This window comes from Indicator indicator, chromosome 9 (assembly GCF_027791375.1).
Source record: "Indicator indicator isolate 239-I01 chromosome 9, UM_Iind_1.1, whole genome shotgun sequence".
In the NCBI taxonomy this organism is placed as follows: domain Eukaryota; kingdom Metazoa; phylum Chordata; class Aves; order Piciformes; family Indicatoridae; genus Indicator; species Indicator indicator.
This window is the reverse complement of record NC_072018.1, coordinates 6,919,334-6,991,422: the sequence shown is the minus strand read 5'-3', so window position 1 is coordinate 6,991,422 and position 72,089 is coordinate 6,919,334. Positions and strand designations below refer to the sequence as shown.

The window sequence follows — 72,089 nt, the reverse complement described above, 5'->3', positions numbered from 1 at the left end:
CTGTCCATCTTCTAGACAGAAGAGATGGGAGGAGAAGGGGTCTTCTGGTTTGCTTTACATTTTTGTCTTTTGCTTCAGAATTTGTGGGGCTTCTATTGCCTTCCTTAAATCACATTTACTTCTCTTCGTATAATCAGGAACAACATGAATGAAGTTAGTACTCCTACACCACTACAAAAATGGTGAAATAGATGATGTAATAAATCCATGTATTATGTAGGGGGCATTTTGAGATAGAGAGAAATGCCTGATGTCTTTAGGTGTCTTTGGGTTTGCATGGCAGTCAGGAGTTTTGTCCACGGTTTGGTGTTCACACCTCTGTGTTCAGCCTGTGTCTTTCTCCATTGTTTCCTTTCTTCATTTAACATTTAGACATGATTTTGAATTTGTTCTCAAATTAAGATCACATGTACAGGAGGAGAATTCAAAACTGATGATGGTTTGTTTAAGTAGGTACTTTTTCCAATCAAAATCTTGCTTGTCTCTGTCACAAGCGCACAGGTGTTCCTGTGTCTTTATCCCCTTTCTTCTATAAAATATAGACCAAATGGTACTATTCCTCCTTCCTTCATCTCCAATATCTTTGTGACCCTCTCTATGTCTAGTGGGACTTATTGTTATTATCACGAATAAGTAAGTAAATAAATAAACAAACATAAAGCCTCTTTCTCATGGAAGTTGGTCTTGGCCTATAACTCCCATTGGCAGGGCTCCTGGAAACCTCAGACCAGTCACCCCTCCATGTTGCATTATAATGCCTAGAGATTTGTTTATGTTGTGACTACTTCCCCTTTACACATCGGATTAGATTATAGATGTCAAAGTCTGTTGTTGCTGGAAATGGCACAAACTGGACTGTGTAGCTGTGGAAAAGCAACCATCCAAAGCAGGGGGAGGTGGGGTCAGCAGTGGAGGCCCAGTTTCACTGAATATTTAAGTCCTGTTTAAGCAGCTAGTCAGGAATCAGGTGCCAAAACACCTTTGGGAACCTGGCTCTGCACATCTAAGAGAGTAATCAGGGAATTGCTGGCGACTCATTTCTGAGGGTTTATGTTAAAAATCTTATTTTCAGTTTTTCTATTTTTCAACATAAGACCAGAGGAATCTTAGTTTGGCTTAAATTGGAGCCTACTGTCATGGACAGGTCCTTAAAAAAGGCCATAGCATAACTGTGCATCTAGTGATCCTGAAAATGCAGGGGGAAAAAACATTAGGCCTAGTTATTCTCTCATATTTAATCAGAAGCAGCCTGGGGCACAGAGATGCAAGTTCTGCTGATGGTCAAAATTCAGTAGTTATATAAACAACAGTGAATGACATAAAACAATTAAGAGTTCAGCATAAAGGGCTCAATCCTCAATCTGTTCTGATTGCACAACCCTTAACAGACTAAGGCATGCCTTGGCATCTAAGCCTGGGAAAATGCAGAAAGCAGAGAGACTGCTAATTGTTCAGTGCCAAAGCAGGTACATTTATTCCTCTCTCTTTTTTGCTTTCTCTGCCCTAGTTCAATTTATTTTCCAGTCACATACCTGGGGCACAGATGAGCAGCATTGGGATAAACAAGGTATTTTCCCCTCTGCTGAAAAAAAAACAAAAACAAAAAAACAAACCAGAAATGTCTTAAGGAATTGAGATGGTTTTAGCGGTACAGCTGACTCCAAGAGAGCCCAGGAATTAACATCCAGAACCCGGTAGCACTGCCCTTCATTTTGGTGTTTCTCTCACTCAGCTGCCTCACAGCCCAGCTTTGCAGCACGTAGGCGTGTGTGGTGGAGACTGAGGGTGATTGTATGAGTATCCAGAAAGCTTCCCCTGCCTGCAATCAGACCTCAAACTGTGGACAAAACAAGAGCTGTTTTCTCCTTGCTAACCTGCTCCTGGCCAGTAATGTGGGGACCCACAGCATGCCACTCACACATAGGAAAGCATGTTCCCTGTCTCATTATTCATGAGCTGTGCCCACAAGGTACCAGTTGTTCAGCTTGCTGAATATTTGCCTGAATAATTAAGAGGGAGCTGAATCATTCTTAGACCACATTCCGGTTTTCTTGCTCCTCCTACTTCACTGTTAGGCTTCACTTCTCACAGCTCTCCTGTACACAGTGGGAAACGAGTGTTTAAATACTATCAGCGAGAGTCAATAAATTCCTCATCCTCCAAAAATGCTAGAGGATCAGCTAAAACTGCTTAATAGTACGTATTGCGACAGAAATCCTCATGCTGCAGTGCAAACACTGCCCCCCCCCCCCCCATCCCTCCTGGGATAGAGGCATCATATTCCAAAACACCACACAATATATCCCTTCCCTCGGTCAATTTAAGAGTAGCCATAAGAAAAAGGCAGTTGTTCCTCCTAAGCTTAATGGGCAATTCTCATGATCTATTTAATGATTCTGCAATATGTTGTTTCATTAAAATACATCATTTTATTAAGAACTATAATTTCTGCTGCAGCAGATCTTGAAAATAAACTGAACCCAGTTTTCTCACTGGAAACATACCTTTCATCTTCCTCCCACTCCCTCCCTCCCTCCTTATTCCTCTTTCCCTAAGTTATGCTGCAGTTTACCTTGACTTCACTGAATTTTCTTCCTTGGCTTTTGATACCAGGAGCCAAATTCATCCCTGCTGGTATCCAATGGACTGAAATTTTTCCCAAAGGCATTCTTAGGCTGAATCCAAAAGCAGCCAGCATTTTGCAGTGCTGGTAGCTTAGTCAAAACAACACTTTAGGATTTTGGTTTTGCTTCCCTTATCTACCGTTAATATGAATTATTGATCAGTACTAGTATTGCTCTCTTGAAAACCATACTTCATTTCAAAACTACCTATCAGACAAGCTGTCTGACTGAAAATGTCTTTTTAACTTTCTGTGTGTGCTAAGGAATTTGCAGAGTGCGTGCACATGGCCAGCCTGGATTTCAGACCCAGGCTCACTCTGGGAATCCTTCTGTCATCTGCAGTGCCTACCTAACTGAAGAGCTGAGTACTATTAACCCATGCATCAGCTGGCTAAGAAAGATTTGCTTTCTCAAACTGCCATTTATGATGCTAGATCTGTTTCCTAATCAGGCTGCAGTTCCAGGTCTCTCAGCTGGTGGGGAGAGTGCATGTGTATGTGTCTGCACAGTGTTAATCTTGTACTGTTAGTTCTGTATTTACTGCCCTTAAACCTGACAGGTTCTCTCCTTTCCTGTGGTTTCTGTGTGCACAGTTCATTAGATACTCTAATGCATCAGGGAGCCCCTCTTGTCTGAGAATTCCTTTGTCATATATTTAGCAAACTTTTGACTGCTGCCTTCCAAATGAGACTGAAGGATGTATTTTTGTAGCAGAGGGTGAGAATCTCAAAGCACGATCCACAGTCACGTTTTTCTGAGGGGATCTACGGAGCAGGGGAGGAGGAATCACCCGCAGTTCTTTCTCCTTGTCGCCTGCGCTTTCTCTCCCCTCCTCTTCCCTCCCCACCCCCACACAACCATAACATGAGCTGAAAGCATTCCAAAATACAGCTGCATTGCTTTCCTTCCCTTCCGGTTTTCCCTGCCATGGCAAAAGGTGAGGAAATAATATGATGAGAGTAGAATTATTGCTAATGTGAGACTGATGTTTTGAGCCTGTCATTTGCAAAGCCTCTGGAAAAGCCTGTACATGTGGTGTCAGAGTTAAAAACAGCCAGTGCCTAGTTATTGCTCACAAGAGAGGTACAAACAGGGAAAAGGGAGGCTTTGCTGATCATCTGTAGGTCTGGATGGTTCCATAAACAAGGACACGAAGGCTTGTGGAATGAGAAGGCAGGGACGACTGAGGTTATGAAAGAGAGCATCACACTTCAGATGCAATCCCCAGCTTTCATTAAAATCCTCATTAAGAGATGAATTTTACAAAAATGCGTTTTGTAGGAAATGAAAGGATTTCCTGCCCATTAGACATCACACTGGAGACAGCTCCATTTGCTTCAAATTAGGTATGCTCTGAATTAATATTTTAATTAATCCAAGATAAGTAAACCAGACTCTTTCCTGGAACAGACTTATCGTTTTCCTGCTTGGCAGCAACACTCTGCTGTGTGCATGCATATACGTGCCCAGGATTTTTTTTTTTTAAATTTCTATCGCTCTCAGTTTTGAACTTGTCCCTCAAATGATCAGTTACAACACATGTGCTTAACCATGGATTTCCGTGTTTGGCTGCTTTTGCTTAGTGGGAGATGGGAAGGAGGGAGGCAAGGGGGAATAATCAGATTAACACACCCAGACCCCTGGCAGGGTGTTCTAAGAAATAACAAGAGAGAGAAGGAAGAATTCACACGTAAAAATAGAAGCCCACGTAGACTGGCCATATATGGATTACCGGGGACTTCAGAGGGATACCCTCGTCAGACCACCCCCTTGGCGGAGGAAATCGCTGCTGCAGGAGGCCCCCTTTCCCCCTTCCCAGGCGATTCACCCGCAGCCGCTCTCAGCCGCTCTCAGCCCCCAGTCCCGGCCTCGGCCCGCTGGCGCTGCGCTCCTCAGGACGCCTCCCCAGGGAGGCCGCGGAGAGGCAGTTGTGGGTGAGAGGTGGTTGCGGAAAGGCGGAGGGGCCGCCTCGCTGGCGGTGTACGGTGCGCGGAGCGGTGCAGGGGCGGTGATGACTCAAGCCCGCCCGCCTCGCTCGGCCTCCCGCTCCCGCCTCCCTCCCCCTCCCCCTCCCCCCCCCACCCCGTCCCCCTTACCCCTCCCCTCCGGGGAGGTCTATTAAAAGCTGCTGACGTAGGAGCGGACGGCCATCTTTGATGAGGGCACGGCTCCTGGTCCATTGAAGAAGGAGACCCGGGGAGGTCAGCAGCGGCTGTCCTTGCCTCCCAGCTGCGGCACCGATCCACCGACCCCGCAGCCGCGGCCCGGCATAGCGCTCCATAACCCAGGTAAGGGTGGGAGACCAGCGGGGGCCCGGCTGGACGGGGGAAGGAAGTGGTCTAAATGAAAACGAAATGAAAAATGGATATATTTAAAGAGGGGCATGTTTGGCGTTTTGTCTCCAGCCTCTGGGCTACTACAGAAATGGAGGAGGGCAAGAAGAGGAGTGCAATTTCTCCTCTGGCTGGAGCCAGGGAGGAAGCCGGGTCTGCCTCTCTACCAAGTCAAGCTCTTTTGGGTGGCAGGAGGCTGGAGGAGAAGGGAAGCCCAGGCAAGGTCGAAGGAGAAGGGGAACCAGCGCCATTCCCCTCTGGGTGCAGGAAGAGTGGTCCGCGGCCGTTCTGTCCTGCTTGGCCGGATTGGGCTGCTGCTGCACGGGGCACTGCAGCGCCCTTCCCGCGCCGCACCGCGCGGCTGCAGAGGCGGTTCAGCACCACGGACAGAGGGAAATTTAGCACCGCGGACAGCGGCCGGGCCTCTCCGTTCAGCAGGCAAAGCTCGTCGTGCAGCACCGCGGAGGTGGGGCAGCACAGGGGGAAGGGGGTTCAGAACCCCGGTAAGTGGGGCAACACAGGGGAACGGGGTTCAGTATCCCGCTAAGGAGGGCAGCACCGCGGATAGGGGTTCAAGCACCGCCGCGACCGCCGGGGACGTACAGGGCTGGCCACGCCGCGGAGGCGGGCGTGCTGCAGTGCCCTGCAGCTCCGCGCCTCACCCTCCCGGGCTGTCCTTTCTCGGCGAAACCCCGCCGTAGCGCACGGGAAGCGCCTTTCTTGGTTGCAAAGGGCGGAAAACTCGCTTGTTGCAGGACATGACCACGGGCAGGAACAGCTGTGGTCGTACGGGGTTTCCCGGCAACTGAGAAAGCGGAGAGGGAGAAATTAGCAAAACAGGGAAATAGCTTCAGTTACTGCTGTTAATCGGCGTTTAGCACTTTGACCTCTCTCCCTGCCCTTTCGTGGGTGCAGAGATATTTGTGTAAAGGTAAGGGTGAGGGTTACGCAATGTCTAGCCCGCGGAGTCCCTCCGAGGCCAGGCATTGCCCGCGGGAGTGAACGGCAGCCTCTCGGGGCTTCCCTGCCCTCCAGGCCCCTGTCGCTCACCCCCTGTGGCGTCTCGGGCACAGCGTGCTGCGGGCTCCAGTGTCAAGTGCTTCCCAAACCGTGGTGGAGGCTGAGCTCTATTCGGTCCCTCCGCGGCCGCGCTGCGGAGCGGTGCGGAGCCCGATGACTTACGTAACGCACTGCCTGGGCTGCCCCATCACGGCCGGGCCAACCCCTTCTCTCCCGGCTCCGTTGTCCTTCCCTCCCCTCCCCTCAGACTCTGCAAACCCCTCGGTAAGGCTTATTGCTGGTGAAGTTAGCGACTTCGCTGCTCTCTGCACAGTGAATAAACAAGGGGAGAACTAGGGATCGGACTGCACGGCCAGACACTGTGCTGCGTAACTGCGTCAAACTCCGGTCGTGGGATCTGCCAGATTTACGTGCTTGGCTTGAATAATTGCTGCTGGTTTCGTTCCCAGCTGTAAGCGGCGCGGGGGGGAGGGGAGCGGGGGCGGGGGAAGGAAGGCCGGTCTGCGGCACAGCCCGGGGGTGGCAGAGCAGCCCCACAAACTGTACCTGGCTGCTGCCAACTCTGGATACAACATCTGCAAGGACATGCCTGTCTTCCACCCCACCATTCTAGCTGTGGCCAGGGAACAGCTCTCCCATTGACCACGGCAAAACAAGGATGGTGTTGGGTGGCATAGGAAGGGATGAGACCATCTGGGAAATGAGGGCTCTAGTGGGTACAGCTGGGGAAGCAACTCTCTCCTGGGCCCTCCATCTCCCTGCATGTGCCTGCGTCACAGGCAAAGCCACCAGTCTGGGGAAAAAGCAGCAATGGTTTTCTCTTGCTTCTGCATAGTGCACAAGGGGTCAGCCAAACGGAAGATTTTGACACCCAGGATGAGAGCCAAAAAAGTCAACAGAAGTGATCGAACTAAACGTGTGGGCCGGCCTGATTTGCAAAAGCAAGAGTTTGAGGTTACCTCTGAAGTCGAGGAGCAGCAGAAACCCAGCATGTTACAAACCAAAATACATCTAAATCATAATACCCAAATAAATGCAGCTTAACTTTCCTTTTACAAGTAACTAGAACATTAGAGTGGAATTAATAGGAGCACTCAGAACTAGGCTTTGTGCCATCAGGGCAGTGAAAGAATAGCAGAATATAGATAGTGTTGAACCTTCAAAATTCATCTAATGATATGCAACTCCAATTTGCAGATTTATTGCACTAGAGGTGGGAGCTGCTTTTCAGGTCAATGCAAAGCTTTCATTTGTCTCCATATGCTTTAGATACAGAAACTCATAGCAAGGTTAAAGTGCTAAGGCAAATAAAGCACCATCTCTATCTAACACTTGCGCTGCTTTCACTGAGCAAGGTAACAGAACAAAATACTTCCCTTTGAGCATGAACGAATTCAATGGGGTTTTTTATACCCACATGTCATGAGGCTACAGCTTCTGCATATGTAGCAACCCCTCAGGTTAAAATGGAAAGCACATGGCACACATTAGGGCTCGCATTTTTAACAGTTTCCTCTCTCATGTCTGTAGGGAAGCTTAGAAGGAGAAGAAACTGGTTTCCCTTTGCTTTGGCTTGTCATACAAGTATTCTTTTTTCTGGTATTTTTTCTGAATCTCTGTCATAATTTGTTCTTATACAGGCACAGTACTTTCATCTGTATATATTTATACACACACACTCACATTCATTTCCATGATTTCTGGAGTTATAAGATATGTAAAAGCCACAACAAAGGTAGACTGATTTTGCAGCCTTCACTGGGATTTTTCTGCCTGTAAGGTTGCATCCACCATTATCAATGCAGTTATCTTTGGGCTGCGCAAGTGCCAGGCAATAGGTAACAATAAACTTGTTCAAGTGTTTTAAGGCATCTAAGAGAGAGAAGAATAATTCCTTACTAGAGAGTTGCAGCAGATCTGAGGCAGATCACAAATACCTTTAAGAAGTGGGCACCAAGGTTCGCATCTCTACTCCCAAGAGTTCTGGATACAGTTTGTCAAGGCCATTGGCTGTCAAAGAGGAGTTACGCCTTTTTAGGTCATTGTTTTTGAGCCTTAGATGAGATCTTTGTCCTTAGCCTCAATAAATTCTGATTTTTTTCCCTACTGACCTTGCAGACTTAGCTTGCTGCATTGTATTGCAACAAGTACTTCTTCCAAACACATATTATATTTCTAGTTCTTGTCTATCACTCTTGTGTTACTCTCTCCACAAACACTTAGACACACACTCCCACCAGCAAAATCTGCCTCTCATCAGATGATAGTTTTCAATATCTTGTCCCACATCCCACTGAATTTTCTAGGATTTTCTTTTCCAGAAAGCACAAAGACAAGTCAACTTCATAGGCTCAGAATTGTTTTTTCTTCTGCTTTTTGATGGCCCTGTGGCTGATGTGAGCCTTAAAAGCATATTTGAATGGCCTTGAGGAAGTGTTTGAACCACTTGCCAGTTTAGCTGGAACTCTGGTTTTGCCTATCCATCTTTCATTTTGTTCACTTGTCATTTCCTTATCACCACATCTTCATTCTCATCTACAATCTTCTTTTGACTACTGTAAAAATCATGATGAAAGAAACTTGGGCAAAGCATTATGATCCTGATGTGAAGGCAGAGGGGCATGGACTTCTGACTTTGATAATTCCAAGGAGTCTTACCCTTCCATTGGTGAGGTAGACTTTGCATGGCTCTCTGAATAAGCTCTCCATTCAGGCTGTGTGCTGCTAGAGATGAGTGGAGAACATGGAAAGGTTTCCACTCCTAGCAATGAGTGCACATTGATCACCACTGCAGTCCAAGACAAAGCCCTGCACATCATTTTGTGGGGCTTGGGATAAAGGAAACATGGGGCAGGTTAGGTTTTTCAAAGCATAACAGGTACTGCATGCATGTCCCCTCTGAAATATGCTACTATGCTATAATAGAGAATCGTTGCATTAGAACTCTTTTTATTTATTTATTTATTTATTTATTTATTTATTTATTTACTTATTTATTATTACTGAAATATAGAAGATCCTACCTTGCCCACTGGTTAAAAGATGAATTCTAATGCAAGCACGGGGAGGAGAAGAATGAGATATTAAGTAACTAATCATGCCTCTTCCTGGCCTTTGAAAGCTGAAAGTTAAACATGTTCTAACTGTTTAAGAGAAAAAAATAATAGTTTATTTTTTTTAGAGCTAACAACGTTCTATTTAACTTTTAAAATGGGATTTCACTTACTATTGTGCCACATTGCAAATAGTGTGAATTAGCATAAGTGAGTGCTGTGCTACATGACAAGATGATGAACTCTGGAACTGGGGCTCGTCATTCACATTTTAAACCAGAAGCTGGCACACTTGCTGAAGAAGCAGGATATTCTCTAAGTAGAAGCAGCTTGAAATGCCATCTTCCCCAACTCCTAATTTTTGCCAGCCTGGTTTCATTGCCACAGAGTCTCACAGACAAGGTTCCCACAGTTAATCTGCCTCAAAAATGGTGACAGTAAGCAACGATGAAGCAGCAGAGGAGGAATATTGCATGATACGGCTGTATTTCAGCTTGGGTTCTGCTGCACTCTGCTGGCACAGAACACCAGCAAAACTTTTTCTATGGTCTGAAACACAGGACACAGCTGATTTTTTTCCTGTAGGCACAGTGGTGTGCAGGAAAAAACTGAGCTGTAAAAACAGATTTGTAACAAGATGAAACCTGCACTTCCAGGTACAACTTGATTTCATGGACTGCACTTAGCAGTAGCTAAGATTCATTTTTCATCCAGATTGGGAAGTAGAAGGAATTTTTCCTGCATTTAAATAAATACATAGGGAAATTATGCTTCTTTCACCAAGTTTTTTTAAAGTACTTTTTTTGGATGTTTGACTACTCAGATATATTATTGGTAGAGCAGAAGTATAAAACAATAGAAGCAAAGTCAAGCCTCACTGTATATATTTCTGAAACAGAAAGAGAACTGTTCTTATCCATTTTTGCTGTAATTATAGTTTTCCTTGTGCCTTTGGTATGACAAAGTTATTGTCCCAGCGTTTACTGCTAGAATTGGTGAACAAGCTGATAGTTATCACAGCCTGTGTGAGTGCTACAAAACTAAAATTTACATCCTAGACATGACAAAAGGATGTTTTGTCTAGACGACTTTTTAAAATTAATGCAAGATTTGCTTTTTCTTACTCAGACCTGAACAATTAACGGGGAGGAACACTTAAAAAAGGCACTGCAGAGTGCTTGGTAGGGCATGTTTGTAATTTTACACCGATTGATTTCATCATCCACCTTTTCTCAGTATCACATCCTTTCTGAAAAGCCCAGGTTGCAAATCTCCAAAGATCTTCACAGTCACTAGCCTGTCAAAGAGACTAAAAGATTGATGTGGAGTGAGTTAAAAACTAAAGGCTCTGATCACATCATAGCTACAGTGTTTATCATAGTGTATTTATTTTTTATAATTGCTTTCCAACTGAACAAGAGGAATTCTGTTTCTGGGTTGCAATACAGTTATACCAGAAAAGGGAATTTATTTTTTTTTCCAGTTATTTGGAAGACATGACAACTGTTCATTCTGTGCCTTACCCTTTTCTGGAAGTTATATCACACAGTGGAACTGTGCAGATGCCAGTTCATTGATCTGCCCTACAAAGATAAATATATTTCCTCCAGCTACTCTAAAAAATGTCATGAAATGAAAGTATACTTCTTCAGAAGAGATGATCTGTCAAAATAATGTTACTATTCACTATTTTTTTTTCTTTAGAAGAGGAACAGAAGTCTTCCATGCATATTTAAGCATCCTTTAAAAGAAAAGGTACTAAAATTAGCTTCACCATGCTTTAGATACAAATTAAAGTTTTCATTCTCCCTTCCTTGTTAACATTATTTGGTTCATTTTGGTCCTCATTCACATCCTCAGACACCTCACCGCTTGCCTTAAAAGGGTTTAGATAAACTCACATTTCTGTAGGCATCAGGGAATTGCTGTTTCATTCAGCCCAGCACTACTCCTGCCTGGTACATCTCTGTACCATGGGTGTGCACATGGGCACCCACTGCTCCCAGTTAAAGGGCTGTCACCCACAGGTGAGTGGCATTATTAGGAGAGAAATTTCTGCTCTCTATTTATTGGGCACAGACATCTTTTAGGAATAAGTTGTTCTTGCAGAAAACAGTAAAAAAGATATTGCAATTTATAGGACTAGAGATGTTCAGTAACTGCCACTTTAGCTTCAGATATTGTGGTTTAGTGATTAAAACACAGGGGTTGTACCCAGAATATCTAGATTCAAGTGCAAGTATCACACACACAGTAAATAAATGTAACCTTTGTCAAGTGCCTTAGTTCCCTCCATCCACAGAAGAAAGAGCTGAGATTAAAACAATTTCCTGGTTTGCATTCCTCACTTTCAGATGTAGGACAAGTATCCTGTAACTTTGGGAAGATAGTATAGATAGCAGTCTCCACACCTGGGGTTCGTGACCTAAAAATTGTTGCCCCTAAAATGCAACCTCCTCCCAACACAGGTGATTATCATTTACTTATCATCCAAAGGGGTGTTACACATGATTATTCTCTTCAGGTTTGTAAAAGGCTTGGCTTGAAGGTGCCATATAAACCCAGATTACTGGTATTACATTCACAATAGAAGAAAATATCGTGATTTCATGCATTTGATTGTGCTTTTGTGGCTAGGCATAACACAGGAGCACAAGTTTGCCGAAGCCATGCGTTTTGCCAGAGCTGTGTTAAGCTGCAGAGCGAGAGCGGGCCTGAGCCCTCTCTCAGCAGTGCTAGTTCCAAACCAATAATATGACAGATGAATAGAGAATTTGGATACATTTTGTGAATATTTGAGTATTTCAGCCCAAACCCTTATTCTTCCGGAGAGCATTCACCCAAGTGACACTCAAATAAGTGAAAAGCCCTCAAGAAACAAACTAAGGTATGTGAACCCAATTAAATTGCAATTCACCACTGGCTTCTTAACAGCCGTTCTCCCCAGAGAAACACTTGTTTTATTTGCTCAGCTGTGTGGAGACATGTATTGGCTGCCTTGCATTTTGAAGGATTTGCTCCAATTTTTTTGCTATTAAAAAAGTATTGTTGGATATATGGTACCTATTTTTGCAGATCCTAAAAATACCAACAAGATGAGTGAAAGGCCTTGGAAAACCAACAGCAGCAAAGGGTTTTAGGATGGAGCTTGGTGAATTCATGACATAGCTATTGGTGGTCATAAGAGACTAGACTTGGTAAGGCAGCATGTCTCTTCAAGTCTTATTTTCCTAAGAGGTTTTTCTTATATAAAGAATAAAATAAAAGAGAGGGGAAAAAAAAGTTCTGTATGGCTCTCTGCTGTGCTGGAGGCCTGTCAGTTTAGTTCATTTTAGAGATGAGCCCACCTAGAAAGAGACAGTGGAAAAAACCTTGAGGCATATGGAATGCACTAAATATAATAAAAAATGCTCTAGACCAGTTTCGTAATGCAACACAAGGGCCATCTGCAGCCCTCACGTTTTCAATATTAACAAGGCATTTAAAAATCATTACATAGTCTAGGTCCCTTTTTCTTAATTAACTGTTCTATACAGTACAAAACAGGTGCTCCTAGCACAACTTTAAGGCTCTGAAGACCATTTTCTAAGCTTGGTAAACAAGAACTGGTATGTATTTCTAACAGATTGACAAATAAAAATGCAAGAATCTGAGAATATCACAGAAAAATGTTAGCTATCATGGTACCCCAATTTCCAGATTAGTGCCCAGGGCACTTCATGTTATACTATTAAGCAGGCTGATAGATGGTAGCATATGACAGAAGAGCCTGACAGCACCTCTTGTCCTCTGGAGGCCTCATTAACTGTACTGCCTTTTGGTTTCTTGGAGTTTGGGGTCTCCCTCCAGTTCCACTTCACCTTAGCCAGTGTCAGCTTTCTCCTCTCCCCATATTCCCCAAATGCTCTGAGGGAAGCCACCCTCCAAAGAAAGGGAGATGCAAGAAAATACTTCTTTCAGCCCCATTCAGGATAGGGTCTCGGTGTGCTGCTAATGGACAGTAAAGACATATGCAACGGGCCCCCCAGAATACAGAGACAAACGAGGAAAGAGTATCATAGAATCGTAGAATCAACCAGGTTGGAAGAGACCTCCAAGATCATCCAGTCCAACCTATCACCCAGCCTTAAGCAATCAACCAGACCATGGCACTAAGTGCCTCATCCGGTCTCCTCTTGAACATCTCCAGCGATGGTGACTCCACCACCTCCCTGGGCAGCCCATTCCAATGGGCAATCCCTCTCTGTGAAGAACTTCCTCCTGATATCCAGCCTGTACCTCCCCTGGCACAACTTGAGACTGTGTCCTCGTTCTGCTGCTGGTTGCCTAGGAGAAGAGTCCAACCCCCACCTGCCTACAACCTCCCCTCAGGTAGTTGTAGACAGCAATGAGGTCTCCCCTGAGCCTCCTCTTCTCCAGGCTAAACACCCCCAGCTCCCTCAGCCTCTCCTCATAGGGTTTGTGTTCCAGACCCCTCACCAGCTTCGCTGCCCTTCTCTGGACACCTTTTAGTACCTCAACATCTCTCTTGAATTGAGGAGCCCAGAACTGGACACAATACTCAAGGTGTGGCCTGACCAGTGCTGAGTACAGGGGAAGAATAACCTCCCTTGTCCTGCTGGCTACACTATTCCTGATACAGGCCAGGATGCCATTGGCCTTCCTGGGCACCTGGGCACACTGCTGGCTCATGTTCAGCCCACTATCAACCAGCACCCCCAGGTCCCTTTCTGCCTGGCTGCTCTCCAGCCACTCTGTCCCCAGCCTGTATTGCTGCATGGGGTTGTTGTGGCCAAAGTGTAGAACCTTGCACTTAGCCTTGTTAAATTTCATCCCACTGGCCTCTGCCCACCCATCCAGCCTGTCCAAGTCCCTCTGCAGGGCCCTCCTACCCTCCAACAGATCAACACCTGCTCCTAACTTGGTGTCATCTGCAAACTTACTGATGATGGACTCAATTCCTTCATCTACATCATCAATAAAGGTATTGAACAGGATGGGGCCCAGCACTGATCCCTGGTGGACACCACTAGTGACTGGCTGCCAACTGGAGGTGGCACCGTTCACCACCACTCTCTGGAGCCAGCCCTCCAGCCAGTTCTTGACCCATTTCAGAGTGAATCTGTCCAAGCCACAAGCTGCCAGCTTTGCCAGGAGCTTCTTGTGGCAGACAGTGTCAAAGGCTTTGCTGAAGCCCAGGTAGACTACATCCACAGCCTTCCCTGCATTCACCAGGTGGGTAACCTGATCATAAAAGCAGATCAGGTTGGTCAGGCAGGACCTGCCCCTCCTGCATCCATGCTGGCTGGGCCTGATCCCCTGACCATCTTGCAGGTTCTGTGTGATTTCACTCAGGATGACCTGTTCCATAACCTTGCCTGGCACTGAGGTCAGGCTGACAGGTCTGTAATTTCCTGGTTCCTCTTTCAGGCCCTTTTTGTGGATGGGCATCACATGGGCCAGCTTCCAGTCATCAGGGACCTCACCTGTGAGCCAGGACTGCTGATAAATGATGGAGAGTGGCTTGGCCAGCTCATCTGCCAGCTCTCTCTGCACCATAGGATGAATCCCATCAGGTCCCATGTACTTGTGAGGATCCAAGTGGCTCAGCAGGTCCCTTACTGCTTCCTGCTGGATTACAGGGGGACTATACTGGTCCCCGACTCCATCTGCCAGTTCAGGAGGCCAGTTGTCCTGCAGACAGCCTGTCCCACTATTGAAGACTGAGGCAAAGAAGGTGTTAAGTACCTCTGCCTTTTCCTCGTCTTTTGTTACTGTATTCTCCTCCACATCCAATAAGGAGTGGAGGTTGTCCTTGCCTCTTCTTTTACCATCAATATATTTATAGAAATATTTTTTATTCTCTTTTACGGCCATGGCCAGTCTAAGTTCTAAATGGGCTTTTGCCTCTCTAATTTTTTTCCTACAAGACTTAGCAATGTCCTTAAACTCATCCTGGGATACCTCCCCTTTTTTCCAAAAGTGATACAACCTTTTTTTTTTCCCTTAATTCCTTTAGAAGCTCCTTGCCCATCCAGTCTGGCTGTCTCCCTCGTCGGCTCCTCTTCTGGCACATGGGCACAGCCTGTTCCTGTGCCTTCAAGAGTTCTTTCTGGAAGTCAGTCCAGCCTTCCTGGACCCCTTTGTTTTTAAGGGCTGTTTCCCAAGGAACTTTCCAAGTTAGTTCCTTGAATGAGCCAAAGTCTGCCCTTCAGAAGTCCAGGGTGGAGGTTTTGGTGCTGCCTCTCCTGGTTTCACCATATATTGAAAACTCAATTATTTTGTGGTCACTGGAACCCAGGCAGCCTCCCACCACCACATCTCCCACCAGCCCTTCTCTATTTGTAAACAGCAAATCGAGCAGGGCTGCACCCCTGGTAGGCTCGTGTAACAGCTGGGATAAGAAGCTATCCTCCATACACTCCAGGAACCTTCTAGACTGCCTCTTCTCTGCAGTGTTCAATTCCCAGCAGATGTCTGACAGGTTAAAGTCACCCACAAGAACAAGGGGAAGTGATCTTGAGGCAGCCTCCAGCTGCTTGAAGAAAATTAAATCAACCTCTTCTTCCTGGTTAGGTGGTCTATAACAGACTCCAACCAGGATGTCAGGCTTGTTGGCCTTCCCCCTAATTCTTACCCACAGGGACTCAACCTGATCATCCTTAGTCTCAACCTCCATGATGTCCAGAGTCTACCTAATATACAGGGCCACTCTTCCACCCCTTCTCCCTCTCCTGTCTCTCCTGAAGAGTCTGTAGCCCTTGATTACAGCACTCCAGTTGTGAGCATCATCCCACCACGTTTCTGTGATGGCAACAACATCACAGTTTTCCTCCTGTACTAAGACTTCCAGCTCCTCTTGTTTGTTACCCATGCTGTGTGCATTAGTGTACATACACTTCAGCTGGGCTGCTGGTTTTGTCCCTGTCTGTGGCTTACCACCCTCAGCCTCCTTTGGTTCATCTCTAGTACTGTTGTGCTCACTCCCCTCCCCCTTCAAGCCTAGTTTAAAGCCCTTTGTACAAGCCCTGCCAGCTCGTGTGCCAAGATCTTTCTCCCCTGCTGCGACAGGTGTACCCCATCTGTTGCTAGCAGTCCAGGGACCATATAGAGTTCCCCAAAATCAAAGAATCCAAAATTTTGTTGGTGACACCAGCCTCTTAGCCACTTATTAATCAGGAATGTTTTCCTGTTCCTTTCAGCATTCATGCCTGCAACTAAGGGTATAGATGAAAAAATTACCTGTGCCCCTGATCCCCTACTACTTTTCCCAGTGCCTTGAAGTCTCTTTTTATTGATTTAAGACTTCTGGTATTGACCTCATCACTTCCCACCTGCATAACTAGCAGGGGATATTAATCAGAGGTCTGTACTACTTTGGGCAGCTTTCTGGTAACAACCTTGACCCGGGCTCCAGGGAGGCAGCAGACTACCCTGTGGGAAGGGTCCGGCAGGAACACAGTGCAGGTAGAGATGAAGAGCTAAATCCTAGATCCTAGCTACATAAGCACCCTCAGGTACAAGGACCCCAGTACTTCCCTCTCTTTTGAGGGATTCATTGAATAAGAGGTTACCCATGAATGAGCCAAACCCCTTATAAGACAGAACATCCCACGGGCTGCAGGACCTCTTTATATTAATGTTTCTTCCAGTACAATTATCTAGTCTTGACTTCAAAAATTGTCCATGGTGAAGAATGTGGCAGTATATGGTTTTTAATTGAACAGTAAAATCCATTTTTTGGTATTATTGTGGCTACAACCATTTATCTGCAGTTATTAAATTGCTGCTTAGATTAATGAGCAGCTCTGCTGCTGTCCTACTGTGATTTTCCTGTGGTTACTCCTATTCCTATGGAGTGGCACTTGCTTTCCTCTTTAATATTCATATCCTGGAGAGCTCTATTCTTTTCCAATCATGATCCCATTGTACTGCTGTCCCTTCCTTGCCCCCAGAAAGCCTTTCCTTGCACTTAGGAGGTTACGCACAAAGCCTTTAAAAGATTTCCCAGCCTGGCAGGTGGGGAGATAAGACAGTGATCCAATGCTCAGGACATACTTCGTGATGCTGGAGATTAGATCTTCAATCACAGAATGTGAGACTTCAGACCTGTTTACATATTGGAATTTCTTTACCTTCTTTTTGTGGTCTAGCCTATTTTAATGGTGACATTTCCAAGAAACGTGCTGTATGGTCATCTACTCTCCAGACAAAGAGCTCTTCCACTCATTCCTGCAGCCACGATCTTTCTCAAAACAATCTACTTCCCATATAAAGTCAGCCACACTTTCCTCTCCTATCAAACACAGTAGGCCAAATCCTGGGCTTAGAAGAGTTACTTGAATCTTAAGCAAACAATGATTCACTGTACCACAAAGGCTGAGGAAGCAGAAAAGAAAATAAAAAAAGAGAAGAAAACAACTAGGGGAGTGAAAAAAATAATCAAACCTCAAGTTTACACCCCCCCCCCCCAAAAAAAAAAAAAAAAGAAAAAGAAAAAGGCAAAAAAAACCCCAAAACCCCTAAAACGAGGCAAAAGCCAGGCAGACTAAAATAAGAGAAAGGAGAGGATAAGTTTTGAGTATTTCTTCTGACCATTCCCTATCAGCACACTAATGACAATTACCTAGACTTGAAAAGTAAACTTCAGTACTCAAGCTTTTGGTAGCAGAACCTCAAAAGTGCCCAAATTGTTAAATTATAAAACATTCTTGCTCCGGATATCCAGTCTGCATCCTTTTTGTTCAATCTGCATTTTAAAATGCAGAGGGGGTGCAGAGGTGCATCCTTACTCTTAATTTCTTGAACAGTCTAGATTAGCCTAACTTCTACTTCTTTCAGTAAGAAACGTTGTGGGCACAGGCCCTAAAGGACAGCTTTGCAAACTACTGCTGAAGATTGGGAAAGAGAAGCTCTGATCAGTAGGCAGCACACCCCAAACTCATACTCCAGTGTTTGTTTGCCTTTACCTTAAACTTTTCTGCTGGCTACTTTCTTCAAATGCCACTGTTTCTGACAGGCAAATGACAATCCAAAGCCATCTTAGCTGCTTAATAACCCCAAGTCTGACTGATTCTTGAATGCCAGCTGCAGGCGTATATGGGGAGGGGAAAGACTTGACTGCAGGTTGTCATCCTCTTCCTCCTTTGTCCTGCTGGCAGAGAGAGGAAGGACAGACCCTAGTGAAGGAAGCAGCGGGATGGCATTGACATGCAGGCCTACAGTTTGGCATAATATTTAGGGGAAGCACAGACGTATCACAACATCATTTTGTGCAGGCAAATTACAAACCAGCCTCTGCTAGACAAGGGAAAGACTAAGAACTAGTCAGGGTTTAGCCACAGTGAAATCTTATGGATCACATAATCACATAAAGATAGTGGTCATAAGGGACCTTCGGGGACCATCTAGTCCACACCTCTGCTAAAGCAGGTTTTCCTAGACTGGGTGGCACAGGAACATGTTCAGGTGAGTTTTGAACGTCTCCAGAGAAGGAGTCCACAACCTCTCTGAGCAGCCTGTAACATGCACACTAAGACACCAGGATGGCAGTACTTGTGAGAACTGTTCCCTTATAGTTAGTGTTTCAGAGACAAACAGCAGAGCAAAATGCTAGCAGCTGCTACCTGATTTTTTTTTTTTTGAGACATACACTAGCTCTGCAGTGCTTAGACTGGAAATAAAAGCAAACTGGTGTTTGTGATATCACAAGGTAGAGACCAGGCTTTTTTCTTTTAGCTAGAAAGCCTAAAACAGGGACTCTTTTCAAGTGTGTTAAAAATAGAAACCTATTTTAGAAGACATGAAGTTATCAGTGCAAATTAATAGCACCAGATGGGGGGTGAAATTACAGCCTCACAGCTGAAGACATGAGACAATGGAAGCAGTAGACTATAAAAAGGGTATCACCAGAAGTGATGAGATCCCACTGTGAAATGGGATTTGTGAACACTGTGCTTGTGTTTGCAAGCAGTTGCTCAGATGAATGGTTTTATCGGCCAGAGTGAGGGAGAGAAAGGAAAAAAGTCACAGCCATTTTGAAGATTGTGTCTCACAAGCTTTGCTCAGGACAAGCTGTCCAGAAGCAGAAGATACAATTAAATGTCTCCTGGGCTGGTCTACAGCAACCAGAACAGGAACACTCAAATAAGTATGGCTATGTATTGGGTTTGCATGACAAAACTTTGGCAGCAGGGACTGCTACAGTGGTGGCTTCTGTGAGAAGCTGCTAGAAGCTTCCCCCATGCCTGGCAAGTCCAATGCCAGCTGGCTCCAAGATGGACTTCCACTGGCCAAGGCCAAGTCAATTAGCAAGAGTGGAAGCACCTTTGCTACCACCTTAAATAACATATTTAGGAAGGGGGAAAAAAGCCCTGCACAACTGCAGCTGGAGTGAGGACTGAAAATATGTGAGAAAAACATCTCTGAGACACCAAGGTCAGTGAAGTAGGAGTTTTCAGAGGTGTTCCAAGTACTGGTGCAGAGATTCTCCTGCGGCCTGTGGTGAGGACCATGGTGAAGTATGCTGTTCCCCTGCAGCCTGTGGAGATTAAGGATGGCAGAGATATCCATCTGCAGCCCATGGAGTACCCCACACCAGAGCAGCTGGATGCCCAAGGAAGTCTGTCACCTCATGGGAACCCTGCACTGGAACAGGCTCCTGATAGGACGTGTGCACCTTTGTAAAGAAAAGCCTGTACTGGAGCAGTTTTTCTGGCAGAACTTACTTATGAGACCATGGGGGATGCATGCTGGAGCAGAGTGTTCCTGAAAGACTGTACCTTATGGAAGAGACCCACAACAGAGCTGTTTGTGAAGAACTGTAACTGTGGGAAGGACTCAGGTTGGAGAAATTCATGGAGAACTGTCTTCTCTGGGAGGGACCCCACACTGGAGCAGGAAAAAAGTATGAGGAGTCCTCTACCTGAGGATGAAGGAGTGGAGAGGACATCTGAGGAACTGATCATAGTCCTCATTCCCCACCAATCTGCACCACTTAGGGGAAGAAGGTAGAGAACTCAGGAGTAAAGTTGAGCCCAGAAGAAGGGAGAGGTAGGGAGAAAGAGTACTAAGATTTAAGGATTTATTTTTCATTATCCTACTCTGATTTGATTGGTAATAAATGAAACTAATTTCCCCAAGTTAAGTCTGGTTTGCCCATGATGGTAATTGGAAAGTGAACTCTCTGTCTTTATCTCAAACTACAGAACTTTCATTCTACTTCCCCCAGCCCCCTTTAAGATGAGGCAGGATAGTGATAGAGTAGTTTGGGTGCGCACTTGGCATCCAGCCAGCGTCAAGCCACCAAAGGCTGTTGAACTGGGACAGTACTAACTGAATCAGCACTAACTAGGTCAGCTACCAGAGCAACAGGCATCTTGGTCAGGAAAATTCCAGGTTTAGGGGTGGTGTTACTCAAAAATGACAGTTGTTACATTAAAAAAAGAATTCTTTAATATAGACAGTTCTCAAAATATTTCAGTTATTTTTCACTTGGTAGGAAGAATCTGTCTTTCTCATCCTCACTTTCAGTGGGTAAAAAGTAAAAAGCCACTGCTGCTGATTATAAGTAGGGCAAGGAAAAAAATAATGAAATGTTATAGAAAAATGGTCATCTATCAAGTCCTCAGCATAAACAGGACATCATGAAAAACCAAGAACATTTATGCAGTCTTTTGGACCAACACTTAGACTAGGTATGTCCTGATGCATAAAGGCCTATATGCATGTGCCAGAAACACTAGCACAGACTATCAGCCACAGAATGGCTAAGACCCTGCATGGGCAGGTCGTACCAGCTAGAGATAGCCCTTCTCCAGCTGACATACCATGCCAGAAATAAGGGATCCTACAGAGCTCGAATAACAAGAATGGTAGACACAAGAACAGGAAGTTCTTTCAGTGGCAGCATGCTTCCCACTTCAATTGAGTGTTTAGTCCCAGATGCTTAGCTGGAGTGAATCAGTACAGCACCACTGCAATCAGAAAAGTAAACCTGATCAGCACCATTAAAGACACACTTTAACAGGAAGGTCTTTTTGGCAGTCATTATGTACTTCTAAGCTCACTGGACACAGTAACAAAGCACCCTGTTCTAAAACCAAATGTTTTAAGTGCAAACATTTTAATAATGCATAGCTGCATTCCGCAGAAGACAAGATGTGGAGCTGCTCCTCCTTTCCAAGAGAAGTGCAGTGTGCAAATGGAGGGAGGCTTAGGAAGTGCTGAACGCTATTCCTCATTCTCATTCCTAAGAAAATGGGGGGTTGCTCTTATGGTCTTCTGCACATTACAAAGAACTAACAGCACAACCCCTGCCTAAATCTCAGAGTTAATAATTTAATTCACTGACTGAGAAACTAGGTAGGAAGTTACATACCTACAAACCTCCAGCAGTTTACACAAGGCAGTGACATAGCCATTCTATGAAACGTTTAATCAGTTGAGTATAATAAGGATTTTGATATGAATCATCATACGTTAAAGGAGAGCTTGGTCAGGTTCTTTCTCCAATATGGCAGAGCAGAACTGACTCACCTCTACTGAATCAGTTCTTTAAGCCCAAAGCAGGGGCACGGCTGAGGAAAGTGGCTCATCAGCAATCACATGGCTGAGATAGTCTCAAGGTATGACTCAGCTGAAGAAGCAAGAGAACAATTTGCAGCAGATCAATTATACAGTGAAATTCCCATAATTTTTCTGTGTTTTGGGAATGCTAATCACAAATATTGATTTTTCCTGACTTCCTCTTCATCTGAAATAATTTGATTAATATTTTCTCAGAAAATAATTTCTAGATCTTGAGGCTGCTTATTGCACACATTCAAAACTCTGTCTCTGCCACGTTCCTTCCATTTTGTATAGATGGCTTTCTGCTCCTTTACTGAATGTGCAAGGGCTACTCAGTAAGGAAGAGTAAAAAGATTGTGTTTCAAACTCAGAATTTGCTCTTCATGAATATTCTTAATTAAACATTTCAAAAAATGATGTTTTGGCAAGCATCAGTTCTAGTAATTTTGTCCACAAGGTTTTTTATAAGAATCTTAACAGAGGCATGTGAAATAATAGTGCTTTTGAGGTACTAGGAGGATGCTATTAAAAATACCTAATTGCGTCTGGATATACACTGGTCATGTTTCCTCAGCTGAGCTATCATATTCACCTCTGCAGCAGCAGCAACTGTCACTGGAAACAGTCACAAGAGACATGCCTGCAGAGAATCACACTGGGCAAAGAAGAATATCCAGGACACTGATTTAGCTTGTCTGGATTATACCATTCCTCACAGATGTTTTAACAATAAAAGGCCTCCTAAAGGAAGGTAACAGGCTATTCAGGTCTGCCATGAGTAAAAGAGAGGAGCAAAGAGCTGTTGTGGGAAGGCTAATAGAATATGATATAATTAGACACAAAATTTTAAGCGAGTTGCCGGGAATGCTGGAACAGCAACATTCAACCTCAATTTTAGAAAATCCCTTTCTGTGCTGCCTTTTGTTGTAACACAGGGAAGAACCATGAAGCCGGCTTTGAAACTGTCATTTTCACAAACTCCACCCAGTGGTCACTCTGAGGTGGGACACAGCACATAAGATACATGCGATAAAAAAGTGCCTACGTCAAGCTAGGGATGGATTACTTTGAGCCAAGCTAGAGACGTGGGATCACTGTTCAACATTTCTGAACAGAACTGCCAAGACCTGTCTCCTTTTGCAGGAAGAGAAGATGTATGTGAGAGGACTTGTGGGGGAGAGACGGACAGCAACTGGGCATTTGAGCAAATAATACACACTGCAGCACTGCCAAATACAGATGGGCCAAAGGGAGATGTCCAGATGTAACTGCAGATGTCATAAGAAATTAAGCCATTCACTTGTGCCTGTGAGTCAAGAAGTCCTTTTTCTAGGACAGATGACATTTTAGTTAACCATTACTGCAAACACATCCTGACTTTTCTGGAAGTTTTCTGCCTAGATCTCATAAAGAAGCAAAGGACAAAGGCCATTTTCTATGGGAAGCACATTATAAAACCATGTGAAGAATTAGCTTTGTAGAGGTTAACAATGAAGTAAGGAAGCCAGTTGTTAAGGGATGAGGTTCTGCAATACTCATTAAAAAAGGCAAACCAAAGAAAAGAGTTCCTGCTATTAGTTGTCACTGTGAAAACCAATATTACCAGTTTTGCACATGTAAACACATAAATATTTGTTCTACTATTTGTTCAATTATTACTGTTTGTGATGAATTAGATTTTTGACTAAACTGCCATTAAAGTTTATTAATTTATGCTGTTGTTATGATCTTCCTAGCATAGGTATTAACCATTTGCTTAATAAATCAGACCAGCAAAAATATAGAAATATTTTTTAACCTAGGCTGATGAAATGAATTTATTTCAGAGTCCAACTGTATGTAAATCTATACTACTGCTTAAATTCCTTAATATTTCTCACATGATAACATTTTAATGATATGGTAAAATCTGAAAGCTCAGAATGCGAAATATTGGGGGAATTTCATTATTTTAAATAATAAATGTTATCCATTTGCTATCTATTCCAATGCCAATGTTATTTCTGGTTCTGCCCTCCAGAAGTAACATAACTTATTGCATTTATTTTAGTAGCTGGTTAACAAAGTATGGGCACAGAATATGTGATAAGGTAGTCAGATCCCTAGGCAGTGGAAGTGGACCTTTGATTTACTAGAAGAAAGAAAATAAATATATTTTTGTCGAGGCCTTGAAAAGGATGAGTAATTTTTAGAAATAAATGCTTGTACTTTTTTAATCTTCTGGGAAGCTTCCATTTATGTAAGAAATTATGAGGTTTAATTCTCTCAAGTAAGCTTTTTGATCATTATTTGATGAGTTTATAAAATCAGTCTGTTGCACATTTCTAATGAAATGGCAATTTTTTTTTTCTGTTTCTGTGCTTACTTGAGCCTATCTCTGTGTCGGGCATGAGGCTAGTTCAGCTCCTGCCAAACAGTCTATGGTGATGAATGACATTTGTTCCGTTGTTTGATTCAACTCCTTCTAACATGCTTAGATTGATTACAGATTTCAGAGCCAAAAAATACTGATATACAATCAGAACTGGAGATAGAAGGGGGCAATTTTTTTTAATTTTTTTTTTTTCCTTGCACTTTGGAGACTTCGCAAAAGTTTTTGTAGCTTTGTAACTTTGACAACAGAAGTGCAGTGAAAGTGGGAAATGTTTACATCTCAGTTTTGGATGAAATGAAGTAGATGAAGACTCAGCTTCCCATGGCCTAGCCATTTCTGGAGATGCATCAGATGTCTGGGATAATACGGAAGCTGTGGAAATCTTTAAGGCAGGTTCTCCTCTCTTCTGGAAATGGCATGAAGCATAAAATATATGGCCTTGAAACGTATATTATTTGGAATAGTAAATGCTGTGTTGTGTTTCAGAAAGGAGCATATTTTATTTATTTAAAAAAAAAACCAAATAACTGAAGAAATCATATTTTAATAGTAGTGTCCTGTTGAATTCTGTGCTTCACTTGTGTCACAGCATACACTTGTAACTGATCCCTCAGGGTGCCTTCTAGGCACCTGCTCAAGTCTTAGGCTCTCATGGAACACCCACAACAGCTGGAAAAGCTTAACACGGCTATCTGTTCCCTCTCTCACCTCACACCCCGTGCCTCTCCTGCTTGTGGGCCTCAGGGTGGCTAAAAAAGAGGACAAGCTGATAGGCACTGCTATTCTTCAGTGGCCCTGGATGGGGCCAACAAGGGTCTGAGGCTATGTATAAGTCAGAGAAGACTGCCAAGGCACTTGGTAGGAGATGTTTTTGGGGATATCCTGTGATCTGATCATTTTTAGAGATTGCCCTTACCCTGAAAGTGGGTAGCAACTCAGGGTCAGAGGACAGGTATCCACTTATATTCCTGGGTCTCTGCAAGCAGTTGTTCATGCCATGAACTTCTGACAATTTGCCCACAAGACCTTTAGTGTGTGACTGATACCACTCCTTAGAGGTTACGGACTTTACATCCAGAAGAGCTAAGGCAGTAAATTGTAGTGCTCAAACCTCTACTCCGAGGTAGGAGGAAGAGGAGAGTATATGTCACAACTCATTGCTTTTCCTCTTAAATGACTATAAGTGGCACACCGCTGGTTTGGGATTCTGTTGGTTAGGGACCCCTAAAGGCTCTGTTAACAATTTTGTGTGCTGACTTAGGAGGCAGATTGCTTTGACAGGTCATCTTCACCTCTTACCATTACTACATCTGCTAACCAAGAGCAAATGCTAATCAGCAGGGGAACGAAGGAGCCTTCTCAGCAGCCCAAATGTGGCACATGCCTTACCTGGTCAAGCTTCAGTGGCTGAATTACACTAATTTGCTCTTGACCCAAGGCTCCCAGAGCTGCAGTTTGGTGTGTTTATTAAATCTTGAAATGAACTTTCATATGAATTTCATTGTCGTGCTGAAACACAATGAGGTGCAAGTATTTGGCTTCTATTCCCTTCTCCATGTCTGTGCCATAAACCCTAGCATTTGATGTGTCTGTATTGTTTTTGAGCTTGTATTAGTGCTTAGCTGAAGGCCTGCTGAAGTGTCCTGGAAATACAGTACCCTCATTGGTGTAGATTTGCTAATTCTTATTCCTGTTTTAAGTCAGGGGGAGTTCGAAGAACCAAGGCTTGCCAAAGAACAAGGATTCTGAAAAGTTTCACTAACTTGGCTCAGATATATAAAATAACTGGGAGAAATTTCCTAGTGGATAATCACTCCTGACATTAATCAACTCCTGTATGAAGACTGATGGGTTGATCCGGGTTTTTTCCATCTTGGAGAATTTTAAACATTCCTCAGAAGGAATTGGCACAGGTTATTATGGAGGCAGGTGACCAGAGTCTCATTGGGATATAGCATAGGAAGTGCCACGTTTCTGTAGAGGAGAAATATCTCTCTTTTAGGTTGGTTTTTTTTTTTTTTTGTTTTTTGTTTTTTTTTTTATATTGACAAGCAAGGGAAATATCTGTTTTCAAAGAATTATTATTAAATATGAATAAATATTGTTTTTTAATTATGAATAAATATTAAATATATATAGTTAGACAAGGTAGTCAAAATGAACTACTATGACATTAGCTTTATGAGATAAAATTTGCTACTGCTGGATTCCTAAGGACACCTTCATTGCTTCAGTAGAAGTGAGATGAACTCCTCTGAGGAAAATTATGCAGGAGTTTCTTTCTTACCTTATCCTGTCAAGGAGAAAGATCTTTACAGTGTTTCATTAAAGAGAGTGACCTGTTCCAGGCTCTTAGGCTAAGTCCTCAGAAGAGACAGATTTAAATCCTTCCCTCAATGAACTCAGTGATAGTTTAGCTCACCCAGCCCAAGCTACTTCACTACTTTCCATCAGAGAAGAAAAAGAGGTGTGCAGGACCCTCCCTCACAACTTACTGTTTTTTTCTTAAATATAGAATTAACCTAAAATTAATTTTCCACATTTGCCAATTTCAGTTACAGCTGCTGTTATTTCCACATGCCAGGACAAAGTTTTAAATCATAGCCTATATTTTCAGGTTGCCTAAAATTCAGATTGAAGCTAGGTTTGCTTTATAGACCACTGCCAGCTCTCTGCTGGGCATTGATGATGCTTCATGCTCAACCAGAGAACGTCTGAAGTTTCAGACAGTGATTACCCTCTGTGTCAAACGAAACATGAGAAAATTATTAGTTTTTTCTGTGACTCTGCTATCCTGCATTACCTAACCTGGATTCAAGGCAGCCTCATGGTGAGGAATGGGGAATGAAAGGAAAAGGGATGAAAATAAGTAATTTGTTAGCTTTTTATGATGTCTCACTTTCCCTGGGGTTTGAACAAAAGCAGGACTTCTCTAACTCAGGCTCCATCCACCTGAGCGGAAGGAGGCTGACAAATCTGATCCCTCTACTTGTCCACCCCCTACAACTGAGGCATGGTTGGGTCTGGTTCTTGCAGGGCTCCAGCACTGGATTCTGCAGCAGACTGCGCATGCTGCAGCAGCTGACAGCAAATCCCTGAGGCAGAGGGCTTTGTCGCATCAAATACTAAAATGGATACTGCATGAGGAGTAAAGCAGCCCTCCCTGCTTTACACCCAGATTTAACATCCAGGAAACCTCCTTCTCAGCCTCTTCACTGCAGCCTTGGGAGCATCACTTGCAGCAGTCACTCGCTGCAGAGACTGCAGTGCCCTCTGGTTTGCTGGAACCAGATGTTGCAGAGGGCAAGGAAGTCACACAGTGGGAAAGAAGGATGTCTGGTCCTGCTATGAGTGGAGAAGGAAGGGGCTGATGGGGCTGTTCTAGAACAGAAATGCCTAGTGAAGACAGGCTTGTGCAAAGCTTGCAATATATGTTTCTAAGAAGGAGAGTGCTCCTTTTTCTCTGGCAGCCACCCAGGTCCAAAGTGTAATAAGCCTCCAAAACTGAGTATTTTAGTTTAAAAAATAGAGCATGCCACTCCTACAAGCTCCTTAAATAAATCTCTTGCTCCTATTCTCTTCAGCTCAAGGTCATCTGGAAGTTCAGCTTTTTCACTAGCAGTCAGTATTTCACCACATGAGGGAGGAGATCAGAGATCTGGATGGTTGTGATCAGAGACCCGCTTGCTGTTTTTGCCCATCATGCATAGGATCTGGGCTAACCTGGGGCATTTCAGACAACGGTCTGGCTGTCAGTCACAGGGATCTGTGCTTACAAGGACTGAAATACAGTTATAAAACTCTCTTAAGCCCATATCTGATTTAAATGACATAGTACTCTATTTTTTTCTTTTTTTTTTTTCTCAACATCATTGTTGTTGGTTTTTTTTTGTTTGCTTGACCAAAGGGCTACCAGATCAGTTCAGACTATGCATCCTTGAGGTGTGACCTTGAGATGCATTTTCAAAGCTTAAGAGGGTAACTTCATGTAAACCTGTGGTCTTCAATTTACCTTTGGGTTAAGTGTGAAGGCAGCAGCTGCACTACAAGATCTTTTGCACTGCATGGATTTTCTGCTATATGTGTCGTCAGGGGTTTATGAAGGAAGGAGCCATCTCCCTTTATTTGCTTACTGAGAAATAAATGTCAACACTGTGAAAGGAGTTCAGCCTGAAATATCTGAACTGGGCAATGGTACTTACAGAAAACATGGAATTATTCCCACATTATTCTCACGTCAAGAATGAAGACTCTCTAGTTCTTCATCCAGGAATTTAGACTACATAAAATAGAGAAGAAAATGATTGCTTTAGATTTAAATTGGATTACATTCAAGTGAAGTTCATGCCCCATCCTGCTTGCAGTAGTAGTAATTACATAGCAGAGCATGTCAATATTCTTGTTTGGAATTTACTTTACCAGAAAATGACTTCATTAACAAGTATTGTACTTGTCTTCAAAATATTCCCATTTCTAGAAATTCTCAAACATAGGATTTCTCGTTTACAGGAGAGACTGAAGTGAAGAGAGAACTCCCCAACCCAAAACCTTCTTAAAAAAATAAAGGGGTTTTGGCTGGTATTGAAAGAGTAGAGCATTTCTACCCAGACCTGAAAAGATGGCTCTCTAATGGGGACTCTCAGAGGAGGGACACATTTACTGCTTCCTGAACAGCTCCAGCAAAACCCTTGGATGCACCGTCTGCTTGAGACACCTAGTCCTGAACATTGACTGCTTGGCCACTTAAAAAAAACCTGGTGGTTTAAGGTTTCCTTATTTTATGATTTCATAGGTGTCCAAGTGTACCAACTTCTAACTCCCCTTTTAGGGACATTACCAGAAACCACCTACTGCTGCTGAAGATGCCTTTTAGGAGCACATCTGCTGACAACCCTCTTATTCAGGCCATCTTATTTGTGCTATAGACTGTGCTGGGTTACTTGTTCCTGTAGTTATGAGGTGTACCTTCCCAGTTCAGTCTTCTCAAGGACTTTGCCCTGTGGTCCTTGTCATGCTGCAGCTTTGTAAGCAATAGTTTCTCTTGCTTTTGGTCTGCTGGAGGCTGAGTCTGGATGAGTCATCCCTGAGATACTTTTGAGGCAGCACTGCTGATAGTTGCTTGTCCTTGGGACAAATTGTGCTCTCATGTAGAGGACTGGAAAAGCAGACTGTGTCAGCTGAACCGCAGAATTCCTCTGGATTTAAGCTCAGGTGAATGAATGCAGATGTACTTAAATAAGTAAGAGTCTTGTGAAGGTAAATGTTGGGAGGCCAGTCCTGTTTTTCTGATGTAAATCTAGTACCATTCTTATGTTTAGAAGAATCAGACTAGCTGTCACTTTTCATCAACTGCAAGGAATATTTTATTCCTTCATTTTGGCATGGCTCTTTATAAAGCCTCTGGTCTTAAAGGTCCAAAGTCACCCCGTGTAAGTGCCAGTGATGGCAGAAAAAGGTTTAGGGATTTAAATGGAAAAAGAATTGGAGCTTTCTTTGTCAGACAGTGAAGCAAAATCTCTCTGTCCTCAGATGTGTAGCACACTCTCTGTTCCCCAGTTTAAAACCTGGAACTACAGGATTTTGACAGTGAGACTGTGGGAATATCGACGCACAGTTGTGGGGAAATCCTGTATTTGCTGGATTCTGTAACTTGTTTTTAATCAGACTGTGATTGCTCTTGAATGTCAGATCTTTTTTTTTTTTTTCTGAGTTTATTCTTGCCATTTCTATTGGTAGTATAGGAATTGCTATCATCTCAGCTCACTGCTGTGGTTCATCTTCCAGCAGCTGAGCGTGTGGTTTAGTTATGTTCCAGCACATACTGTAGCCAAAGAAACCTCTTGGTCATGCTCTGTGTAGACCTTCACATGTGATCCTCAATCTGTGTAGCTCCAGATGTGCTTTTGTGCCTTAGATGAATACAAAACAGTCTGCTTCTCTGTTTTTGCTCCGGATTTTTTTTAAGCCCTGTTTTCTCTAGTAAAAACACTCCTGTGCTACATTGCCACTGGCAGTAGTTGTGCCTGTGTACCACAGAGATCTGTGCAGTGAATATAAAGGGTTTCAACAGGAAACCCTATGTACCTTTATGTTACAAATAGTTGGCACATCAGCTTGCCAGTAACCATGCTGATGCGCACAAGAATCACTCAATTGTTGTTTCTTTTATTTACATGACAAAATTTAGTCTCATGCTTTATTGTTCAGCAGAGCTCTGCAAATCTTAGGTAACCCCACAGGACCCACTCAGCTCATATCTTCCCCAAAACTTTCCCCTGGAGATTGTATCACAGCCTGTTGCAGTATATCCATCTCCCTTAATGAGAACATCAGCTGCAGCAGCAGGGAAAAGGGCTGTTGCAAAATGTTTTAAATTCTGCCCTTTCAGGGCCATCATCTGTGGATTGATGACATTCAACCAATAATGAAGCAACTATAAGACCAAGAGAAGTGGCAACGTTCCCACAAGGAACTGGAAAACTTTCTGCTCCCGAACACAAATTGAAAAGGAAAAGGTTAGAAACCAAAGCAGACCATCTCGCATGCCCTTGCAAGGCTTAATTCCTTCACAAACATGTGCAAACTGAATAAAAAGAACTAGATAAATAAAAATCCCCATGCAGAGAGGCGGATTTTGATCTTCTATTAAAACAGGTTGAGCGGAAAGGATTTTACAGCCTCTGTTAATCTGTCATTCACGTGGTTGAAAGCGATGCCCTTGAGGCACTATCTGGCCTGTTGCTGAATTGATTGGTCAACAAAAAAAGAAAGGAGAAAAAAAAAAGAATAGAAGTTGTGCTCTTGTATTAGTACAGACAAATCCTTGCCTGCAAGTCCGGGTAATCTTCAGTAGAGAGGCATGCTGGGTTTTTTTTCATCAGCCTGTGTAGGCTGAAATGGACCTCAGAAGAAAGAGAGGTGTCTAAATCAGCCTTGTGAGCCTGTAATAAATAATGGGAAGTTCTCATACCCTGCACCAGGGAAAGCCAGTGTGCATGTGTGCCCTTGGCCTCTTCAAATTTATATTACTGATTCCTGGGAAACGAGTAGCAGCCAGGAATTAGTTGTAGGTGTGAATCAGAAAGCAGCAGTGGCCTTTGAAAATGAGTAAGTTTTGCATATCCATGGGGTGCTATTATGCATTCCTGTGGCTAATATAATTTGTTACTTAGCCTAGAAACGTCAGATGCTTTCAATATTTAACTTGAACAACTGTAAGTGCATTGTAAGTTTACATTTTAAACAATCGTTCCCAATTTATTTGGTTTGATATAAGTGTTCACCAGTAAAGAACAGTGGATATGACACTAGAATCATCCCATTTAATCTCCCAGTTGTGCCCAGAGAGGGGAGCAGCCAGATCCTCTCCTTTACTTGCAGTACTGCAGGTTTTTAGGAGTCAGTTTGGGCTGGATAAGGGTCCAGCTTCTCTTCAGATTTAATAGCAGCAGAATTTTTTATCATTGTGGCTCTATAATGGAGCCTTGAAATAGTAAAATTTAGGTATGCAGGTTATTGGTTAAAATTGAGTTGACAGACTTTTTTTTTTTTGCCATGTAAATTGCATTTTGTGAAGATAGTACCAGCCACATTTTGCATACTCACACATCTGTGTGTCATCTTATTGTCATATAAGCAGACAATAAGGGTAGTTAAAAACTAAGTATGGCCTTTACTTTTAATGATGTGGCTTTAGCTGCTTCTTTTTGTTTCTTGAAGGGAAGTAAGTTTTTCAAAGTTCATGTAATTTCTTCAGCTCTGCCTCCTACTTCCACAGTTTAAGTTCCCAGTGGAGACTACAGCACAAAGTAGAGGAGAGTGAGCTGGAAGTAGGGCTTAGCTGCCCTGGACATGGCAGAAAATGAGCCCTGAGTCAAGAGCATGGCTTTTGGTCAACAAAACACAAGACAATCTCAGGGGTAATCCAGAGCACTCTCAGAAAGGTCAGTCTTACTTTTTTTTTTTTTTTTTTTTTTTCATTTGTCCATTATTAAAGCTCTAGAGAAAGTCATTTGCAGTAGTGATAAAGGGCAGAAGTCTCCTGAACTCCTTTCAAACACATTTTGGATAGCATTTCCTTGAGACGATGGGGCTTAGACTCTTGTGCCTTTTCTATTTTACTTGCGGTGTTGCTTTTCCACCTGACCGTGCCCTCATCACAAATGGCTGCATGCATAAGAGGAAAACCTCAAGCTAGTAGGCTCTCTTCCTTCTTGATACCTGCTTCAAATGCTGTATGATGTAATGAACAGAAGGATGAACAGACAGACAGGTTGATATATGGGTAATAAAACTGTTTCTTTAAAAGCTCTTTAATTTGAAAAAGAAAAGTTTAATAATCAGTGATACCCAAGGCTATCAAATACAATGAGATATTTTTTTAACATTTGTTTGTCCATCCTCACTGAAAAAAATTGCCCTTCCTCCATTAAAAATCCCATTCTATAAATAACACCGTACACCCAGTTTCATAATGCTCATGTTTTGTTGGCTTCTGATTTGACTCTGACGACCTAGTTTAGAAGATTTCTGCTAGAAAGATAACAGTCCATTGGTTGAAACATAGCCAGACTTTTACCATCAGGCAGCAAAGAAGGGAAAGGATGAATATTAGAAACACAATGAATTGCTTTGTTTACCACAAACGCATGTCAATAGGGTGAAGTCATCTATTTACATTCCAAATACTCTCAAGTTCACAGTGCATAGAATTTTACTCCCCTATTAACAAGTTTATATGTAGCTATAGCTGCATTAATTGTCTTTCAGTTGTCACCATTAAAGTTAAGATCATAGATTCAGAAGGCAGTCTACGCTATCAGCTCTTGGTAGAAGAAGGTGTCCTTTGGGACCACATACTTGACATACATTCAGTGCACATGCAAAAGCACTGAAGGCCAGTGAAACCTGCCCACAAAAGCTGTGGTGAAGTCACAGCCCTATTGTGCTCCACTAGCTGAACTTCCAAGACATCAGTGGTGCTATGAGGGTAAAAAGAACCTAAAGCTAAGACTGAATGCTGAGAAGCAGTAAAGGTGTGGGGCTTGTCCAACACTCAATTCAACAAAAAAGTGTTGTCAAGTCCTGTGCAAGCATGGGAAAAGTAAGCCCTTACTAGTATAATACAGTTCAGGGGAAGGAGTAGGTGTGACTTCTGGACTGCAAGGAAACCTTGCAAAGATGAATTACACAGAAGGAAATGAAAAGTCGACCTGAGTCTGCTGACAGCCTGTAACAAACACCATCAGGAGAACACCTTATTCCCATCTATCATTTTGAAATCAAAGTTACAACAACACTGATGCTAATGACATTAACTGTGTCACTGCCAATCTTTTAAATTAAAATATGAAGTTAATGTTCTTCTGCCACACATCTTTCCCCATATTTTCCTACCAAAATTATTAACCTTTCCATATCAAGCTTGTAAAAGTGCTTATTAGAGCTTGCCTCAGCCATTCTCAAAAGTATCAGGATTAGCAAGGGACAGCACCAATTTTTAACATGCAAATGAAGAACTTTGTGGCTGTTGTAATGACTGAGTTATCAATTGCTTAATTCTATTAATTAAAAAAAACCAAACACTTGAAATTAAATAAAGTTACCACAAAATATCTCCCTGCCTTGCAGATTTCCACAAAATGCAGCAGAAATCAGGTTTGCTTTGTGACAGAATGCAAATATGCTCTCTTTTTTTCCTGTAATACTCATGGGTTTCCTTTCTATCATTCAATTAATCTAAAAAAAAATCTTCCTCCTGTTTATGGATTTCCTTTTCATCACCCATTCAGATAACAAAAGTCTTTCTTCAGTTGCCTGTCTGCTTTTTTGGATCACTATAAGAAATCTGATGATGATCTCCCCCAGTTTTCATTTTCTGACATTGATTTGATTTGCATGTAATATAAGCGCATGTAACTTTTCTGACATGGTGCCATTTTACACTGACTTTGCAATGGCAAAGAAGACTTAGAAAGAGATGAAGTAATGTGGAATGAGGCTCAGCTCAATTTCTCAAATCCCATTGCTACTGGGACTGTTCCTTTTGATTTACAAAGATACAGAGGGAGTGCCTTCACCCATGAGCACAAACCAACACAGCCAGCTGATGTGTAAGGACTAAGACCAAAATAACAAGCAGAGAGGTCTGAGTTGCTGTAGTTTTCTCATGCTACACTACCTGTTATGCAGCTTAGGCACTCCTGACTCACAGAAGCTAACCGCAGCACTGGTGGGTAGTTAATAGGCACAGACGCAGTTCATTTTCTGCATTACAGTGACTTTATAAGGTTGAATCAGATTGATCCAGCCTCTGGATCAAGAGAGATTTGAGTAAACAGGCTGTTGCCCATTGCCCACTGATTCCCAGGCTATGACTGGCCTCTTTCCTGGAGCTCACAGAAAGTAGGTGTCTCATACCACCTGCAGAACCTCATCACTTCACAGTCATGGTCCATGAGCACCTCTTAAACCTCGAGGAAAAGGAGCAGTAATTATTTTGGTGCAGATAGGCATGCAACACCTTTGGTGCCGTGAGCCAAGGCTGGGTGAAGGTCACACTCTGCTTTCAGGAAATTTGTACCCACTTTGCCCCATACTGGTTTCCCATCATTGCCCAGGATCAACTCTTCCGAAAGATCATTTTGGTTTGGAATGCTAAGCAGAGGTGACAACTGACTTAAACCAGGAGATGTGGAGGAGGGTTGAATGTGCATATGAAGGCAGAGGGCTGTACAAGGGGCTCTGTGCACTCTTGAGACAATTGTGCCAAACGAACAGTTTCTTACTGCAAACCGAAGAACAGCAAATGCAACAGGCCTCATGCATCCTGGTGGGAATGCTTCTTGTGGCCCCCAGGAAAATACATCGTGTTGTTTTTGTGTTCCTTGCTGTCTCCTGAATACCTCAATAAATGTTGTGCAATACTTCCATTTTATCTTTTATATTTATATTCTGTCTATCTATCTATCTATCTATCTATCTATCTATCTATCTATCTATCTATCTATCTATCTATCTATCTGTCTGTCTATCTATCTATCCATCTATCTAACCATCTACTAAATCTAAGAGAAACAGAAGGGGGCAGGTAGAGCATTTCAGAGGCCAAGCACTCCTGTTTTATGTTTGCACACAGACCCCTCCACATGCTCTGGGGTTCACTCTCTACGCACTACCAGCATCTACCAGCATGTTGCTGGCTGGTAGCCTCGCCTGCAAGCCTGAGCCTGCTAATGGCAAAACTTCCTCCAACCCGAAATGGGGCGTGACTTTCACCCCTGGCTTCTAAAATTGGCCAGTAATCAGATTTAGTGGCTTAGAAGCAGTGTAAAGAAACTGAGATTGGAATATAATTAAACAGAAGAGAGTCTGACTGCTTGTCATTGCTGCAGGAATGATGAGGGAATATTTTGAGGAAGACCCGAATGAATTCAGGGAATGAGTTTCACTGAAAATCATGACGCAATCAGAATCTCATCCTCCAGCTAAGCAGATGCCTTTTGGTTTTCTCTCAGATTCTGGCCACAGAATGCAAATAGCTTTGTCACAAGTCATGACATTTTCTTTAATCCTCTCTACTAATACCTGGATTTCTTGTCCTGAGCCACCAAGATCCAGATATGCAAATGGCAAGTGAGGTTGCAGGATATTTTGAAGCAGGTATCTCCTGCAGAGATAAGGAAGCACTAAGCCCTTTGAGTGAAGTCTATATCCTCATTTAATGGATGAAATGCCAGCCACCCTTTTCCAGAGAAGACTATTCCAGACTGGAACCAGCAGAGCCAACAGCTACTAAGATGATCAGAGTAGTAAATAGTCTATCTATCAAGAAAGGACAAAGAGACTCTGATCCTTCATGCCATGAGAAATGCTAAAAAAGGTTATGTCTGCTGTTCATATACCTCAGAGAGAGGAGAGAGCAGAGAAGGAGAGAAACTGTTTAAGCCACAGGACATGACTGGCACGGGAATAAACTGCTATTCTGTGTCTGTAATTAGTTTGTGCCTCAAGGTAAATGTTTTCTGGATACTGGAGAAGTGAAGGTCTGGGCTCAGAACTACTGGGAACATAATAAGCCTAGAGAATCATAAAGCATTGCTTGCTAAATTATAAATGAAGCAGCTACCTGTGAGAGCAGAGAAGGAGACTCATAGCATCCTGTTCAGTGTCCTTGTGCTGCCAGAAGCTCCCTTCAGACAAGATGCCCGTTCCTCATACACGGGTTTCTTTCTCCTTCCACCACTCTGTCTGGTTTTGCTCCCAGACAAACATTTTTGCCTGCAACATTTTTCTGTTGCTGTTGGAAAAGAAAAAAACCGAAAGGATAACCATGTGGGTATGTAGCTGTAGAAATGACTGCAAAGAGAACATGCTGAAAGGTTTGTTTTCTGAAGTGTTTTGCTAAAACAGATGAAAAGTCATTATTACCTTGAAGCAAAATTGGTACAAAATGGCTGCTCTGTGCGCTTTTTTTTTTTTTTTTTTTTGGTGCAGGAGACAGATAAAGTGACAAGCACGTGTTGAAGCCTCATAAATCAGAAGTGTTACCTGACAACTGACAGGACAACAATGACTTGTTTTGAGTTGGGATGGGGTGGCCCTAGGCATTTCTTTTATGACTACCTGAGATCTCAGTAGCAGCTTTTTCCACCTGCCATTGCCCCTGGCTGCAGTGCCTGGGAGGAAGTATGGGATGTACTGCTCATAACCTCCCTGTTTGCAGAAACTGGAGGCACAGAGCAGTTGTGTCAACACAACTTGCCTGCTGCACTGCAACCATGTATATGTGCAATTGAGCTCATTTACCCACTGAAGATCAGGGGTTTGCCAGGGCAATGGTGCCCATGTTTACAAGAAGTAATTCCCCTGAGCACATTTATTTTGTGTAAATGCAGTCTCACTAAGAAATAATTTTTATGGAACTTTGTGTCATTATATCAACAGAAACCCATAGGAAGACTGTTTCCCAATTATTTTTTACAATGCATTCAGCAAATAGTCAGAAGTCATAATTTTGTTGAACTATGCTTTAACATCTTCATTTTGGCCTCTGGAGAGTTCTCCTTCCGGCTAGGTATGGGTTCTGACACAGAGAGGCACCATGACAATTACGGCATGCTCACTAGCATTCATCCCCTGTTGTCCTGCACCACATATGTCCCCAAAGTGAGTGCCAGTCTATGCCCTGAAACACCTGCAATTTAAGTAGGGGGGAAAAAAATGGACAAGATTGAAAGGAAAAGAATAAGTTTATCCTTAGATAGCAGACAGTCAGTTGTTAAACATGGACAAGCAATCCCACCAGAGGGTATCCAAGACAGCTGCATGATGCTGACAGATAGAGCCAGCAGCAGGAAACCGAATACCTACAACATCTCACAGATCTATCTTCAGGCAATGCAAGTGAGCCCTGAGAGTAAAATAAGTTGCCTAAGGTGATGCAGGAAGCCAGTGACAAACCACTAACTACCTGCTGAATTCAGATTTGCAAGGTCTCAGTGCCTGTCTTTGCCAAAGTCACTTCCTGACAAGCCTTCACCAATAGACATTATTCTTTACTGAGTACCAAGCAAAATTCAGAGCGAAATTGATTATCACCATACTCTGTCAGCCTGCGCTGTGGAGCTGGGCCCAAAGGCTTGCAAGCAACCTGCTGTGTGACAGCAGAGGAAGAGTGATGAGGTGTCCGTGGCACAGATTAACATTAACATATCCTGCGGAAACACAGAGGCAGCTTTTTGGCTCAATCAGCAACACAAACATAGCAAAGGTGTTTCTTTGGAAATGAGAACATTGCTGAAAATCTTGTGAATAAGTTACACCCAGACAATAGCCTGTGCTGCAGCATTGATACCCAAAGCAGACTTTCCTCATGATTTGATATCAGAGCTAGTTACGGTTGAAACCTAAATAACAAATTTGAGTAAATTTTCATTGATACAATTTTTGGCAATATCATAAAATCTTTAACTAGGTTTTTTTTTTTTTTTTTTTTTTGCTACAAGTTCTCCAAGTACTTTCTGATCAATTAAAATACAGTAAGAGCAAAAGCAGAAAATGTTTCTGTTATAGACAGTATTATTTGTGGTGAGCTCTGAAATGGAGATGACAAGTCAAAGTACAGGAGTTTTGGAGCTTATGAGGGCCATTGTTGATAGCCAGTGATCTATAAAAACTATGCTCCCAACTCCCTGAAATAATTTCTGACTAACTGTTGTTTGTCACACTGACCATGGGCAGCATGCACACATTTCTTGGCTTTCTGTTGGGATCTTCCCTTGGGCACTACATCCTCAACACAATTTCAGGGGGAACTTGCTTGTGTTATCAATACCTGCAAGTGTTGGTATCTAAGTATCCCTTTGCAGCAGATTCTCACTTGTGATGTCATTTCATTCCCTAGTGGTATGAGTGGGCAGTGTCTGGTCTAGACTGAGCTTTAGGGTTAATGTCAGTGCATTTCTTACAAACCAGCTCGAAAAAGCCTATGTAGAGAAGGTTGGTGAAGGTGATGAAAGATATGCCAAATGTGCTGGGCATCTGAGTTCTAGATAGCTTGCCTCTGGACAGTGATAGATGGTCGGGGAGGTGCAGCAGGGAAAAGGATATGCACCTTGATGGTTAGATCCTATACAGGCCCAAGAACTACCTTGTGTCTAGCCTTATTGTCACTGAAAATGTGGTTTGCACAGTACTCAGGGATCCAACTAAGTGGCTGCAAGGCAACACTGAAGGATGACCCCCTTCATCTGTAGCTGAACTTCATCTTCTCCTTTGACAGTGTGTGTTTGTCCTTCTACCAACAACCAAATTAATTCATGAAAGATAGATTCATATAACAGTTCGTGTTGGAAGGAACCTTAAAGACATCTAGCTCTAATGCCCCTGCCATAGGTAGGGAGACCCTCCACTAGAACAAATTGCTGAAGGTCTCATCCAACCTGGCCTTGAACACCCCCAGGGAGGAGGCATCCACAAGCTCCCTGGGCAACCTTTCCCATGTCTTACCACTCCTACAGCAAAGTCTTTCTTTCTAACCTCCAGTCTAAATCTGCCTTCCTCAAGCTTCAATCCATTCCCTCTTGTCCTATCACTACAAGCTCTTGTAAAAAGTCTCTTTCTGGCTTTCTTGTAAGCCCCTTTCAGATACTGGAAAGCTGCTATAAGGTCTCCCTGTAGCCTTCTCCAGGCTGAAAAGCCCCAACTCTTGTAGCCTGTCCCAATAGAGGAGGTGCTCCAGCCCTCTGATCATCTTTGTGGCCCTCCTCTGGGCCTGCTCCAGAAGTTTGACGTCCTTCTTAAACTGGGGATACCAGAACTGGGCATAGTACTCCAGGTGGGGTGTCATGAGAGTGGAGTAAAGGGGATGAATGACCTATCTTCTGCAACCCAAATTCCATCTTTAAATGGCTCAGCATCCATTCTGAGATACCTTATCCAAAGCCTCTCCCTGGGTTTTCTGCAGCTCTACTAGTGCCACACAACTGTGGTAATGCCCTTTCAATCCTACAAGAAAGAAGCATAAAGTGAGGTATTGATTAACTCTCTTTTTCAGTAGAATTAACCAATGTGGTCATTCTCTGGCTACAAATATTCACAGGAAGAATAGATATGTCCTTTACTAGCAGAGAGAGTGCTTAAAAAAGAACATTTTATTGCAGTGTTGCCGTCACCACAGTAAATTGCAGCATTTTCATTTTCCTGTATTTATTGCATTGAGATGTTTATATCACTGTGGAGTAAATATTTGCTTTCAAAGGTCACTCATTCTATGTCTCTTCCTCTGGGGTTATATGTAGGTGTCTCTTAAACTTCAGTATAACTCCATAAGGATATATAATGTTCTCACTATGGGTTTCATTATTGTATCTGAACACTGATAAATTAGCAGATGCAGTATTCAAACTATAATAGACAAAGAATTTCCCTTAGCTGGTCTCTTTATTTTTCTTTAACACTTAGTCTGCTGTGCTTCTGTACAAGCACTGGCATACTGTATAAGCACTGGCTCTCAGGGAATTAGATGTGAGCCACCCAAGACTCTGAAGTTACTTATTTTGTCTAGAAGACACAGAGCACAGACATATGATGTGTGAAGACACAGATACATGACATGTACAGAGGGGTTTGTAGCAACATTTGTACTTGTCTCTCTTTTTAATAAAGCACCATGTATGTGAACCCAGAGGATTTGCTTTGCCTTTCCTGCAATGGAAAAAACAAGGTCCTGGCAAAATGCTGAGCTTGCATTTGTGTACACAATTATTACAAGTATAAACAAAAATTGAATGAGTGTGTGCAAGTGGCTGTAACTTCTGTAGCAACATTGTTTTAAAAATGAGTTTTTAAATCTAAAGAGTTTGCCATATTACATCACAACTTTGGTTTTCTGATCTGTCATCTCTGCCATGAATATAGACAAAATAAAATGTAGTTTATGTTGAAAGTATAGAGTAGGTTTTGAGGAGCTTATTTACAGTTATTAGAAGTTCCTACAGAAATTATAGGATTTTGATGCATGGTTCAAATCAGCTTGAATAAGTAGAGAACACAAAATATCAGCTATTATCTAAAATATACATTCCACAAGGAACTTATTACTCAAAGTCCTCAGCAGTATCTTTGGCCTGTTGTCATTCTACTAAAATGAGCAGGTTTTAGTAGGTCCATGACAAACTGTGCTTTTGAATGTCTGTCCAGTAACCAGTGAGAGTAAATCCATTATGGTTTACCTTTTCTTGGCCAATCTTGTAACCATACAATTTCAATGTTTTAATACGTGAGAGGACTACATGTGCCTAAGAAACATCATAAAATGAAAAATTTTAATTTGTACTCTAGAGAAATAATTCCCTTTAAAATATAAATCTGCTTTCTCCAGTATTTATTGATAACAGGTTTTGTTGTGGGACCTTCATGATACTAGAATGGAATTTCAGCCTAAATGGGGCTTTCCAAAGGAAATTATTATCTCTAGTCTGTCCTGCCCCACATTTTAAACTGCAAAAACTTTTAAATGTATAAGTTCATTCACAGCAATATGCAAAATATAGCTAGTTTATCACACTGGGTGAAAATTGGTAAACTTTATTGATTCTCGTGTACAGTTTTGTATTAAATAAAGTTGAATCAGCACTGCTGTTGGGCACTTATGTTTATGACTAAAACTTGATGTAAAATGACATTCCTGGAAGAATGCTTTTTGCTATTTCTCAATACATTCTAAACTGCTTTACAAATACCAAACAACCTCAATAAGCCTGTCAGGTTTAATCACTATCTACAAAACATTTCTCTAGTTAATCTCTGACATTTTTTTAGCTTGATGGAAAAAAGGATGTGTTTTTCACTAAGATGCCAGCTGATGCATCTAACTAAGAAGGAAAATTAAAGAAAAATTTCAGACTTTCTTGTTTTGTTTCTTTTTTGGACCATCTGACAGCACCACTGGCTAATGATCAAAAATTAGTAAGTAAAAGATCAAAAGTCAGGACAGGATTTACTTGACAACTGATTTTTTTATGCCATTTTTTACTTATCTGTATTGACTGATAGACTGCTATTGTTCATTATTGTCAGCTGCAACACTCATCTCACCTTCACTCTTTTACAGATCTGTAAACATTCAGCTCCACTGGATATGCTTAGAAATGGGACTAAACCCTCTGTTAGCATCCCATCCTCTCACAGATGCACCACTTCCTTCTTTAGGGCTAGTAAGATGCTACCATACATAATGCAGAACCAGTTTCCTGCCCCTCATAGCTATATGTATATACCAATTAGATCAATCATGAAGTGATGTGTAAATTGTCCTGATTTTTGTTAAATCTTAGGGTTGTTATTCTGCCAGCACAATTGTAGAGAGGTATCCAGACAGAAGAGAGTGTTTTAACTAGGTATTCCAAAACCAGGTCCGCAGACTTGATCCTGGTATTCTGTGACAGAGGCTGTGCCAGAACTATTTAAATGCTGAGTTTTGCCTCAATTTGGAAAAATAAAAACCAAACAATTGATTTTTTCAATCTTTGAAGCAGTGACCAGTGCTTGTGCCAGCCTGTGCCCAGTGGGACAGAAGTTTGGACAACAGTTCTTTACCAAAATAACTTGTTTTTATCCCAGATGAGAATGGTTCACTTGCTGATCAGGAGCAGTGCCCTCCTGGAGCTACATAATGTGCCACAAAGGGCAACACCAGTGCAGCTGTAGAGTGGGAATGCTGGGGTGGCCTTGAAAGTATCCCAACACTTTCACATGCCCTTCAGGAGGACACCAATTCCTGGATCATCTTTTCTACCCAAACCTCAGCGTGCCAATTTTTATAAAGCTTATTTACTGCTGCTTGTGAGCATCTTTGGAGAGTCTGATGTCAGTCTGAATACTAGCCATTAAATTAAGCTCTGTGTTTACATCAGCTGAGGCTGCAGATGTGTTGCTTAAGCTTGATCCTTAGCGCTGCTGTGACCATGCAGCTGGTGCAACCGGGTGGGCTTCTTCTCCAGCACACATTTGGGCTCCTAAACATTGTGTGACCTATCAAAAAATGTCAGTCCCCCTCTGACAAGGATGTGGCGATGTGTTCAGTGATGAAAGTGGGATGCTGTGCCAGTAGCTGCAGGGCTGACTCTTTGAGATGGATTTCTTTCTACTGTAGCTTCAAAGAGGAAAAGCAGCCATGAATGAGGGCACTGCTAATGCAAAAGCATGAAGGTCACATATTCCCTCTTAGATAAGAAAAATGGCAATTCTGTTGCTGAAGCTGCAGAGGAAATGTAAGAAGCTTTCTGCTTTCCTTACACATTTCTAAACAGACAGGATGTAATCCAGGAGATATCCCTGCTACCTGGCTGTACCTGTTCAGCCCATACTTGTGAAGTCCTGATGGAGAGCACTGTCCAAGTGAGGGACAGACTCATCTCTGATAGATAATAACTTCCATTTAAACAGAGTTATTTTTGTTAAAATTTTAGGGCCAAGCTCTGTTTTGACTTACCGTGTTTCAAAAAGGCTGCACGTATCACAGAAAACAGTCCCTGGGGCTGTGCCTTCTTAAAGCAGCTTTACTGAAAGAGGCTGCTTTTGTCCTCTTTCTGTAACTGAGCATGATGGCATGTATTTTATGGCTATTTATTTGCAGACATCCCCAACTTCCCCACCTTCTCTGCACCTGGGATTAGGTTTTCCTGCAATGAACAAATCTAACATTCAGTGAGAAGTAATTTGCAATGTGCCATGCTTGAATCAAGCAAAGAAATAAGCCAGTGTTGCTGTTACGATAACTTGACAGATGGTAGGAGGACCCGCCTTTCTTAATCAAGTCATGCTCAGTGATCAGAGCTAGCTCAAATTTGGAACAACAACAACAAAAAAATCTACCCAAATGAGGATTCAGGGGCTGCATTATGGTCTCTAGTTAGGATGAGCTCAGTGGCATCATTTTCTATTGAGAGGGATAAACCAAGTACAGAATTTGAACCACTCTGTGGAGAAGTTGAAAATACCAATTAGGTCCTGCTGTCGCTTTGCCTGAAATGAAGGATTCTCCCAGGTAAACAACTTCTCCCAATCTAGCTTTAAATATTATTTCAGAGTCTGAAATATATCATCGTGGACGAGTTACTAGATGATAAAGATCTTCATAGTTTCATTGTCTTCAGTTTCATTGCAGATGTATTAGCCAAGTCCAGCTCTTCAGGTAATTCATCTGAAATATAGGACAAATAACACCTCCTGAATCTCCAGCTTTGATATGGACAGCATTTGAAAAGTTAAGAAAAAAGGAAAGGTTTTCCTCAAAGATCATGACAAGAATACAGGCTTGTTCTTTGAAAATGATTAATAACACAGGAATAAAGTACTACCCTGTAAAATCCTGTGTGCTCTCTGCTAGATAGGATTTGCTATCCAGAACAAAAGGGCTTGGCTGAAGGCACACATAATAAAAGCATTTTCTTACAACTGACATTTAAGACGATTCAGTGAGTCAGGGGAGCCTAACCACTCTGTTTCTTTCCCTTTTTGCTGTCTTCCAGGCTCACAAGCAGCTGAGTGCAAATCCCTGATCTGCAGCTTCCACAAACACACCCACAGATAAAATGGCAGAAGACGCTGATATGCGCAATGAGTTGGAAGAAATGCAGCGGCGTGCTGACCAGCTTGCTGATGAAGTGAGACCAATAGCTAAGTTGGAAACTTGGGGTTGGGTTAGGGGTAAGGGACACATCCAGAAATAGGAACTGATTTGGCAAAGGATTTCTAGAGCTGCTTCTGCTTTCTGTCAGCTTTTCACTGAAACTATACAACTGGAAATGAAATGAGCCAGGATAAAATTTAATGTTATATTTAGTCTAGATTAAGGCATTTATTGATTGTAAATTTGGTTTAGGTACTAGAGTCTGCATCAATTTGACTGGCCTTAGAGCAGAAAGCAGCAATTCAATATTTTCTGATGATTCCTTCAATTTGCCAAACCTATTAAAGGTTAAAAGTCAGCAATTAAGTCTGTGAAAAGCCTTAGGTGAAAAGTCTTAGGTGAAAACCACTGACTTTATTTTTAAAGTGGGACACCAGCTGTATCAAGTGCTACTGCTGCAATGTGTGAGCAAGGGAGCACAAGCCTTAAAGACTGCAGCTGCCTTGTGATGCGGTGGGAACTGCTGCATTAGCAAGCCCTAGCAGAGAGATGAAGATGAAGAAATCACCAGTATCCTGCTGATGGTTTGATTTTGAGGGAAAGCAAAGAGTGAAGGAAAAACATACTGTTAGCATGACTGTGCATATTAGTGTTGGAAAGTAGTTTGTCAAATCTAAGTGGGTTTTTGTCTGTTTTTCCAGTCTCTGGAGAGTACCCGTCGAATGCTTCAGCTTGTGGAAGAGGTAAGGACTTGCATTTTATTTGCGCTTCTGTGGTAAGTAAAAGTGATGGAGAGTCTGACACTGGAAATGTTTTTTTTTTTTTTACTAATTCATATTGATAGGTCACAGCCAATTCATTCTAATTCATATTCAATTCTAATTCATATCGCTAGGTCACAGCTTTATGTGCTGCCCCAGCCCTCCCTGTCTTTACCCATTATAAGGGTCATTCAAGACACCGTGTCCTAGTTTCTAAGTGTCACACTATAGACCAGCTGCAAAGGCCCTTGCCTGAGTATCCATTGAGACAGGGTACTAGAGATAAACCAAGGAAATAGCCTCTGAAGGTGACCTGGAGTCAGGGTCAGGTGGCTGAGGTTGCTGCAGAGTTCCAGGAGCTTCATGCCAGCTCCTCTCTGATATTTTTGCCACAACACTGCAAGCAGGGGAGGTGAGAAAGGCCCCTGGTCTCTTTGTCCTCTTGTCTCTAAATATTTCCCTCTCCATAAGCACTTGCAGCTATTTATAGAGTATTGGTCACCACAGCACTTAAATGTCACTTCTTTATGTATCTATGAAACATTTATTAGGATTTCAAAGCTCATGAGATATCCTAGATTGAAAGCTTTGGAAAAGAGAGCTGTCTGATTTTCCATGGTGCTAAGGAAAGGGACCTTGGCTTAGTCCTCACAGCTCATACCTGGCTGGAGGGGTCACTCCCAGAAGGCAAAAACAGTTCAGTCAGGCTTCATTTCTCTCTCCTCATAACAAATGGGTTTAAAAGTCTGAATTCCCAAACTCAGTTTAGAGTGTTCAGCCATCAGGTGATGGAAAACTTTGTTCCTGCCTGACAGGACACATTATTTTCAGACACCATGCAAGCCTCGTCTCTGGAGCTGGTGACATTTTTAATCAGGGTCATCAGCACTGACAGTCCCAGTACTGCTGAGAACCAGAGGAGTCTCCAGCAGAGACAACAGGAAGAAAATTGCATCAGGTCCTGTGTTCAGGAACAAGCACAAGCCCAGCCATAGGCTTCATGGCCTTGAAATCAATCACGACCACGGAGATCAATGGAGTCCAGTGGAGATAGAATCAAATTTCTGTGTACAGACAGACAGACAGATGGGTCATTGAATAGAGTCATCATTGCTCCTTCTCCACAAGCACTTCAGATCTGGGTCCCTTGCAGATGAAATATCCTCTTATCTCACAAGCAATCTGTCCCATTTTGCTGCTCAGTTCCCTGGACATGCCATTTCCAACCAACACTTTATGTCAACTCTATGCCTGATGCAGCTCCTGCTGACATCAATTCAATGACATGGAAGAGAGTCTCATGTGGGTACATCCATAAATGCAAGGCTGGAGAGCCTGCTACCCCAAAGTGCCTGTGATCTAAATAGACAAAGCAGATGATGAGTGGGAAGACAGAGAGAAGCAGGAAGGGGAAGTGATTTGCTGAGGGCCAAGCCATCAGTAAATATCAGCCCTGTCTCTCCTGAGCTGTATTGTGTGACCTAAGCAACACTCGAGTCTTCCTAACATATTGAACCAATGTATTGTGAATGCCACTGGAATTTATGTATTGAATCACAGCAAATGGCAAAGCTGGGGGAGAACTGAGGCTGTTGAATTTACCAATGAATTCACCAATGAATTCATGCAGGGCTCTAGCACTTTTCTGAAGAGCTTGGAATCTCTCTGGACCTGGCTTTTATTCAGATGCTATGATATCTTCCGGTCCAAATAAAGAGGTTTCTAAAATTAGGCCTGAGTAGTCAGGAGTTTTTCTACGATGAGCTGAATATTATTTGCCCTAGTGTGGCAACAAAAGACCTTTAAAATTGTTCTGTGGTCTAAACAGTTGGCTGATTTCTCTGACCCCATTTCCTTAGTGCTTTTAAAAGAATGCAGCACTTAGGAAGTGAAGAGATTTTATACTGAAAATACAAGTGATGAGTGTCTTTGAAATTGAATTCACACTGCTCTGATTTAATAGACCCCCAAAATCCAATTAAACTCTTTCTTAGCAGAATCTGTCTAGCAAGTAGAGATAGAAAATATTCTTTCTCAATGAAAGAATGGTTTATGCTCTCTTCTCTTAGTGGAGTGAAACAGTTATTCCTTACTCAGGGAAAGGATGCCTCTATGTTTAAGCATTGTTACTCTATACATATGTATGAATTCCTGCCATGGTTGGCTCTGCTCTGTTAGGTACTAGGAAAATATAGAATAAACAAATTGACTTGGCTCCACTCCAGAGACAGAAGAGTTCTGTACACCTAGGGAAGCTCTATATCAATACAATGCATCCTTAATACTGAAATGTAGGTCATAGCCTGGGGAATGTCCCCAAAGACTGTGCCCTCCTTGCCCAAGAAGGATAGGCTGAATTTGGAGACTGTGCCCTGGTGCTGTTCACAGGAAATGTCATCAAGGAAAACCTAATCTGTTACTGCTTTGTACTTCAATAATCCAGCTTTGCAAGATGCTGATTGTCTCAGCACTAGCACAACAGGGGAAGCAAGGAGAAGTGGTGAGTCATTACTGCAAAGTCACCACTGCTTTGCCCCAAGGCAACTACATGCTGGAATGGCAGATGACAAAAATCACTTTGGTCTGTGGTGCCCAGTATATCCACATGACACAGTTACATCTACACTGACCAGTATGTGTTTGAGCTACTCAGTGCTATAAAGAGGGTGTTTTATGATGATGATGTGCAATGTCTGGGCCAAAACACAGACACACACACACAAATTAACTGGGGCAGAAGAAACTAAATAGTTTGCAACTGTTCTTGTCATTTTCTTGTTCAAGCTTTTTACCTCAGAGCCAGCTTCATGAAATGCAGACTAACACATGCAAAGGCAAAAGTGGTGAGTCTAGCTACAACCTTCCACTGGCACCAGCATAACCTTTAAAGAAAATCAGTTGCAGGACAGGAAAAAAAAAAAGGATGCTTTCCAGCTGTGACACAGCAAGGGAAGAAAATACCACCAGGATCAGAAAGCCCAGCAAAATAGCACTTAGCAACATGTGCCGACAGAAGGGGTCTTTTGTACATTTAAATCCAGAGAGGACTATCTTCTCCTCTCATTGTGCTTGGAGGTTAGAGCCAGGTTTATTAACAGTATCAAAGCTGAAATGGTAAGCTATAAATGTTTGATAACCTCATAATGCTGCTCTATGCAGTGCACCGAATACACAGTATGCTGTTTTCCTCATTTCCTTCATTTGTGACTGGGAAGTGAGTTTCCTCTGGCATTCTTGTGACAACCACATGTTCTTTAGTCTGAAGAATAAAAGCCAAAAAATTAACCCAGAGTTTGGTCCAAAGCTTGTCAAAACTAATCTGAAAAATGCTTTTGACATCATTAGCTACTGGAATAGTACTGCTCAGAAAAGTGATTTAATCTGTGTAATTCCAAAGAAGTAAGTATTTGGCTCAGGGGAATGTGATTCATAATTCTGGCCTCATTTTTTCCTACTCAGGATTAAACCCTGTGTAAACCAGTGGAGTAGCACTGGGTCAGGGTCATTACACTAGATGAAAAACACGTACATAGGATTTAAGGCCAGGGCCACATATTTGTATTGGATGAGGATCTGAACCACAGGGTGGATTATCAGGCCGAGAAGTAACATTGGTCTTTAATCAGACACAGAAGACACTGAAGCATTAACAGTGATAGTGAAGTTGCATGACTTAAAAATGTTTCTTTGACCATATTTTTGTCTTTAGGCTGTTGACACTTATCTTCAGTGTCTCTGGGAACTGCTAGCTAGCAATGTCAGCCTGTCCTGGTACATAATTGTCTGCATTAGTTCATTCAAAACAAATATTATCATCCATATTGACTAAAGTAAAATTCTTCATCAAAGTGGATGTGTTCTTCACATATCTGGGAGTGCATGTCTATTTTTCTCCTGATATGCACCGAAAACAATTTCTAGAATTTGGATTCCTGATCTGGTGTATCATTCCCCTAGACCATTAAGAAAATCACCCCTCAGGACAAGCCAGCATTAGAGTAGCTGTGATTTGTAGCAGGCATGGATAGGACACAATCAATGAATTGTGTTCCTGAAGGGGCTGATGGGCCCTTTGAAAAGTCATCCCAATTCTCTTTCTAGTTTTATTCCCATCTTGAGAAGTCAATAATAGTAATAATTAGAAAAGCTACACCAATCCATTTTCCCTTCAAAGTGCTGGATTCACTGAAGCATCAACAGATTTGGAAACCTAAGAGCTGAATTAAGTCCAGAATTTTAAATTCATATATTCTGTCTTTTTGATCAGTAGTTTAGCCAGTGGTCCAGTGGAGAACCTGGGCACATGCTTCATAAAGCATGTTGAAACCAAACCAGAACTCTTGTTGGTTTGCTTTTATCTAAACACTAAATCTCAGTGATACTGAAAGGTTGGAATACATCAACTTCTGTAAACCTTCTCAGCTTTATATTCATGGTATTCTTCCACCTAGTATGCAATGGAAGAATGATGGCTCTAATCCTGGGGAAAGTGTAGCATGATCACACATTTTCATAAGAAAATGGAGCTCACTAGTTCTACCTGTTCATGGCTTCCTATGTAGGATCTCCCTGATGGTGAGCACTGGATGTGGGTTGGAATCCTTCCTGAGCCTTCAGGACCAGGCAAATCAAAGCAAGGACACGAGACCCTGCCATGACCCATGGGTCTTCTGGAAGCCTGTTATCAAGGTTTTATGGTTGATTGTTGTACAACAGCTTCTTCTAGGCTGGCATTTCACAAGTACAGCTTTCGCCACCCCCTGTTACACACTCTCCAAACAACCAGTTCAAGTCTGCCTGCTGATGCCTGCTTCCACCGAGAGCAAGCAGTTTCTGTTGGTACTTTCAGCACAGAAAACACTGATATTGTCCATGTTTGGGATCCAAATACATTTGTTTGGTACATTTCTTCCTCTATATTCCTTTAAATGAAGAGGATTTGTAGTTTCTAGAGCAGCCTCAGTCTACAGTCAATAAGGGTCAGTTACTGAGGGTTTCCCTCCTGCTCCTGGATGATGAACACATTTTTCAAATAGTTGTCTTACAGATGTGTTAGGTTTTGAACTATATAAAGAAGCAGTCACAATGGAAATGCTGAACTTTTAGGAAAGTCTGTGTGCATTTTAAATGAACAACTGGGTTTTTTGGGGTTTTGTTTGTTTTTGTGGGTTTTTTGTTTGTTTTGGTTTATTTGTTTGGTTTTTTTTAAACTGGCTTTACACAGAGTTTTTGCTTGTTTGTTTGTTTTTTGTTGAAGAAGCTGAAAATTAATGCCTAATAGAAACTTGGAACAGGAGGAGCATGTCACTTGATGTCTGAATCACCTCTCATCTTTGTCACTGAGCATCTTTCTATTAGCTTAAATATGCTTTGGATTAGACCTAAGATGCAGACAAGTATATTCAATGCACACCCTTTAATATTTTCACATTAGTGTGAATGCTGTGGCAGGCTGCTCTTAAGAGATGCCGTATTGCCTGATAAATGGCACTGATGGTTAGGCAAGTAAAAGAAAACTGCACCTCTTTCACCATAAGGTCTAATTGCTGAATTGGTCTCAGCTTAGGTCTTACTCAGGTCACTGGGCATCTTGGCTGCATCAAGGCAGTTTGCTCAGGTGTTTAAAACAGCAGGAAAAGAACCTCAGAGTGTTAAGGAACAGTAAACATTTTTCAGCCTGACTATGACTCAGTGAAAGCCAGCTATCACACTACCAACTGCAGGTTTTTGAGTCCAATATTTAGAACCATTTCCCATGCCAGACTGCATCATATTTACTCAGACACAAGGTGACTGAGGACCCATGCAATATTCTTGTATTTGCATGAGGTATGTTATTTAAAATAGATATAAATCTTTTGGAGTAAGACATCCCTGGGTACCAAGAGCATAGAAAAAGCACAATGAAAAGCTATTGCACATCCAGTGCTTAGAAGATCTGACATCTACTTTACAGAAGAAATAAGATAATTAAAAGTGGTTTCCTTACTCTAAGCAGGCAAATCTGAGATAACCCTTGGACCCTAAGTTTCTAAAAGCTGCCAAAATAAAAGCTAGCTGAGATTTAAGTAAATGCAGTATGAACTTGAAGGGAGAGACAGCAGCAGCGGGTAGCTAGTAGACAGCTGCCCCAAGGGTGGTAGAGCACAGCAACCTACGGGGAGAGGCAGGAGGCTTTTTCTCTCCGCTCGACAGCTCATGAAGGCATTTTTAAAAGAGGGAGAGAACCAAACAGCGAACACACCTGATATTTTCCCCAGTTTCTACAGTGGCACAAACATTAAAAATAAGAATGGGAGCACAGAGAGAGACAGATGAGAATACAAGAGGCATCTTGCATTTCTTTTGAACTGAGCTGTATACTCTTAAAGCAAAGCAGAGAAGCACCAGCTAGGCAGCTCTCGAGTGTGGCAGAGATTCAAGTTTATAGTTTAGCCTAAGAGGGCAGTGTGTTCCTGGCATGCCTTGAAGCACCCTGTAAGTACGGACTAGACAGTTGATAGTCTGAGACACTTCACTGCTCCCAGAAAAAAAGATCAGCAGAGCAGGTGGGAGGAAGGATAGTACAAAGCACTTAGCTTGCCTCAAGAATGGCCTGAAAATTAAGAGGGATGATCAGGACTTCAAGTTTCTCTTCCTCACATTCCGATGCAACTGTGGCCATCTCCCTTTGCCTCTGCAAAACTGATACCATCAACTTTATCTCCTTCACAGAGGTTTGGATGGCTTTATGTTCACGGAAGCAGCTAAACATGCTGCACATGTCCAGGTAACTCTGCTGGCAAGCTGTCAGGCCACAGAGGACTTCCTTCATCTGTTATTGCAGTGCAACATTCAGGACACCATTCAGGCCATTAATTATTCACAGATGTTATCGCTGCTCCAAGCAGAAGGGAGCTTGTTTCCCCTTTGTAATTAAAAAGGAGATCATCTGATCTGTGATATAGCTTAGTATCACAGCACCCAGAAACCTGAGACACCTGATCACATCCCAGACTGATGATAATACATGCAAAAATTGTACTTGTAAAAGGTGCCCTGCTGCTAGCTGAGGCAAGTGTGAGCTCTGAATTGTTCAGTTTTTCTCAAACACAGTATCCAGCAAAGGTGATGATAGAACTCCCACTAACCTGTGGGAGCAGTGGCAGATTCATCGTGTTAGGCATTTTAAAATTCTTACCTTCAATTTTAAGCCAAAATACACTGATGCTAAAGATGTCTGCTGGCTGAATTAAAACTTGGCTCAAATCCATATCTATTAGATCTCTGAGCCAAAAAATATGGCTTAATCTTATTAAATATTAGCCTGCTTTAAAATGGATTTGCTAAGTAGGTAAGCCTTCTGACTTCTGTGTTGCAAGGGTTGTGTACAAACCACTGTGCGTCCTTCCCAAACATGTTTGGGTCATATCTGTTTTCTCCTTTGGGATGAACATACATTTGAAGTGTCAACACCCCTTTCTTCACTTCTCCAGCCTCAGAGAACTTGTAAATGAATGATCTTCTTTTAGAAATTACTTGTGTAAAGGGATTATTTTAATCTCAAGGTCCAGGACCTTGAGTTCTCTGCAGCAGTTCAGCATCCCAATGAATTCTGAGGCCCTGATGGTACAAGTGAGAGCACATGGTTCCTTATACAGTGTATGGGCACAAAAGGTCTTTGCAGAGTGCCACCAGTCCCTTGTCATTTCTTTCACTGTTTTTCTTTTGTCTTTCTATGTCCCATACCTGAATGTTCCCCTCACTGATCTCTCTTTCTCTCTCTCTCTCTCTCTCTTCTCTCCTTTTCTCTCCTTACCTTGCTACCGCTATTGGGATGTAGAGTAAAGATGCTGGTATCAGGACTTTGGTTATGTTGGATGAGCAAGGAGGTAAGTTCAGATTGCTTCAGTAAGGAAGTATAACCCTTCTCAAAGTACTTTACTAACTGTGTGTACTCCTGAAAAGGAGGGCCATAAAATGTGTGGTTGTGCATGAGAATCTCAAAATCTTTGCTTTTAGCTTCGTCATCTGACAGAGGAATTGTGCACTAACTGTGTAAGGTTCTGTATTACTCTTGATCTATTTCCCATTAGTGTCAAAGAAAGCTGCAGGCTGAACTCACACAAATCATCATTTTTTCCATCAAGATTTTGGTCAAGATCCAGCTGCACAGTGAGATTTGCCTCCAAAAGTATAAAATACAACATTATTTACACAGCTGCTATGTGATTTTCTCCCTTGTTTTAGCCAATGGTGAAAAGGGTGCAATAAATGTATCCCAAGAGAAGTTAAAACTGGTTTAGTTTGTGTAAAATTCAGTTGCCTTTTTATATAGATATGTCAGTAAGGATAACAAGAATTTAATATTAAAACCTATGACATGATCAGCTCATTACAATTGACTATACAGGAGCTTTCAGGCTTATATGAGTGCCTTTCTGTGGATGACAGTGAAAAAGACAGAGGTAGATATATTCAATACCTTCCAGGAAATTACATTTTTGCCTTTCATAATATTACAAAGAAGCAGGTAGCTTCCCTGCCCCCCCCCCAGCAAACTACTAAATTTTCATTTGTTGCAGACCCACAGCGCCAGCAAAATGGTGTCTCCAAAGAGAAGTTAAATCAACAGAGTATAAATTTCTGCTACTCTATATCAAATCAGCCTCCCAAAAGCCCTTGTTTTTATTTACTATGTGGCATGATACAAAACACTCTTAGGGAATGTTTTCTACAGAGGTAGTGCTGCATTACTCATCAAGCCCAGTATGGCATTGTTGGGAAGATAACTGCAGGACTACACAGGCCCTTTTCATCTGTACCATTGCTGTCTCTCTGGTACTACAGTAATAACAGGACCTAAACAGAAACTTTTTTTTTTGTGCATGTGTGTGTCTCATTGCTTCCCCCTACCTCCCCGATTAGGGTAAAAGAATTTAACCTCAACAGATTTTGTCACATCATTTTGTCTTGACAAGAAAAATATTGCAGAAAATATTTTGTTGTCTTCAACTTTTTTTTTTCCCTGAATAATGGCGTAAAAGAACTATCACTGAATACAGAAAGCCAGACATTACTTATATTGAAACAGATACAGCACCTGTCTAAATAATGTGTTTTGTTTCAGAAGTGAATCATACAGCTAAAGTAAATCACAAATATTGTCAAAGAAAGACTGTAAATACCCAGGTGTTCCTTGCAGTGTAATTCACAGACAGATCAGCAGAAACCTTAGTGGTTCCTATAACTTCCCTTTTGTTTAGTCTCGGGAAAGTACGTTTCTGTTCTTCAACTATTATTTTTACACAGATTGTTAGGGCATTTTATTTTGGTTTTAACCCTGAATTTTGGTATTTTTGTACTTTGGAATTCTACTATTGCTAAACCCGTCTATGCAGGAGTTGTCTGGCTGACTCTCTAATTACGCTGGGAAGAATGGTCTGTGTGAGCCAAGGAGCTGAAACTGGGCCCACTGACTGCATCGGAACCCAGGGATCTTAGCATTAAAATCCAGTGAAACCCGCAATGTGTATTGTATGGCCAGAGATGTAGTTAGTCCCTTCTTATAGGAAAGAACCAGATGATTTAAAAGCCTCTTTACATTGATTATGGTCATGCCTTAAGTGGGTCAGTAAATTTAGCTTGTGACTATACACTATGGGTCTCTCAAGTAAAACATCCTAACAGTGCTATAGATCCTGGGAATGTTGTAAATGCTGTACTGTGCTGAATGTTTACATTTGTCTCTTTTAGCCATATGTAGCTATAATAATACCTGATTTGTTTTCTTATTTTAATTATAAAGGACTTATATTATTGGGTAAAACATGCTAATGATGACTTCCAACCTTCTGTAATTAGTGCAATGTGTGCAACTCACAAATGTCTCTGCAGATTATCAGATTAAGGAAATTATTTGCTAACACTTCCATGTGATCTCTTTTCAGCTGACTGCACAAGTCACTTAAGATTATTAGGTATTAAATATACAAAACCCTGATATTGATCTTTCCAGTGGGCAGCAAGCAGAATATCTAATCTTTGTAGTTGCTGGAAGCTCTATTTCTAGGTTTCCTTACAAAAATTCCTTGCTTTGAAGTTACACAGACCTTAAAAAGAAAACATCTTTGAGCCGATCTCAATCTAAGTAACAGAAAGCAGAACTCATTTTTTGTCATCAATAAGCAGAAGCCTTTGAGATCATAAAAGGAAATAAGTCAATGTAATTTTACAATACTAGGTATTTATACAATAAAACCAGTGTGGGTACCTTCTCTTGCCTAAACCTTTAGCACAGCTGGCTGCACAACAGACCACGGATTCTGTTATGACCCTGCAGGGATGTGTAGCATCACAAGATTACTCCTCTTTCACAGAGAATGGGACTGCCACAAAAACTAGTGAACCTTCCCCAGTGTAGTTTGAAGTCACTGGGAAGATAAGTGGGCTTTTGGAATAGTCTCTCTACAATACTGAGTTATATTTTTGAGATAAGGATCACCACCCAAACCAGTTCTACACAGTTCTTCCCCTGGAGAGAACTGCGTAAGACGGGAGGTAAGTGTCAGTGAGAAATTCTGTTTGAGACACTATGTGCATCTGTAATACATTTTTTTTAAACCTACCCTTAAGAAAAGCTCCCTTAATTAATTATCTAAATATAAATAATATTTTAAAACATTCACATTTTACACTAGAAATGTCATGATGCAAAATGTTATTGAACAGTGGCAATTGCTTTGCTTCATTAAATCTGCCTTTGAAGTACACTAACTTAGCGAAATGATAATATTTGGATGCATGCTAGTTAAAAGCAGGCCACAGAAAGGAAACTGACAGTATAAAGTGGGGATATGGAGATAAACCTGAACTGCTGATACTGGATGGGTCCCAGAGTGGTAGCTCTCTTCCTCCAAAGGAAAATCCCTTGGTCCGGGAGTATCAGCAGACAGAGAGATTTGGATCTTCAAGGACATTTTTTTTGTACGTGATGACGTCCTCATGCAGTTTACATTCTTCTTCTTCTATTTAAAATAAGGTGGAGAGGAGAAACTTCCAAAAACAGCAGTAGCAGCACAGCCATTTTGCACCCAAGACGAGATAGAGGAATAGCCACAACTTTGATAAGCCATAAAGAAAATGTTAATGCGTTAGGAATTTTCTTTCTGCAACACAGCAAGTGCATAACCAGTAGTCAATATGGAGAGCAGCTTTATCTACCCAGCAGATCTATACTCCATGAAGCATGGAGATAAAACTTTGGAACAACTAGGTGCCCCAACAGGTGTTGGCACCATTTGATGGTGCCTGTACTAACTGATCTCTGTTCTTTTTTGCATTTGTGAGTTTTACAGTTTTGTATGAGTTATGGCTGAGTTGTTTTTATGGTACTGAGAAACAACTGCAGTAAATACAAAGATAATTACCATTCCTTTCCATCAGAGACCAAAATTATGTCCCCTTGCACAGACCCCTTCCCCAGTTTATCTCCTATTCAACAGCTATCTTGAAAATTGATAGGCAATGAGATGTAAAAAGCAAAGGTGCTAGAGGCGCTCCAACAACATCTATGAGCTGAGATGCTCACAGTCAGAGACTGTTCGCTAATTGACACAAAAAACCTCTTCCAGATTCTACAGGGAAAATGTTATTAATTATGTTGAAAGTGTAGTGCAAAACAAAAGACAGATGAACCTCCCAAAAGCAGGTTGTGCCTTATCTAACTGTTATTTTTAGTGCAGCTACACATGGGCTCACAAACACTTTCCATCAGCTTTCTTCCACTTGCACCTGAAAAGCAATACTTTTCAGAGCAAAGCTAGGTCAGGACTCAGAATTTCTGAGAAGGCTGCCCTAGAAATGTATTACACTCTGACATGATTCTCCTTTATGGAAAATAGGATCACTGAGGATCATTTGAAATAGTTAATCTGCTGACATTCTTTTAAATTCAGCCTTCTCGTATGCAAAGATGATTACAATGTGTTCTTAGATGTCCTTTTCTTTTCTTCTTCTTCTTTTTTTTTCCTTTTTCATTTTTATTTCTTTTAATCTAATTAAAATTGTCCTTTGCGGAAATTGCTTCATTTCACAATACCTCAGGCAAAGGACCAAAAAGGGAGCAAGTTCCCTTCTTCACAAGCATTCAGCTGATATTCAAGCACAGGCCCCAAATCTGGAACACTAGTGAAGAACATCAGATATAAATTACAGATGAGGGATGCAAAGGTGCAGCAAAACCACTCTTCCTCTGTCCAGGTTCTGTATCCAGTGCTGTGCTAAGGTGCTTTTGCAGCTACGTTTGCTCAAGAGAGCACAGGCAGCTGAGGGATAGAGGGATACTCTTGCTACAGCTTCCCTTTGCCAGCCACTTCCTCAGATCAGTTCCAGAGTGAGGATTTGCCAGGGTGTCATAAATGATCCTGGCAAAGAACCAGTGGCAAAGGGCCATAATGCTACAGTAAAGCTAACCAGACTAGTTCATGGTCCCTCAGTTCCCTATGGTTTTAATACAGAATTAATTCATAAATATAACAACATAGGTCACAAAATATCCTTGTTTCTACCCTAGGACATGTCATTAGTTTGCTGGAAGATCTGGAAGGTCACCATGTTTGAATCAAAGTGACATTCTCAGTCATAAAAGGGTATCAATATGTAGAAAAGACTAATAATTAGCAGAGCTTCCTAGAGAAAAAAATGAGGGAAATCTCAGTGGACCATACCTCTGATGTGTATTCTGCCTTGAGAGAATGCCAATTCTGTTATATATCATAGATGATACAGATATAGTATACTCAAAGAATACTGCAACAAACCATCAGATGTTGTTTAAAAGCTGACCTTGAAGCATTTCTCTAAATGGGAGAAACAGGACATAACCTTTTGTAGGCTGATGGCAGTATATGCCAGCAGACTGTCTTCCCTAAAACCTGTAATACGATACACAAAGATGGAATAGGGAAGACCTAATAAAAAAGACATTAAATTAACCTTTGGATAGCTATCTGATTTCTTACTGGCAGTGATTCATTCTGGGCCAGATTTTAATATCAGTTATACCAAAACAAATCCAGAGTGGCCCTATTAAGTTAATTCCTCTATAATATTTATGCCTCCATATTTGTGGTTAGACTTATAAATCTATTTTCTTGCTTGTGGGACCAGATCTTTGACAGGTATAAATTGGTGCTGCTTTATGAAGCCAGTATAACTACTCTGATTTAAACCAGTTAACAATCCAGCCCACACCATTAACAACTAGCAAATGGTTTTAGGATGAGCAGCCAGCTGTCTAGACTTCTGGGCTACAAATATGACATGGCCTTTTTACACTGATGAGGTTTCCTTTAATAAAAGGTAAATCAGTTGTATGTCTCTTTTCCATTCAGAAATAGCATGGGCATCACACACAAATCCTGAAGCAGAGTAAATTAAGTCACATTGCTGGAGAGAGCTATAATTTAAATGAAAGTCTTCTAGTCGTGTCAGATACACTCTTCAATCAGCACTTATGTATTCAGGCAGAGTATGAAATGGTAAAGTTCAAAAGGCCCTCCTACAAACCTTGCTTCAGAGAAATGTTCACCTGAGTAAGGAAACATGCTTAGACTGAAAGCCACTAGTGGTACCAGATCTAGGACTGGTCCCTGCAGTCTCTTACCTGGCTTTTTCTACTGACCAGCCAAGGTTAGAGAAATACAGGCAGAAAAATAATTGCCAGAAAGGTCAGTTACCTTTTATCCCTCCTAGTGTCAAAATACGCAGGTGGAAAAAACCTTATTTTTACTGAGAGCCCTGAAAACCATCTAGGTTCTGTAAACACAGCTCTCACAAGCAGGAGGTGGGAATCTGTGACAGAAATGTAGCAATCCCCATGACGCTGTGTGAACCAGCACAAAAGCCAGCTCACACTCCCACAGCTGCTTCCCAGAGCAGTAGCAAGTGCTGCTCAACCACACAGGAGCAGGCAGGACTTTGAGTTAGTGAGAAGTAGGAGCATTTAGATGAGTATCACCTTCTACCACATACTCCCATTTCTGATGAGATTGACAATCTGTGGCTACAAACATGAACCAAAGCTACTGCTAAAGCGTCCCAACCAAAATTAAAATTACAATGTGCATTAAAACAACCCAACTGTATAGTTCTGGTTGCTGGCTCAGCAGTTTCTCTGGCCGAAGTTGTGCAGTGGCTCTCTCAGGTTTCCTTACTAGTTTCCCAATTCTTTGTCCACATTTTATGTGCCCCATTTAAAGGACAGTGCCAGGTAGCTCTGATCCTCTAAATGTAACCTCGCGTTTGGGAGACTGGCACATAGAGCTGAGGAGAATGAGAACTGACAGCTGAGGAGCAGATGCAGCTGGCAGTACTGACATGGTCCTCTTCTTCTCAAAGCCCAGCCTCATGAAAGGATTAAATAAAAAGCACAAGTTCAACATCTGAATTATTTCAGCTTGAATAATTTAGACCAGTATTTTCAAAGTCCTCTAGGGGTGAAACACCCATTTCCCATTAAAATTAATTAAATAAAATTAATTTTAATCAGTATTGGGTGTCCAAATCCCCCAGAAAGCTTTGAAAATCTAAATCTCAATTGTTATTAGAAACCCAAGCAAGAAATTAGGCCTATTCATGTTTGCAAAGAAGTGGAGTTTTGTACTGGCATCAACATGCGCAAGAGCTTTTTTTCTAAACTCCTCCCCCCCCCCTTTTTTTTTCTTCTTTCTTCTGAATAGGACCAAGTTAACCTCAAGGATGACATTCAATTCCTTCTATAAGCAGTGCTCTTTTAGTTCCTTTCCTCTCAGATCTAATTCAATGTTTTGGGTAGTTGGGGTTTTTTTTGGGGGGTGTGTGTTTTGTTTTTGTTTTGTTTTTTTTTCTATTTGATATGAGGAATAAGAATGTATTTGTGCTTTACTGGGATTGCTTTTCTTGGCCTCATTTGGCACAGTTGCTGTCACCACCAATCATATAAGACTCCTGATCCCACTGGATCCATATCTGTTTACATCAGTGGAGAATCCATTCCTACATTTTTACATTGTGGCTTACATCCTTCTGTTCCTCTAGGACATTTTTTCCAGCTTTAATAGTGAAGAAATTAAAAAATTAAATTATCCTGAGATACCAAGTTACTAAGAAAGCCCTGTATCATTATCAGACTTAGGTGGAAATAAGCCAGACTCTGATGTCAGTGGAGAGACAATGTCTGTATATGGCTGATTACTTGCTTAATGCTTTATGACTTGCTCTGGAGCAAAGCAGAAGTGACCTCACTGAAAACATGAGTCTTCATTCAAAGCTTGGTTTCATAAGGTCCCTTGGGGACAAAGAACATCACAGCCAGCAGTCCTTCTTCTGTGGGCATCAGGCTCCTGGAATGATTGTGATTGCTCTGTGTTCACTGGGGTTACTTACAATTTGCAACTTCCGTACCAGAAAGAAAAGCATCTGTGAGACTATATGCAGATTAGAGATTAATATCCAATACCAAAGCGTCAGGTGTCAGTTTCCTCAGCTTCTGGAAAAAGAAGTACTTGGACATGGCTCTTAATACCTCGCTCCATCTCTGGTACCATCTAGCATCTCTCCTACTTACTAATTAAATCAATTATGCTGTCCAAAATCACCTAATTCCAAGGCAATTGTAAGTGTAAGTAACTGATTTTCCATGGAAAGACACATTTTCTCCTGTACTAACATACATAAATGCAAAACAATAACACTGTCTTTCTTTCTCCTGGATATCACTGGTGTCTTAGTAAGTGGATGTATTGTGTTTCTGGACCTTTTTAACCCTTCCTTTCTACATCACTACATCTTGTTTAAATTAATATATTTCAAACAAATTCCTCCTTTGTTTTACTCTTCCCATATTAGTAAATAACATCTTCAGCATCCAGTATAGCACGCATCCTTTCAACAATGCATCAGCTCAGATTAATGCATTGTTATGTCATGATTAATTCAGTTCTACATGGTCATTTTTCATGTTCTGTTGAAGACAAAAGCAAACAAAAATACAATTCATTCCACACTGTCATCCCTTTGTCCTGACCAGAACAACTCGATCGTGTTGAAGAAGGCATGAACCATATCAACCAAGACATGAAGGAGGCCGAGAAAAATTTAAAAGATTTAGGGAAATGCTGTGGCCTTTTCATATGTCCTTGTAACAAGTAGGTACTGGGTACCGGCTCTGCTATGTGGTGTCCAGTTTTTTTTTGTCACAGTGAATGTCTGAAGTTTTTGTCTTTTTTTTCTTTGTCCTTTTCCATCTGCTTCATTCTGTGGGGATAAAATACTTGTGTTTAATCAGAACAACTGGAACGCATCGAAGAGGGAATGGACCAAATCAATAAGGACATGAAAGAAGCAGAAAAGAATTTGACGGACCTAGGAAAATTCTGTGGTCTTTGTGTCTGTCCATGTAACAAGTAGGTGCTGCCTGCCTCATCTCTTTGAGCACTTAAGGCTGATCCCAAAGGCCTTGTGAAGCTCATCCTTGCTAGGCACATGGACAGGATGAGCATGCGGCATGCAGAAAGAACGATTCTGGTTCAAATGCATTCATCTCATAGCATAGACAACCAACTGGGAATTACTGTAGATGCATTAAAATCAGGCATACTGCAGTGAAAGCTTCACTGTCAATACCTTTTAATGGTAAAAGTTTCAACATTTTACACAAAGTGTACTGAGTGGCTCCATTTTCCAGTGAATAAGACCCCTGGGGCTGCCTTATTCCTGGAGACTCTAAAATTTGAAGCATATTCTCACAAACAAGTTTGATAAACAAAACAAAACACCAGAAAAAAATAAAAGCAGAAGTCATAATAAACATTACTCAAATTTTTGGATGAAAATCACACCTTTTTTCATTTTTCAACAGAAATAGTTCTTGAAGAGATCCTGAATGAGACATGATGTTTCACAATTGGAACCCAACCTGAAATGGTTTTCATCCTGCCATAGGCAACAAATTTGGGAAAACCTGAAAATACGAAATTTCTCTCATTTGGGTAGCACGTACACTAAACAGAAATGTTGAAATGCATCGAATTTGCTTGCATGCCATCACAGTTGAATGAAATTGTCTTCCAAGTAACGCAAAGCTTGTTCTAAATGCCAAATGAAAATGCGATGTGCGGTTATGCGGTGATAGGAAATTGGGGACACAGTGGATCAAGCAGAAGTCCTTGAGGAATCATGAATCCAGCATGCAGTGAGTAGGCATGAGACCAGGATACAGTAAAAACATTCATAAATGGGTAGTCAGAGGTTGCACAGGAGCCAAAGCAGAGAGCAGTGGGTCTGTAGTATTAGACAACCTTTCTGTGTGATACAGATACTTTGTTCACAACCAGGGCCTGATCCTACCACGATTACCAAGACTCAAGGAAAGAGTCATGGAGTTGAGTGGTTGTTTTGCCAGAAATCAGAATGATAGGACTGGGGTTCTGCCTTATCAGTCACCATTTCTTTTGAAGTTAATTCTCCTAGGACGCAATGCAGATAAAATGCAGATACCTCCTCAGTTTAAAAAAATTCAGTTTTGCTCCTGTGTTCCAAGCTGTGAGTACGTTACTGGTGTAAGTGTGTTGCCTAGAATGCGTGCACTATAATTATGGTGTGCACATTTTGAGCGAGGCAAGAAGGAATTGAAAGACCTATACACCCACAGAGCCTTTGTCAGTGGAACGCCCTGTGATTGGTATCAGCTGTGCTACAGGCTTTAGCTGTGCTACAGGCTTCAGCTGTGCTGTCTTGCACCAGAGGATGCACAGCTGCAGGTATAAGAGAATGCAGCAGGAACTTTACATCTCCCACTCTCTAAAAGCTGTTGCAACTTAAAGAGGAGCACTGTCCTGGCTTACTGTTCCTAGAGGAACTTGGCACAATGCCTACATGCAAAGTTCACCCTTAAAACAAAAAAATCCAGTGTAGTTTGCAGGAATTACAATTTTTTAGAATATCTTAAATATTCTGTACTGCTCAGAACTGACAGCCAGACCTGTGGCATGGATGGGTTGGCACTTGACACATCTACTTCACTCTGATGGCAGTATCAGGAAATCAATAGACAGAAGAACAGAGATACTGCACACATTCAATATGGGGGACATTCATTTGGAAAGGCATCTCTTCCCTGTTTTAAGGCATCAGTCTGACCTTTGGAGTCTGCAGCCATAAATTAGCATTGCTAATCAGAAACAGAGTATGGATGAACAAGATTTCTAGAGCCCATTTTTTTGAATCACTATGCCAGGACTCAACTGATATGAACAAGATGATATTCTGAGAAGTGGAGTATATGAGAGAATTTCATACAGTTCTGGGTATCATAAAGTTCTGGGTATCAGTATCTCCTTGATCCCCTAATGTTTTTCTGGCCAGTGGTAAATAAATGACATATATTTTAAAAAGATTAACCATTTCACACACAACTATACTCCAATATACAGAACAAATACAACTCTTTGAGTCTTTACCAAAAGGCAGGACTTGATCCTACATTTTTAAGAGACCAAAATATACCCAAAATGCCCACAGCATGAAACATTGACCAATTTGTATTCAAAAGGACAACCGCAATTTATCATAAGCAGATCCATACTCCACTTGTTGACTTTAATGTCAAGCCCACAGGAAAATAAAGATCAACTTCTGGGTGCATAAAATAATTCACTTCAAACACAGAGGCTGTCTCACTCAAAGTTGCACAGGTCTAAAGAACAGGACAAACCCAAACATATGTGCAGAAGAAAACCGCAATCACTCATTTCTAGAAACACCAAAGATAATGCGTAATTTCAGAGAACTAAGAAGAAACAGGTCAACCATTACCTTTTTAAAAAGTCTTCACAAACTTTAATAAGAAACAAGACACAAATAAATGAGTAGGAAAGATCCTCATCATCTACATTTTAATTCTATATTGGAGCATGTGACACATTTTCAAGCTCAGTAGAAGCTGACCTGCTTCAGGGGGCATGAAGAGAACATAACACCAGGGATGGGCTTGTTATGCCCTTTCCTGAATCCCTCAGAAGTACATTCAGTTTCTCCCCCAAAATCCAAGACACAGGGCTGTTTGTTTATATGATTGACTGAAGCTGAATGAAGAACAGGGAAATGACAGAGATTTGCCATCCCCAACGTCTTTGTTGGAAACTTCTCCATTTCTGGAATATAATCAAGATCTTTCACCTACAGATCACAGACACTCAACACTCTACCATTAAAGTGTTCAGTCTCATCTGTCAACCTCAATGACAGCAAAAAGTTATGCTGCACATGCTGATCTGCCACTGATAGTATGCCTGGATTTTAATTTTCTATCCACGGCAGCTCAGTCAAAAATGGCTCTCTTAAAGCAAATGTAACTGTCATAAATAACAGATACAACAAATTTCTAGGCTATTTAAAAGTCTGGTGGTTTAAAGCTCCTGAAGGAAGTGATGATCCATTTTTGCCTGTGTCTTGCTTATTGTGAAGGCTGTTACTGCTGATGCATTAAGAGTATGAGGAACTATTGGGGCAACTGTGCTTAGTGAGAATGCTTCAGTTCTTATTCATGCCTGTAGCTGGTGCATGAAGGAAAATGTAGAAAAATTTCCCTTTCTGATGCTAGATTGCTCGTATCTTCTCTTTCCTCCTGCACTCATTTCACTCCTGCCTATTTTACTTTTTGTCTCTGTGGACAAAGGTTTGTACATCAACTGTCGATGTATGATTAGCTATTTTCAAGTACCGATATATTATTTGAAAAATCTAATGAACCCTATGATTTTTATGCTAAAATTATCCCAAATCACCTTGGATAAGGTTAGTGGCTTTTAACGCCTATTATGCCACATACCTGTTAAAAAATATCAACAGAAGCCCAATCTTCAGCGTAGTAAAATGTTAAAGTCTAACCAAATCAATTTTTCTCTAAGAGGGTGTGTTGCTGTGATGTGATGTACACACTATACTTGGCAGTTCTGTTTTTATGTCTGTCTGCCAGTACGTTCTCTGTGTTTGATGTCAAAACATATGTGTCACTGAAATGAAACAATGTTTTCTACTTATCTGTATTTCTTCTACTCTTCTTTGTTCTTTTTCCTTTTTTTTTTTTTTTCCCCCTCTACTTCTTTCTGGAAACTAAGTCAACATCCAAAAACCTGTGTGCAGTGTTGTAATCTTGACAATTGCAATTCACCCTATTGTAAACCAAACTTCTGACCATCACAGTTGTTGTGGCAGTAAAGTAAAAAAATTAACCCCCAAACCCCTCCTTTTATTCCGGCTTATGATATATCGGTATATAATCAATGACCCTCTATCTGAAAACTCATTTGCTTGATTCAGCTTTTAGATTGGAGAAGTAAAGAGTTTTGCATTTGTCCTTGTCCACTTGATGCTTTGTTACTCATCATCTTTTTTGCATAGGCTTAAATCAAGTGATGCTTACAAAAAAGCCTGGGGCAATAATCAGGATGGTGTCGTAGCCAGCCAGCCTGCACGTGTTGTAGATGAACGGGAGCAGATGGCCATCAGTGGTGGCTTTATCCGCAGGTGAGCCTTTTTATCCACTGTTTTCTCTCTATTCTCCTCATTGCTGGTATATTTAGATTTCTTCCATATGGTCATGAATTCTGTAATACTCATTAACTCCTTCAGTGGTGCTGGGTAATGTGATGGAGCCAGTGTTTTCCACCAAATGATGGGAGCTCAGATGTAGGTGGGTGGCAATTAAGACAGGTATTAAAGGCTTACTGCATCCTCTGGCTCCCCCTGGCTCTTTGGGTGCTTGCCTGGGCTAGTGCAAAGAATAGTTATGTTGCTAGAGATCCTGAATATCAAGGTGTTAGCCCTAAGAACCAGAAGATGCTTGAAAACATGGCCCTAAACCTTCCTCCTTAGAACCGCATAGATTTGGGAAATAATAAAATAGAAATAATACCAATGTATTTATTTCACACCAGCAATATGAGGTTGCAGACTGTCACAGCCAGTCAGTACTGTCCTTTGCCCTCCAGCTCCCTGGCATGAACAATGCACCTTTTCTGGGGATCTCATTATGTGTCTCATTAACAACAGTTGTCAACTGCCTCAGAGATGAAGTGTTAGGTAAATACTAGTTTATTACTTTTATGTCTCAAGATATGTAGGGCTCATTATTCACTCTTTTCAAAAAGAAAAGAGCCTGAGGCTCCCTGCCAAAGCACAGAGCCAAGTGAAGAACCCGAAGCACACATTTAACTAGAGGTACACTGCTTCCCTGCTTGTGTCTATCCAGAAAACCTCACCGAACAGAAATGATGTCCCATTGCTCAGCTGCTGTAAAGCCACAGCCATTGGGAAACAGCAATGCTTTAGTGGCAAGCCCTGTACACTCAGATGAAAGCAGTTTGAAACACATAGCTACAGTAATGGTACCCAAGCTGCAAACTTCCAGCCATATGCAGGGATGCAGCAATGAGTACAAACTGATTACAGTGCTTATAGAGCGTGTATTTAGATGACAATGCTATCAGCTGAATGGATAGAGGCATACCAGTAGGCAAAGCTTTGATCTCTGAAGATTAAGAACACTGGATTAATAAGTAATTATCTTTCCAAAAACTATTATCCACTTACTTTTTTGGCTGCTGGGATACAGGGAAATCAATGTGATAGAAACAATGCTGTCATGCAATCTGGAGCGTGGGATGGAGTTGCCATTTAAGTTTGCTGGGTCTGCCATTCACTCTTTTTTTTCTTTTTCTTTTTTTTTTTTTTTAAATTTCTGGATGGCAGCCACACCAAAATGGGGGCTGGGGCATGATTACAGAACAGCAGTAGACGAAGTTGTGCTACCCTATAACTGTTCTGCAAACAGCCTGTAGCACCCTATTGGCACCTGCATGAACACAAATTGCACAAGAAGCTCAAAGTAGTGATTTTCTGAGTGGGACTCACAGACCTTGTTTTTCCCAGTGTACAGTCACCACATGCCCTACCAGTCAGTGAAACATTGTACTGGGCCTTGGTTCAAGCACAAGTATTTTCTTCCAAAAACCATGCAACTGAAAAGACAGAAAAGATGTTTATGAAAGCCAGCAAATCTGAGAAAAGCAGCTTCTGTCATTTTCTGGAAACAGTAAATGGTTCATTAGAATGTTAGGTCAGGATTTTCACAGCTGAAGCAGCTCTTCCCCAATATTTCAGTGAGCCCCAAGTGTATGAGGATGGGACAGTACCCATGAGCTGTGTGTAGTGCAAGAAGAAGAGCAGCTGTAGCTTAAATTCCACCAACCTCCAGCATTTCCTATGTACTCTAACGACATGCAGGCGTAATGGAGCACCTTTTCATTCTTGTCGGGAGGACAGAGAGGTGCAGTATCTGCTACAGACAAGCTCAGCCTGCACCACTTCTAGGAGCAGCAGACATAAGAAGTATAAATAGAGCAGTGATGAACCCAGACAATCTCAACAACCAGAAACTAAGCATGTAATGCTTTTCAGGCTAAATACTTGTTAATCCCTTTTCTTCAGAACTGAGCAAAGCACCACGCTCCTCAGGTGACAAGCGAAAGAGGACACAGGGGAGGTTTCAGGTGAATCAGCTTCAGGGGGAAACCTCCTCTGCCTCTTCTTTAAAAGATTGGTTTAAAGGATTGGTTTTTTGCTCTCAGGGTAACAAATGATGCCCGGGAAAATGAAATGGATGAGAACCTCGAGCAGGTCAGTGGCATCATTGGCAACTTACGTCACATGGCCCTGGACATGGGCAATGAGATCGACACACAGAATCGCCAGATTGACAGGATCATGGAGAAGGTAAGAGGTGCCATTTCTAAGAGGATCTCAAAAGGGGCTGTGTTTTCCTTTCTGCAAGCATAGGCTGTGCATGCTGCAGTTTTTCTTCAGCTCAGAGAAGGACAGGGACAGAAAAAGCTGCTAGAGCTCCTTTGTCTTCTCCCCCCACTGGGCTACAGAAGAGCTTGCTGCTGTGGATCTTCAGTAACCTTCAGTGCAGGTCAAGTTGAACCCACATTGTTGGGTTTGCAGGACAAGAGCTGGTAAGGGGACCCACTAGCACAAATCAATGTTCTTTCTGCAACAGCTTTGGGAAAAGAGAAGTGCCCTGAATTGTGCAGAACTGCAGGGCTTGGGTCTGAATGCCCTGGCACTTCCTGGCAAGTTTTAAAGTTTCTTGGGCTTTCCTTCCCTTAGAAATTCTATGAGTAACTGAGTCTTGAATCACTTGTTTGGAGGACTATTCCCAAAAGAAGATGGGGTTTTATTAAGCGAGACTTTGCTGTTTGGTAACAGTGCAGCCAGTTGTCTTGCACTGTCTGATTATAACTACAGTCAAACAGAGAACTACCAGCTCACTCAGGCTGTCTCTCTCTCCCTATATATGTGTATAGATAGATAGATATACACGTTGTGATGGTTTGAAACTGTCTTTTTAATTTTTCATTGCAAATAATAATAATTTTTCCTTGCAAATAATAACTGAGGCTCAGCATTTCTGTTGAAAAATCATCATCTAAAAAGGCAGAGAGCATCAATCTAGTGCCAGACCTGCATTGCAGATTTCTGAAGCAGATAGCAGCAACCTCCAAACCTGGCTGGGAACTCACTGCCAGCCTCAGATCCCAAGATCTGCAAGCCATCTGCATTTCTACTGGCAGAGCTCCAGGCACAGAGCTCCAGGCACAGACAGGCTGAAGCAACATAAGAAGCTAGATCTTCATCTGGTGTAGAATCAGTATAACACTCGACTTCAGCTAAGATTTGTACAACCTGAGGATCTAACCCAAGGACTTAACATGTGCTGCTTAGAGTTAATGGTGACCTTAAGTGATAGAGCTTGCTGTCTTGAGCCTTTTTACACGTGCAAGCCTTCTCACATGAGAAGGATGTCCGTGCCTTTTTCCTATGCCAGTTAAATACATCAGAGCCTATAGAAAACAACTAAGGAAATGACTGCATTGAGAGATTCACTCAGATAGATTTCCTCATTAGAATTTGATTCCAGAGACAACTGAGTGAAGTGTATGTTGACTTAAAGGTGGGAAGATTTTTTCTGACAGAAAGACAGGCACCTGTCTTTGCATTAGTCAAAATTTTTGTTTTACAAAGCTGCATCTGTTAGTTTGACTGTATGGGAAAAAACTCAGCATTACTGTGATGCCATTCTGCAGCATTTCATATTTATGGGAAAAATAGAAGCATGAATGGACAGGATTTACCACTGTTGTTCATATGAAAAGCACGAGAAAGTATCTACACTGTGAGAAGGCAGTAGAAGATTATACAGCTTACCTCACAACTACATTTAAATAGGAAGTCTAGGACATATATTATTTTCTTAGAGCAAGTACAAGGACATGCATTATTGCGTGTTACCAACTACCCCACTCATGGCATATAACATAATGGCAATAGACATGCCCTGTGTATAGAAATCAGCTGTGTTGTTTTCACGCCTGCAGGCTAATACCACAAACTACAGCAAACCCAACAACAAGGAACTGTTCAGTTGAGGCTTGCAAACATCTGGATTTTGAAAACATTGACAAGGCAGTGTACATGGGCTAAATCTCTAGGTGGTGTATGCTGAGAGCAGTTGGCTAACTGAAGGACTGGCTTACACCTATGTAGTTTCTTATGGATTTAGGCATTTCATACAGCAACAGAAAATCAATGGTATAAGCTAGTGTGATTTATTACATCTAGCCTCAAAGGCAGGCCTCATCAGATACAGCCCTTAGCTAAACAACAGTACACATTTCTGAAAGATGGCCTTGCACTTAGTGGACAAAGAGTCGTGAAAGTAGTGCAAAACCAAGGCAATGTTCAGTCTTGGTGAAAATATGCCATATTTCTCAGAGTAAGGACACACAGGAATAAGATACTAGAAAAAGAAATGCAACTTTCTGACTAAAAAGGACAGAAATGACAGTTAGCTGGCTAATACTGAAACCACAAGTGCAGATGCATCCATTTTGCAATTAAATATGCCAATAGACCATCATCCCTAACTGGTAATAGGTATGCAGCATTGCTGGAGCTGCTTTCTTCTCCTGAGCAGGTAGAATACTATGATTTTGATCAGTGATGATCATTAGAAAGACCCTTGGCAAACACTCTTTGCAAAAGTTGGGCTGCATCAAAAGCTAACACCAATACTCCCGAAACATTTGTGTTCTCTGCATGCATGCATGCAAACACATTGCAGAGCATCCTCGCAAATGCAAAAATGTAATCTGATCTATCCATGGTAACCAGGATAGCAATGAAGAAAAGGCTTTATCCTTCCCTCAGATCAGAGAGAGAGACCAAAACTGAAATGATGATGTGATAAGTAGGTCAAATGGCCATAAAATGAACCATAAAAAGGAGACTGGGAGGAAAGTAAGAAGCAAAGCTCAAAGCACTCTGTTTTCACCTAGGTGGGAAGGTTTGCACAAAGACTCTCCCTAACTCTGATGCAACATCATCCACCAGACTTGGACCTTAGTATTCCTATTTAGAAACACTATGTTTCATCAATATCAATCAATATTTATGTATTTAATGATAAATGTAACTGCTTCCAAAGCCATTAATTGGTGTTTTAGGTAGTATATTGGCAAAAGCACACAAAACTTTACTGTGGTAGACAAGGTCAAACTTACAGCTAAAATAAAGGTGTGGCTTATAATGAGAAATTATGCTGATTTATGCTCGTTCAGGATCTGGCACACACTTCCTTACTAAAAATACAAATCCATATAGCATGGATTTCCAAAACAGTTATGGAGAAAAGCCCAAGATATTTAAGAGTGATTGCACATAATATTAACTGTTTTTAAAGGCTTTTAAAGCATATATAGGAAAGTTGATTCACCATTCTGTCTCTACAAATTGGAGATTTAAAATAAATTTGTACAATCTGAATACATGCCAGAGGTGTGGAAATGGTAACCAAAACTAACAAAATGTAGCCATCAAACCACAGAAAGGGTCTGGGTTTGAGTTAATTCTTTTAAACTAGTAATAGAATTCTCACCTTTTCCATAAGTCTGATTTCAAAAATTGAAAACATTTTCCATCTGGTCCCTCTGATAGCATAATCTGGTGTAGCAACATGGCCTCAGTGTAGTTTTGCCAGTTTTTGTCAGATAAAACAATGTCTTCAGTCTCCAAAACTAGCTTCTGCAGAGCTACAGAAAGCCATGGTGAAAGTGTCTTCCCACTCAAAAAGAGCTCCTGAACCTCCCAAGTGGTGCTCTTATTAATGACATTTTTATAGCCATGACAAATGTTACCCCACAGATGACAGTGAAGCAATTAGTTAAGACTACGCTGGACTAAATTCCAGTTTGATTGCTCCAAACAGTAGAATCCCTTCCTTAATTCCTGTTTATGTTGCTGCCCAAAGTGAGAGGGTACTTTGTCTTGTAACTACTGTAGTGAATTCCTTTTAGAGGAAGGAATAAGGGCATCACTCCTACCTATTCTCTTCCTTCACACGTAGAGCATGTGTTTTGACTACATGCCTGGCGATCTAAATTAGAACAAAGTTCAGGCTGGCTGAATCTTAGTGATCACTGGAACTTTTCACCAGTGAAATCCATGCATACATCATCAGATCTCATTCTGTCATCCATTACCATCAGTACCACTAGCACTATCAATAGCACCAGCTACAGATTTGGCACAGCACTTACAAGAGTTCAGTGAAGCTGAATACAAACATAAAAGCTCTACTCAAAGCCAGCAAATCTGTAATTTTCTTTTGGGTCTCTAATGCAACGACAGAAAACAGTTGTCTGGTATTTTGAAGCTTCTTTTATTCTTGACCTAGCCAAAACTAGGGAAGAGTGCACCAAGCATTGCAGGTATTTTCTCTTTCTACCCAGTATTCACCTGTTTCTTTCCTTTGTGCTTCCCTAGGCTGATTCCAACAAAACCAGGATTGATGAAGCCAACCAGCGTGCAACAAAGATGCTGGGCAGTGGTTAAATGCAACGAAGTGCATTTCCTTTCACCACTGTCCAACAGGGCAGTACCTTCATGCTTTTATCATGATATTTACCTACTAGGTTTGCACACATGCACATATCAGCCCCATTGTAAATGTTGTCCTGTGTTTGTCAGCTTTCCAAAAATGATACTTGTAATTATTTTTTTCTAGCTATCTTTCTTTCCAAAGGTTGTACATAGTGCTGATTTGATGGCTATAGCTCACTATGACGTTTTTTGGGATTTT

The 72,089-nt window shown here is 41.8% G+C and overlaps 1 protein-coding gene across 2 annotated transcripts; it reads left to right on the top strand.

The window, feature by feature from the left end:
- Nucleotides 1–44,070: 44,070 nt before the first annotated feature.
- Nucleotides 44,071–71,842, top strand: SNAP25 (synaptosome associated protein 25). Of its 2 annotated transcripts, none has more exons than XM_054383585.1 (7): nt 44,071–44,142; nt 44,810–44,851; nt 52,692–52,740; nt 61,176–61,293; nt 65,291–65,416; nt 67,519–67,663; nt 71,774–71,842. In XM_054383585.1, the coding sequence occupies exons 1-7, from the start codon at nt 44,071–44,073 to the stop codon at nt 71,840–71,842; spliced, it is 621 nt and encodes a 206-aa protein (XP_054239560.1). The 2 variants fall into 2 exon arrangements, with proteins under 2 accessions (XP_054239560.1, XP_054239561.1); XM_054383586.1 differs by lacking the exon at nt 61,176–61,293 and adding an exon at nt 60,918–61,035.
- The last annotated feature ends 247 nt before the right edge of the window (nt 71,843–72,089 follow it).

Excerpts from the sequence above, each read along its gene's own strand:
- SNAP25 (XM_054383585.1), top strand. The coding sequence starts at position 44,071 with ATGGCAGAAGACGCTGATATGCGCAATGAGTTGGAAGAAATGCAGCGG. Across the intron at positions 61,294-65,290 it reads TGTGTCTGTCCATGTAACAA|GCTTAAATCAAGTGATGCTT; the intron begins GTAGGTGCTGCC and ends TTTTTTGCATAG. Across the intron at positions 65,417-67,518 it reads AGTGGTGGCTTTATCCGCAG|GGTAACAAATGATGCCCGGG; the intron begins GTGAGCCTTTTT and ends TTTTGCTCTCAG.